General features: G+C 42.1%; 3 protein-coding genes across 4 annotated transcripts in view; 2 read left to right on the top strand and 1 right to left on the bottom strand.

Annotated features, from left to right (window-relative positions):
• Positions 1-558: 558 nt before the first annotated feature.
• LOC110498398 lies at positions 559-26448 on the top strand. The gene is made up of 37 exons (XM_036955217.1): positions 559-656; positions 771-889; positions 991-1158; positions 1375-1574; positions 1693-1805; positions 1940-2046; positions 2166-2336; positions 2598-2803; positions 2961-3061; positions 4986-5104; positions 5362-5517; positions 5859-6073; positions 6348-6433; positions 6575-6702; positions 6859-6984; positions 7155-7345; positions 7487-7578; positions 7822-7949; positions 9149-9273; positions 10826-10946; positions 13677-13889; positions 14129-14299; positions 14483-14629; positions 14909-14961; positions 16542-16674; positions 16767-16849; positions 18422-18548; positions 20178-20368; positions 20472-20562; positions 20669-20792; positions 20923-21104; positions 21318-21473; positions 21566-21699; positions 23735-23868; positions 24108-24202; positions 24302-24563; positions 25714-26448. Exons 1-37 carry the CDS (start codon positions 584-586, stop codon positions 25806-25808), a joined length of 5136 nt encoding a protein of 1711 aa, XP_036811112.1. The 5' UTR covers positions 559-583; the 3' UTR covers positions 25809-26448.
• Positions 26449-42475: 16027 nt separating this feature from the next.
• LOC110498219 (complement component C1q receptor) lies at positions 42476-44928 on the top strand. The gene is given in 2 exon segments (XM_021574853.2): positions 42476-44505; positions 44508-44928. Coding segments are annotated over 2 exon segments (1518 nt in total). The 5' UTR covers positions 42476-43100; the 3' UTR covers positions 44621-44928.
• Positions 44929-54246: 9318 nt separating this feature from the next.
• LOC110498222 (oocyte zinc finger protein XlCOF6.1) overlaps positions 54247-60948 on the bottom strand; it is a 26092-nt gene continuing 19390 nt past the window's right edge. For both annotated transcript variants that reach the window (XM_036955252.1, XM_036955253.1), the window contains exon 4: positions 54247-58004. In XM_036955252.1, the coding sequence (XP_036811147.1) occupies positions 56899-58004 (1106 nt within the window). In that variant the 3' untranslated portion in view covers positions 54247-56898. The remainder of the gene's footprint in view (positions 58005-60948) is intronic.

Below are 60948 nucleotides of genomic sequence, written 5' to 3'. Positions count from 1 at the left end.
GACAACCATTCTGTCAGCGGACAACTTGGTGACGATCCTGAAATGCCAATTGTCCAGCAAAAAGACTTACTCAACAGAAATGTGGAAGCTGTTCTTCCAAAACAATGCTGCTATTCTGGACCAGGCTCTTATGGATTACTCCAGCATGGTATGTTGAATCCCAGAATTACAACAAAATGTTGGCAATATGTGTGGATTTTGTCAATACACATCTGTTTATACCTTTCCAGAACCCCAACACCAGCAGTCCAGCTATGCCAAATGTCCTTGATGCCATTGGAGATGTCAAACTCAACAACTTCATGAATGCACAGCTGAACAACGCCAGCTTCGTTGACAAGTTGTTCCAGAAGATGCTCCGTCCATTCTTGGCATCTCCATCTAGGAATTTCCTCTCCTGTCTCAGCTCAAAGAACTTCAGTTGTCAGACCTACCAAATTGTGTATGTAAAGCCATGATACCCAATACCATTGTCAATACAACTGGTGATATGCCTACAATTGAATAAGAAGTCAAGATAACATAGGTAACATGGGCTCTGTTCTCTTTCAGCATTGAGGCTCTAAGCAACCAATCAGCCTCCATGGACAGAGAGCAACAACGAGTGATCTTCACTCATTACATCTATCCATTCCTTTCAAGAAATGACTCATCAGGTAATAAATGGTTCTGGAAAGCACAAAAACATACACACTTCTCTGGGCCAATCCATTGAACTCATCTGCTTAGGGGAACTTAAAGTCCTTTGTTTAACTCTGCTTTTGTTTCAGATCCCGGCTGTGTCTCAAACACCAGTGGAAGCATGGACTGGCTCCAGAGGAACTTTGGCATCTTTTCTGTTTTTGCAGAACTGCAGGAGTTACAAGTCCTTAATCCCGACTTCTCCAGCGTAAGTTGCCTAGGTGTTTGTCTGGATGGTTATCCCCTCAATAACATTACCGCGCCACTCACTGACATGTGCCACCTTTCTTTTGCTTTTTCTATTTGTAGAAGGAATCACTGTCGCTGCTTACCCCAACCCAAGTGGCACAATTGACATTGACCTCTGGGGCATTGAATGACACAGATGACATTAAACTTGTGTTTACGCGGCTGGAGGAAGGTGACGCTTTCAAAAATGTTGACGAGTTTCTGACGCAACTGACCGCAAAGGAAGAGGTAATGCACTTTTGAGATAAACAAACTGCATGATTTCATCTTGACAAATATCAATCCCCATGTCTTCCTGTGTCTCCCTTTGTGGATAGTGAAGGACAACAAATGAGCAACGAGCAACCTATCAATCTTCTACTTTCATTTATTACCGGCAAAGCTCGATGGAATGCCGTGATGAGTTGTGCAGTGTTGAGGAACTCTGGTCATGTGTTTCAACAGATTCCTGACATCCATCCAGCCGTGAGAGATGTGATGATGAATCAGACGTTCAACATCATCAGCCTTCAATTCCCAGAGTTCGAAACGCTGGACTGGATTGCATGGTTCGAAGTAAAGCTGATTCCCATCCTCCCCAGTTTGAATGAAGTCATGCTCACCATTGCTACCTCAAACGTCAACTGCACCAACTACCAAGTCATGTGAGTAGGGACCAACTTCCTGCTAAAATTTGCCATGGATTTGAAGACTAAAATCTATTGCAAACGTGGGGTGGGTATCTATAGCAAGCGTCATGAGTATATATTTTCCCATTTACAGTGTAAGAGGAATGGACAGAGCTTTCCCTGAAATGACTCAGGATAGAAGAGAAGGAATCGCAAGAGTCCTGCTGAAATACCTGAGGAGATCTGTTCACCTCATCAATGGACCAGGTAGGGCTCAACAAGCAGGTTGTGATGCTCATGGCTCTTCTGTTGCATCTGCTGATATGTTGCTTCCATGAACAAGATATCCATGAAGGCTTTTCCTCATTTTAATAATCAAAATGGCCATGCATTTCTTTTAGCTTGCAGGCAGAAAATCCACAATGATGCTGACTGGCTTGTAATCAACCTGGGGCCATTCTCCGAATACACAACCTATTCTGATCTCAAAGTCTTCAACATCTCAGGGGTAAAACAATAGTTTTCTACAAAAACATTTGAGTGCAACATTGGAATCTTGTAATTTGACGCTGCTCATGTGGAGATATGGCTAATGCATTTTGTATTCTGTTGTTTTCTTCTCCCCAGGTGGCAATTCTAGACTCCCTCTCACCAAACCAGAAAGCCGAGCTGATACTGGACCCCACAAACCTGGCAAATGAATCTCTTGTGCAAGAGGTTTTCCTAGGGGTTCTGGGATCTTCAGGTGTGGCGGAGATTGGTCAATTTTTCCAATCATTTGTGGAGGTTGCTTCAAAGGTTTGTATTTTACTTCTTGGTATTGAGATGATTGGTTTATTTGAACACATCTAAACAACATTGTCATCATGGTAAACCAGGAGTGGTCCTAAGCTATTGCCATATATGCAATAGATTGTGAACTTCTCAAAATAGCTAAGGCAAGACTCCAGCCACTCGATTTACCTACTGTTGTTGTTTTTCTAGCAATTAATTTTCTCTGATGCTGTTAATCTACCAAGCACCTCCTTACAGAATGTTTTTTTGTATTTATTTTTACAGAGAAACCTGACAGCTATTGAGCCAGGACTGCGAGACACCCTCTTAAACCTGACACTGACGGCACTCGCCCCCAAATTGCAGACACTAGATACTCTGGGATTCAAGCTTTGGTTCCAGGTCTATCTCCCGTTATTCCTCCCAAGCATTCATCCTGGGACCTTTTCCGTCATCCCAAGGAATATCAGCTGTGACTCCTATAGTGCAATGTGAGTTTCAGCTCTCAGTGTTTGCAATGATTATTGAGGCTGTGATTTGGCATGTGATTGCCAGATGCTGTGTATTCTAAATATCTATTCTACATACTGCACATTAGTACATTTAATAGGTTGTCTTTTAATAAAACATGTTTTTTTATTTACACAGCATCAAGGGGTGTGATAATGTGATCACTAGGTTGTCGCTGATCCAGTCCCAGCAAGTCTTCGTGTTCACCAAGGATTATTTGACAGGCCAATCCATTGAAGGTAACATAATGAGTCCTGTAACTCAAAATATCATGTTACTATGTTGGCTGCACAAAAGTCTATTTGAATCAAACATGGCGGCAGTATCAAGTTTACCTAGCACCCATTCAAATTGGCCGTAAATGTTAATAAACATTACATCGTCTATTCACAAAGCTGTCTGCCGCCTGAGGCGATTTCACCGACACTCCTACGCTGCCCAAACTCTCTAAATGCAATATAAGCAAGACATTATTTTTCAGTTACTAAAGATACACTTACTGAATGAAGTTTAGGAAAGTTGCACCCAGCTGTATTTTGAGAAACACAAGAAATGTGGAACAGAATGGTGAGATGGAAAGGCGAGCGCAAGGTGAAAGAATGTGTCGTAGCTGAGTTGGCTTGTGAAAACAGCTGGGTGCAACTTTGCTAAACTGCATACAGTAAGTGTATATTTTGTATTTGAAAGATTCTCTCTCACTTATATGAAAGTTAAGCGCCAAAGGTTTCCAAAACCATATCGAGGCATATTTGCATTTAGACAGTGTCGCAATTTAACAGAGTGCTGGGATTGTAGTTCATGACTTAGTCATCTGTGATCAGTACCATCAGCTGAAAACCCAAGGGGGGCCTGCTGTAAACTGGATTATACCCCACTTGAGAGCTAAGATTTAACTGACTTACAAATACAAAATAACTCCATACTTTGCATAAAACATTATCGAATAAATACAAATGTAGTCTAAAAGTTATCATTTTTACAGACGCTAGGTAGAATGGCTAGTTTATATTTTTGAACACATTTTCCTCATTTTACATCGGACAAAAAAAAAGAAAGCTACACAGTATTAAAGCCTAGCTGATTGCTACTGTACACGTGATGACATTTCATATTATTTTGAAAAGTTGACATACCTGTGTTAGAGTTAACATACCTATATATCGTGTACAATAGATCAGAAAAAAATCTGTGTTCATCAGCTAGCTAGCTACACAATTATGGTAGCTACATTCTTGACCTTGGTCAGAACAGAGCTAGAACAATAAAGGCTGATGTCATAGAGCTGATGCCATTAAAAGAGGCCCAACTTCAGTATGGAAAGATTTGTGGAATGGAACAACATCTGGGACCAGATCTAAACAAGCAACTTAGAAAGTTGAGAGACGTCAACAACCTTCAACAATGTACCTACGGTGCCTTCGGAAAGACTTGATACATATCAAACAAATAGAAGCACATGTTTCAGCTTAATACAATACGCAAGAACATCTAGACAGATTAATAATGGCTGTTGATGCTCGAAAAAGGCTTTTCTATTCAAAACTTTTTGGAAGCTTTCAACTTTCCAGCTAAAAGAATAAATAATAATACATTATCTGATGAAATTGCTTTAGAAAAAGAGGCACAAGACAGGGAAGTCCCTTCTCCCCCCTCCTGTTTGCATTGGCAATTGAACCGCTTGAAAAAAATTATTACACAGAACCCAAACGTAACAGGTATCAGTATTGGTAAACATGAATAGAAAGTAAACGCATTACAGATGATCTGCTGATATCCCTGACCAATATTGAAAACTCAATGCCCCCTATGGTAAAAAAATATTTTCAGAATACAAAAGAATCTCAGGATATAAAGAAAGAAAAATAACAACTAAATAATGGCAATAGGAAAAATACAAATAATAGATTAAATACTTAGGATGCTCTATTCATGGCATTATATCTGCAACGTTAAACAACGTTGGACTACAGAACGTGGTCCAGATTTTGCACGTCTCTATGGGACATGATTTGTTGCTTCGCCACATAACAAAGTAACGTCACATCTATTGGATTGAAAGAATAACTAAAGCTATAAATGACGAATAGATCGATTGTCAACAGATTAAAATAATAACGTTTGGAAACTGAACTAGTGTTCAATTATTTCGGTCCCTCCCCCAAGGATTTTCCTGTGTGAAGACTGTGAGAGATGACAGAGATTGGCTCGGAAGCAACTTTGGACAATTCCGGGTCTATGCTTCATATGTGGACTTTGTGACCCTGAAGAGTGATTTCAATGGAGTAAGTCACAAGGCATTATGTCAGTGAAACATCTTTTTGTATTACAGTCTTACAGAGTCTGAAGCTATTTTCCTCTCACAGTCATTTCTCTGGGGTCAGATCATTTCAATTTAGGAACTGAAATAGGATGTTCAATTCTGCATTAATTGAGCTAAGTACTAGCTGTTCCTTAATTGAAGTGGTAATAACCTAAACATTGTCTTTGAGGTCCTGACGTGCAATGTCAGACACTTGTTTAAATGATTTCTGATCTCCAGGTGAAAGCAGCAGATCTCCTCACTCCCATCCAGCTGGCTCAGCTCGCGACGATTCCCTCCCAACTTGAAGGGGCACAGGGTGTCAACAAGATCATGGCAGCCATCAGTCCGGCTAACTTTGGATTGTTCTTTGACATACTCTCACCTGCCATTCAGGTACGTACAGCGTCTGTCTACTAACCTTTCAGGTACACAGCATTGATGTTTCTGATTAGAATTGAGGTTGTTCTACAATACTAAAATAATTTTGAGAGACATTACTAACATAAGTAATGTTTGTTGTTTATTGAGTTTTAGTTATATGTAATATCCACAATTCAGCATGTTGCTGTCAATTGCACAATGCTATGTTTGAAAACTGTCTAAAGCAAGCCTTTGCCTTTGAAATTGGTGACACTTAGCTCATTATTTTTTTACATATGTATTTTCAGTTGTGTTATAACATTGAAAATATTGAATATTGAATGGCTTATTGACGTGTTTGAAACTTCTTCCAGAAACACACGAAGAACTACACAGAAGAGGTGAAATCAGCTTTCCTCCAGGTGGTGCTGGACAGCGGGAACCTGTCCTCCAACACCATCAACGACACACAATTCCTCGTTTGGCTCAGGGTTCGGCTGAACCCCCTCTTGCTGAACCTCTCATCCAATCAAGTGACACCACTCTTCCGCATCATGAAGGATAGGGGCTGCAACAGCAGCCAAGAAGCGTAAGGAGAGATAACTAAGTCAAATAGCTGTTTATATGTGTTCTGATGTGCTATAGCTGTCTATATGTGTTCTGATGTGCTATAGCTGTCTATATGTGTTCTGATGTGCTATAGCTGTCTATATGTGTTCTGATGTGCTATAGCTGTTTATGTGTTCTGATGTGCTACATCAGTTCAAGATAATCTAAATTAACAAATGTAATAGAACATTTAAAATAGCTTTTTAGTGTGATATTTACACATATCTCTCGTCGTTTTTCTTTTGGAAACTCAGAATCTCATTATTAGACACTCTGCGGTCTACACTGACTAAAGACACACAGAGGGAAATCTACAGCAATACCTTACTCCTCCTGAAAGGTACGCATTTGGGTCTAAAACTGTGTTCTTCGATCCCGGTTCTAGGGACCTAGAGTGTAGTAATTCAGGTGTTTGTTTAAAATGCTGGGGCTATGTTAATTAAATACATTTATCTAAACTGCCGTTTTTCTCGTCTGACAGAGCCAACGCCACTGCGATGCTATGTAAACGGAAGCTTCTACTCGTTTTTGAGAAGCACGTTCCTTGGCTTTGGATTCCCCGACCTGTCAATGCTTTTCACGCTCATGCCAGACACACGCCAACCTGAGGTAATGGCAGAGGACCTCTTCTTCATCTTCTTCATCTTCTTCTTCTTCAATAATACAAAATTGCAATTAGAACAACTTGGGCCTAGTTCAAGTGGCTGTCCCCTTTGTTTTTAATGATCGATTGATCAGTAACCCGTCATTCTCCTGGTGTTGCAGCTCCTGAATTCCATAACCTCCTCTGAGCTGAGTCAGTTCCTCAGTCAACCTGACGTGGTTGGCAACGGTTCCAACGTATGTGCTGTCTTCAACAACTACGCCAAGACGCCTGTCTTCCTGGAAACAGTATGCGGCATTTCTACTTCCTGAATTATATTCGTATTTTTGAACGTACTTGGTTTTGTTGACGATTTGACATCGTTTTGTCTTTTGCGTTGTGGTCAGCCCAATTTGAATTGAAAAGAAACGTGTATATTGGGCCTTTTCACCCCAACCCATCTTGTTTCTCACTTCAGGAGGATGTCCCCGAGGCTGTGAAGCAGCTGACCCTTCCCTGCGTCTGGTCTTTAGCTCTGAACAGCGGCAATAGGTCAGAGGTGAATGCCTGGTTTGACCTCAGACTGAAGAACTACTTGAGGTTCCTTACCAGGAGCCTCGTCAGCTCATCTAAAGTGCAAAACGCCAGCTGTCTCGCATTCCAGAAACTGTAAGGGCTTCTTTGTTTAATGCCATTTTTAATTGACTGAAAGTATCATGAATCCTTTCTTTGCACGTTGGATGATATAATATGTCAAACACTAACAGCATGCATAGCCTTTGTTCTGATCACATCGTTGTTTTGCTTCAGAGTCTCAGTCCTTGGAAGCGATTTCAGCTACAACAGCTCTGACTTTGCACAGAGTGATGTGTACATCACCATTAAGTCCTACCTGGGCACAGGTAAGACTTTGTGTCACTGGAAAGTTTGACACTGGATAAAAACTCGACTAACCATTCCTGTGTAGATATGATTATCTCCTGTAAAATCCTCCTCATCTGAGATGATGATTCAGTCATAGAAGGTGTTTTATCCATTTCAGGTTAATGACTAACATTTATTGGGGATGGTGACAGTATGTGATGGTATCATGTAGCATGTGCATTGACGTAGGCTTGTTCTTATTTTTGTCTCTGTAACCTTAGGTGGACCTAGGTGCTACAGCGCAAACGACCCAGAGCTGAACTCTACCGCCTGGTTTGTGAACTACATCGGTGTTTTTGTGACCTACCTCTCTCTGGAGGACCTCAACACCTTTGTTACCGCGAGTCAGGTATGTCTCTGATTTAGGCTGGCTGTCATGAGGATTTGATTTTAATGTGATTTAGGGGCTAAATTAGGGCTGGGCGATTTGGCCAAAATCTCATATCCCTATGTAGGTCATTTCATATCCCGATAACAATACATTTCACGATATAGCACATTTTCTGTAAATTCAATGAATAAATAGTTTTTATAAAATGACCACATGTAAAGGCCTATTTCTTATTACATTTTGAATTAAAAACTTATCAAATAAAAGGTACTTACTCATTTTTGATTATTTATCCTTTTACTTAGAGCCTTTTGTGCAAATGTTCAATTACGCATGTAACAAAATATAACATATTAATGTATAAAATTAAATTTAAAAAAATTAAAACACTTCAGCTGTAGTTGCAAACAACATAAATATAGGCCTAAAATATATATTTTTGGGGGGGCTTGCCTGTTTTGCATGTTGTTTTGGCATTAATATGTGTATTCCTGGAGTGTTAGCACCAACTCACGAAATCCCCGTTTCTCCACCGTGTAAATTGTGGCCATGTCTTTGCAGATGTAAATTGTAAAGGCAGCTGTTATCTCCTTCCATCTTCGTGATTCGTTGCCATATGCTGTGCCGCGGGCAAAAGCCTCTTGCAACGTCTGAGTCGGAGGGTTTGTTTTGAGCACTCGACCGTACTTTTTTGGGGTCTCATCCGTAGACTCTCCGTACTGTTTCACATGATTCTTGCGTAGGTGGTAAAAGAGGTTAGTGGTGTTTGAGCCTGTTGTCTGGACCGGCCTGCAGCATATTTAGCAGAAGACAGTTTTCTGGTCCGTGTCAGACTTTTCATACCCAAACCACGTCCATGCGACCAAAGTAGCCCCTCTTTTAAGTACGAGCTCTGTGTCTCCGTGCTCTGTGTCACGTTCACTCTCCTCCGTGTTAGTTTGTGTTGCAAATGTCCTTCCACACGTGCACAAAGCGTCGTCCAATTGACTAAAAATATTGCCGGAAAGTGTGATTTGCGACACAACGAAATAAACGATAGAGCATAATATGAAACGTTAGACATTTTTCTATCGTCACACGATATAAATCATCATATCGCCCAGCCCTAGGCTAGATGTAATCTAAGGGGAAATACAACAATACACATTTTAACGAAACAGGATAACCATCCTGTGGTAAGACATTTCCTGAATAACAATGTTATTTTGTGTTTGAAGATCAATGTATTCTTGGAGAACCAGGCCAATATCAAGCTCTTCAACAACACGGCTATACCTGCTAACGTCACTTCCTACTACATCACACAGCTATACACACTGAACCCCACGTTCAACCCTCTGCAGTGAGTATCCATTTATAGTGGCAGTTGTTGTAGTAGTGGAAGTAGTAGTGGTAGTAGTAGTAGTAGTAGTAGTAGTAGTGGTAGTAGTAGTAGTGGTAGTAATGGTGGTAGTGGTAGTGGTAGTAGTGGTAGTAGTAGTAATGGTGGTAGTGGTAGTAGTGGTAGTAGTGGTAGTAGTAGTGGTAGTAGTAGTAGTAGTAGTGGTAGTAGTAGTAGTGGTAGTGGTAGTGGTAGTAGTGGTAGTAGTAGTAATGGTGGTAGTGGTAGTAGTGGTAGTAGTGGTAGTGGTAGTAGTAGTGGTAGTGGTAGTAGTGGTAGTAGTAGTAGTGGTAGTAATGGTGGTAGTGGTAGTAATGGTGGTAGTGATAGTAGTAGTAGTAGTAGTAGTAGTGGTAGTAGTAGTGGTAGTAGTGGTAGTAATGGTGGTAGTGGTAGTAGTGGTAGTAGTTGTAGTAGTGGTAGTAGTGGTAGTGGTGGTAGTAGTTGTAGTAGTGGTAGTGGTGGTAGTAGTAGTAGTAGTGGTAGTAGTGGTAGTGGTAGTGGTGGTAGTAGTAGTAGTAGTAGTGGTAGTAGTGGTAGTGGTAGTAATGGTGGTAGTGGTAGTAGTAGTAGTGGTCGTCATGTTGGTAGTGGTAGTAGTTGTAGTGGTAGTGGTGGTAGTAGTAGTAGTAGTGGTAGTAGTGGTAGTAGTAGTAGTGGTAGTAGTAGTAGTAGTGGTAGTAGTAGTAGTAGTGGTAGTAGTAGTGGTAGTAGTAGTAGTAGTGGTGGTAGTAGTAGTAGTAGTGGTAGTAGTAGTAGTAGTGGTAGTAGTAGTAGTAGTAGTAGTAGTGGTAGTAGTAGTAGTAGTAGTAGTAGTGGTAGTAGTAGTAGTGCTAGTAGTGGTGGTAGTGGTAGTGGTGGTAGTGGTGGTAGTGGTGGTAGTAGTAGTAGTAGTGGTGGTAGTAGTGGTAGTGGTAGTGGTAGTAGTAGTAGTAGTGGTAGTAGTAGTGGTAGTGGTAGTAGTAGTAGTGGTAGTGGTGGTAGTGGTAGTGGTAGTAGTAGTAGTAGTGGTGGTAGTGGTGATAGTGGTAGTAGTGGTAGTAGTAGTAGTGGTAGTGGTAGTAGTAGTAGTAGTAGTAGTAGTAGTAGTGGTGGTAGTGGTGGTAGTGGTAGTAGTAGTAGTAGTAGTAGTGGTAGTAGTGGTGGTAGTGGTAGTAGTAGTAGTGGTAGTGGTAGTAGTAGTGGTAGTCGTGGTGGTAGTGGTGATAGTGGTAGTAGTAGTAGTGGTAGTAGTAGTAGTAGTAGTAGTAGTGGTGGTAGTGGTGGTAGTAGTGGTAGTAGTGGTGGTAGTAGTAGTAGTAGTAGTAGTAGTACTACGATGGTCATAGTAAGGATGTTAGTAGAACTGTATAAGTAAGTAGGGATTGTAGTAATATATGTACTGTAGTGGCAGCAATAACAGAAGCTATTGTAGCAGCATTTCTCTAGTAATAGCATGATGACGATAATGGTTAGAACCCAACTGAAATGACACTGTAACAATGGTTTGTCTGGATATCTTCTTTTCCTTCAGACTGCCCGGCTTCTTCCTGTGTGAGGTCCCAAGTACGGCCTACAACTCCCTGGGCCAGACAGCCAGTATGGAAATCCTGGACCGTCTGCAGCTGTTCTGCAATGGAACTAAAGACCCCCAGGTACATGATTAGAAATTAAATGGAAGACCCTCAGGTTCATGATTAGAAATAAAACGGAGGACCCTCAGGTACACGATTAGAAATAAAATGGAGGACCCTCAGGTTCATGATTAGAAATAAAATGGAGGACCCTCAGGTTCATGATTAGAAATAAAACGGAGGACCCTCAGGTACATGATTAGAAATAAAACGGAGGACCCTCAGGTTCATGATTAGAAATAAAATGGAGGACCCTCAGGTTCATGATTAGAAATAAAACGGAGGACCCTCAGGTACATGATTAGAAATAAAACGGAGGACCCTCAGGTTCATGATTAGAAATAAAATGGAGGACCCTCAGGTTCATGATTAGAAATAAAATGGAGGGCCCTCAGGTACATGATTAGAAATAAAACGGAGGACCCTCAGGTACACGATTAGAAATAAAACGGAGGACCCTCAGGTACATGATTAGAAATGGAACAAGGAGAACAGACATAGTTCTGAGTTTCACATGATATGCTTATGTCAAGTGACAATTTTAGCATGTAAATCTTGGTGGGGCAAACAAAACAAATGTGGGATGCATTCCAGAAAAGCCACAACACAACACTAAACAATACATTAATTGCACTATAACGGTGACAAACGGTAACCACAAACTGTTAGGGCCTACATAAAGCTGTCCCAACAGCAGAGTCCCAATAGCAGTCCCAACACCTTACCACAGCTACAGTTCATTCAGCCTCATTTGCTGCCTTAAAAAAGAATATGGCTGATTTGCTTAAACAAATGTGGTTTCTACTGACAATTGAGATGTACAAACTATGGCAAAGGGGACAACAAGCGGATAAGAGGAAATCCATAATTTCGATTAAGACCTTAATTAATGAGCGAGAGACGACGGATGTAAACGAAAGGGGGATTCCTAGTCAGTTGTGCAACTGAATGCATTCAACTGAACTCAGAATAAGAGGTGCTGCCTTAAATCGACATCCACGTCTTCGGCGCCCGGGGTAAAGTGGGTTAAGTGCCTTGCTCAGGGGCTCAGGGGCAAAACGGGATTCAAACCAGCAACCTTTCGATTACTGGCCCGACACGCTAACCACTAAGCTACCTGCCGCCACGTTGTCTTCACAACTATTTGTTCAACCATTTTGAAATGTACAGCGACAGAATTCAGAACATGGGCCGTTCTTACAAATAAACAGACAATGAAAGCTTTTACAATATTCAATGATTACATATCTCTAAAACAGGTTATAGGCAAACAAGCCCACACCGGCCACGAACAAAGTGTTTACAATACCGCGTTGGTGTAAATAGACCTAATTATTAGGGTGAGGCACATGGGCTACTAACAGCTTACTACACAACATACACTTAGTATAACTTTCTCAGCTACAGTATACATATCTCCCTGGCATATTACATCATTTATGCAGCAGCATACAATACATTTTTGGACTCACCTTGACTTGTGATGTGCTCCCTTAAACATGAAGGTGGCGCGGTAGTTTTGTAATCAAACTTTGTTATCAAAGTCTGGCATTCTCTGGATTTATGGTGGGAACTCTGCAAAAACACACAACCACTCAGTTGAATAGCAGGTTACTGTTACTGATGGCTTTACACTGCTGTTAGCCACTAATTCCTTCCAAACGACTCATTGTTGAATTAGCGATTTCCAACTTGTTGTGTAATCTTTATGTGCAATGGCCCGATGAGCACCGATATCTATAATTTATCTTCATTATTTATCTTAATGTGATACGGATTGAAAAGGATTTGCTAGTAGATTGTCGACTTGATTTACGATAATGACTGCTAGCTAAGACTGAAATGAAAATGTCAATCAAAGCAAAACGGGATTTGTTGGCATTCTATCTGTGGCCAATGACCTTGAGCCTTCTTGGACTGGCACTTTTAATATTTATTTAAATAGGAAAATCAGTTAATAAAAAAGTTATTATTTACAATGACAGCCTACCGGGGAACAGTAGATTAGTGACAGATGTTTACTTTGTCAACTAGGGGTTTCGATCTTGCAACCTTTCGGTTCCTGGCCTAACCACTAGGCTACCTACCACTGAACTAGGCTACCTACCACTGAACTAGGCTACCTACCACTGAACTAGGCTACCTACCCCCTGAACTAGGCTACCTACCCCCTGAACTAGGCTACCTACCACTGAACTAGGCTACCTACCACTGAACTAGGCTACCTACCACTGAACTAGGCTGCCTACCACTGAACTAGGCTGCCTACCACTGAACTAGGCTACCTACCACTGAACTAGGCTACCTACCACTGAACTAGGCTACCTACCAGTGAACTAGGCTACCTACCACTGAACTAGGCTACCTACCACTGAACTAGGCTACCTACCAGTGAACTAGGCTGATACACCAGTATTTTTGGAGCTGCCTTTCTCCAGAATGCAAAAAAGAGACCATGTTTGTATGTGGATTTAATAACTCAATGATTATTTTTTTTTTGTTTTACATTGTTTGCAAACTGATGTGTGAAATATCAAAATAATAAGCAAAACAGGATAGATAGCCTGTCGTAATCATAAATTCATCAACCCTATTTAGTGGTAGACTCAGTGTGACAACCAGGTCACAGTGGATGTTGATTCAAATGAGGATGACATGGGTAATTATGGCTTAACCAAATCGTTATCTTTGTGTTTGCATTCTGTTTTGTTTAAAGACTAAACTACTCCCCCCCCCCCCCCCCCCCGGCAGGTATCTGCTGCACTGGTGGCTAATTTCCACACTATCACGGAGAGCACCCTAGCAGCCATTGGGAACAGCAGCAGTGGCCTGACGACCACCCAGATATCCTCCATCTCTTCCTCGGCACTCGTGTCGTCCCTGGCCACACTCGGCTCCGTGACCGGCTGGAACCTGGGCCAAGCTAGTGCAGTCATCCAGAGCATCATTACCGGAGGCTTCCCGGTGAGGGCGCCATCTTCTCTAGAATCAGAGAATCATACATAGTTGCTTCTATAATCCTTTTGAGTACTTTATTTTCGTAACAGCCTGCTATTTTGTAATTCCTTGTTCTGCTGCATAGTTGGGATCAAAGTCTGTTTGATAAGATAACACATATATATATATATATATATATATTAATGAACTTGGATAATCATACTTGAATGAGCCTGATCAGAGTAATAATACTATTTGATTGACAGATCGACACTGCCTCCTCGTTGATGTCGTTGGGCACACTCGTTGCGGGCGTTCCGTCAGCGGCGATAGCGAGCATCCCAACCACTGAGCTGTTGACAGCATCCCAGAGCTCTGTGTTTATCACCAACATGCTGGCTGCCCCACAGATTGTACAGGAAACCTACGTCAACAAGGTATCAGGTGTATCTGACAATGTTGTATTGGATATATATATATATTTTTTTTGTACAGTTTGTAGGTCACACTGAAAAATGAACAAGTATGCACATTGTCAAAATACTATATTTGCCCTAAATTCTACAACATGTTGTTTGTTCTAACAAAATGGTTGTCTTTCCATTGTCATTCCTTATTAGATAATCACCATCAACCAAAGCCCCAACGCGTTGGTTGTGAACGTACCTGATGCCATGGCCACACTGATCCCCAGGGCTCTCCTGACCTTCTCTCAGGAACCTGTGGACGTACAGGCTATTAACAGAAAGACATGGAAGCAAGAACAGGTTAGTAGTGTCTTTTCATCATTTATGAACAGGCCTTCCCGATGAGCACAAGACAAGAGCAGGTCAGTGTCTTGTCATCATTTATGAACAGGCCTTCCCGATGAGCACAAGACATGAAAAGATGGTGAAAAAAAGACATAGTAAAACAACATATTTTCATCGTCTTCTGCACACTGGGTTTATTCATTCCTAGCAGGTTTCACGTGAAAAATGTATGCATTTGGCGTGTATAGATATAACTGTCATTATCAAGACTCTTTCCTTGTCTTTGTGTTGTAGGCTGTTATATTCTTCGGGGACGTAGCGAGCAACGCAAGCATCGACTCGGAGGAGTAAGTTAAGAATGCGTTAACATGACATATAAACAAACCCAGATCAACTGTCCTATTGTGTCTTTCTGTCCTTCTACTTCCTGTCATGTTATCTCTCTCTCTCTTCTTAGTCTCTTCTCCCCTTAGTCTCTGGCCTCTTAGTATCTGGCCTCTTAGTCTCTCTCATCTTAGTCTCTTCTGCTCTTAGTCTCTTCTCCTCTTAGTCTCTTCTCCTCTTAGTCTCTCTCCTCTTAGTCTCTCTCCTCTTAGTCTCTTCTCCTCTTAGTCTCTTCTCCTCTTAGTCTCTTCTCCTCTCAGTCTCTCTGTGTGTTTGTTCTTCACTGGTTGCCCTTTTCTTGTGGCAACAGGTCACAAATCTTGCTGCTGTGATGGCAAACTGGTATTTCACCCAATATATATGGGAGTTTATCAAAATTGGGTTTGTTTTCAAATTCTTTGTGGATCAGTGTAATCTGAGGGAAAAATGTGTCTCTAAAATAGTCATACATTGGGCAGGAGGTTAGGAAGTGCAGCTCAGTTTCCACCACATTTTGTGGGCGGTGTGCACATAGCCTGTCTTCTCTTGAGAGCCATGTCTGCCTACGGCGGCCTTTCTCAATAGCAAGGCTATGCTCACTGAGTCTGTACATAGTCAAAGCTTTCCTTAAGTTTGGGTCAGTCACAGTGGTCAGGTATTCTGCCACTGTGTCAAATAGCATTCTAGTTTGCTCTGTTTTTTTGTTAATTCTTTCCAATGTGTCAAGTAATTATCATTTTGTTTTCTCATGATTTGGTTGGGTCTAATTGTGTTGCTGTCCTGGGGCTCTACAGTCTCTCTCCTCTACAGTCTATTTTCCTCTTAGTCTCTGTCATCTTACAGTCTCTTTTCCTCTTAGTCTCTCTCCTCTTACAGTCTCTTCTCCTCTTACAGTCTCTTTTCCTCTTAGTCTCTCTCCTCTTACAGTCTCTTCTCCTCTTACAGTCTCTTCTCCTCTTACAGTCTCTTTTCCTCTTAGTCTCTCTCCTCTTACAGTCTCTTCTCCTCTTACAGTCTCTTCTCCTCTTAGTCTCTCTCCTCTTACAGTCTCTTTTCCTCTTAGTCTCTCTCCTCTTAACAGTCTCTTCTCTTCTTACAGTCTCTTCTCCTCTTAGTCTCTCTCCTCTTAACAGTCGCTCTCCTCTTACAGTCTCTTTTCCTCTTATTCTCTCTCCTCTTACAGTCTCTTCTCCTCTTAGTCTCTCTCCTCTTACAGTCTCTTCTCCTCTTACAGTCTCTTCTCATCTTAGTCTCTCTCCTCTTACAGTCTCTTTTCCTCTTAGTCTCTCTCCTCTTAACAGTCTCTTCTCTTCTTACAGTCTCTTCTCCTCTTAGTCTCTCTCCTCTTACAGTCTCTTCTCCTCTTACAGTCTCTTCTCCTCTTAGTCTCTCTCCTCTTACAGTCTCTTTTCCTCTTAGTCTCTCTCCTCTTAACAGTCTCTTCTCTTCTTACAGTCTCTTCTCCTCTTAGTCTCTCTCCTCTTAACAGTCTCTCTCCTCTTAACAGTCTCTCTCCTCTTAACAGTCTCTCTCCTCTTAACAGTCTCTCTCCTCTTACAAACAGGCTCTCTCCATCCGTGTTGCAAGGGTTCACATGTACATCAGCACAGTCCATGACAATCAAAACGGTGCACAGACTGGTTCATGCCTGCAGACCGAGGATCCTTAGGGAGAAAGTGGCGCTGAAAGAAACACAGGTCTGTGAGACATGAAGATGTCAGAGTTATGACGATGATGATAGCTAATACATCTCACACAGGATTACCTCTTATATCTTTTTGTTCCACAGTTGACCTGCATGTACAATTTACTGAAAGACAACCTTGACCAGAGTTTTACAGACTATCCATCAGACATGCTACTATATTACAAGTAAGTCTAATCGTGATCATTATGTTATCGTGTTAATTCTCTAATCATGTTTGTTATTTAAACCTGTTAATTATCTATCCTGTTAAAGCTGCAATATGTAACCTTTTGGGAAACCCAAACAAATTCACATAGGATTGTCTGTTATATATCTGTCATTCTCGTTGAACGCAAGTCTAAGATGCTGTCGATATATTCTATGTGGGCTATTTCTATGCTTCCGTTCTTAAACGTCGTTTTTTGTTTGGTCTTTTTACTTTCAGTTTTCTACACCAGTTGAAAATACAATATTTTGGGTTATCCGAAAATATATTTCACAGCGGTTTAGATGATAAAATAATTCTCTACACTGTATTTACATTTGAGTCATTTAGCAGACTGTAAGGGCGTTCGTCTGTAGGAGGAAGAGAAGCGGACCAAAGCGCAGCGTGGTGGTTATTCATGTTTTAATAAATCACTACACATGAACAAACTAACAAAAACAAGAAATGTGAAAACGCAAAACAGTCCTATCCTGTGACAACAAACACAGTGACAGGAACAATCACCCACCAACACACAGTGAAACCCAGGCTACCTAAGTATGATTCTCAATCAGAGACAACTAATGACACCTGCCTCTGATTGAGAACCATACTAGGCCGAAAACATAGAAATGCCCCAAAACATAGAAAAACAAACATAGACTGCCCACCCAACTCACGCCCTGACCATACTAAATAAATACAAAACAACAGAAATAGAGGTCAGAACGTGACACAGACACTCTTATCCAGAGTGACTTACGGTAGTGAGTGCAGACATTTTCATACTTTTTTTTCATACTGGTCCCCCGTGGGAATCGAACCCACAACACTGGCTTTGCAAGTGCCGTGCTCTATCAAGTGATACACACTGGCCAATACATGCTTGTGTTGTCTCACAAACTGAAATTAGGAAAACTATTCTAATTTTAGCAACAAGGAAATGGCGAAGCGATTTCTGAGTAGTGCATCGTTAATTATCTAATCCTGTTCACGATCTAATCCTGTTCATGATCTAATCCTGTTCATGATCTAATCCTGTTCATGATCTAATATGGTTAATGATTTTAACATTCAATACTATACAATAATCCAGACAATACTATACAATAATCCAGACAATACTATACAATAATCCAGACAATACTATACAATAATCCAGACAATACTATACAATAATCCAGACAATACTATACAATAATCCAGACAATACTACACAATAATCCAGACAATACTATACAATAATCCAGACAATACTATACAATAATCCAGACAATACTATACAATAATCCAGACAATACTATACAATAATCCAGACAATACTATACAATAATCCAGACAATACTATACAATAATCCAGACAATACTATAAAGAAAGTATTTCCTGGTAGTTCAGAAAGCATTTTAGTTCAGAAAAAAACTACCAGGAAATATAATTGGATTTTATAATCCTGTTGATGCTTCATATGAGTGACGTGTGGGTCAATGGGTTGAGGGAATATTTCCTTAGCTAATTTGTATTAATCTGTAATAATTGTTCATTTCCTTCCAGCTATGCAAAGGTTGAAAAAAGCAATTGCAGGTCCTACTTCAACGCGGCAGGTTCTGCAGACTTCTCTGTCCTCTCCAGCGTGCTGAACAAGGAGGAAATGCTACTGGACAATGCAAAAAGCTGCTTGGTGAGTGGCTACAGAGTTGTGTCCTTTGTCTATAGATACACTATATATACAAAAGTATGTGGACACCCCTTCGAAATGAGTGGATTCAGCTATTTCAGCCACAACCGTTGCTAACTGGCGTATACAATCGAGCACACGGACATGCAATCTCCATAGACAAACATTGGCAATAGAATGGCCCGTACTGAAGAGCTCAGTGCCTTTCAACGAGGCACTGTAATAGGATGCCACCTTTTTCAACAAGTCAGTTTGTCGAATTTCTGCCATGCTAGAGCTGCCCTGGTCAACTGTAAGTGCTGTTATTATGAAGTGGAAACATCTAGGAGCAACAACGGCTCAACTGCAAAGTGGTAGGCCACACAAGCTCACAGAACAGGACCATAGAGTGCTGTCCATAGTTGCAACACTCACTGCCAAGTTCCAAACTGCCTCTGGAACCAATGTCAGCACAAGAACTGTTCGTCAGGAGCTTCATGAAATGGGTTTCCATGGCCGAGCAGCCACACACAAGCCTAAGATCACCATGCACAATGCCAAGCGTTGGCTGCAGTGGTGTAAAGCTTGCCGTCATTGGACTGGAGCAGTGGAAACATGTTCTCTGAAGTGATGAATCATGCTTCACCATCTGGCAGTCCGACAGACAAATCTGGGTTTGGTGTAGGCCAGGAGAACGCTACCTGCCCCAATGCATAGTGCCAAACTGTAAAGTTTGGTGGAGGTATAATGGTCTGGGGCTGTTTTTTATGGCCTCTTAGTTCCAGTGAAGGGAAATCTTAATGCCACAACATACAATGACATTCTAGATGATTCTGTGCTTCCAACTTTGTGGCAACAGTTTGGGAAAGGCCCTTTCCTGTTTCAGCATGACAATGCCCCCGTGCACAAAGTGAGGTCCATACAGAAATGGTTTGTCAAGATCGGTGTGGAAGAACTTGACTGGCCTTCACAGAGCCCTGACCTCAACCACGCCGACTGCGAGCAAGGCCCAATCGCCCAACATCAGAGCCCGACCTCACTAATGATCTTGTGCCCGCAGCAATGTTCCAACATCTAGTAGAAAGCCTTCCCAGAAGATTGGAGGCTGTTTTAGCAGGAGAGGGGGGACCAACTCCACATTAATGCCCATGATTTTACAATGAAATGTTTGACGAGAGAGGTGTCCACATACTTTTATAGTGTATCTTCTGTGACCTTTTTAAGAAGTGCAGTGGCGCAGGATGTGACTCCTAACAGGACATACCCAGACCCCTCAGCTAAGTTCGATAACTGTCCACAGCTTTAATAAAACAATGATGGAATGTTGGAATGCAGTAACCGGTAAACATGTTTCCTCATTAGCGTCTTAGTGTTTCTACGTTACCATAGTAGCATGAGTCAGAAAAGTCTGGTTCTCTTAAAACCAACAACAACACTATCATCCCAAGACCAGAACTATCACCCCTTTAGTTCACTTTTTGTGCTATGGAATTGTGGAAAGGTTGTGGTTTCCTTAGCCAAAGTTATAGCCAATTACAATGACAGAATGTTGGAAAAGTTGGGAGGTCAACAACGTTTTATAGAAACATATGATTCAAATGAATCACCTCTAATTCATTTCGTTAACACATCACTTTGTTGCGTAATTTCTAGGGAATTAGTGAAGTGAGTCTTAGCAAAAACCACGTGGAGGTGCTGGGAAACATGGTGTGCACTGTGAACGGCTCCTACATCCTAAACTCTGACCCCTTCATTCTGGAGAAACTGAAGAACTGCAAGGACTTCACCGAAGCTCAAGTCGCTGCCATGGAAACGCTCCTCATTTCAGGGACAACACAGTATGGGTATGTGAATGAGAACTTTTGTGAACAAAGTTTGTTTTGATTTTTGACTAAATCACAAAAGTTGTACATGCAATAACAATACAATTTACAATATGGTTTTCAGAAAAACAACTACATGGAATCAACAAACGTTGGAAGACCTTGAAACCCTGCCACTGTATCTGACCCAAAACTTCTGGAGCCTGTTCACAACAGTACGTTAATGCTTTACCATTTTTTTGGTGTGTTTACGCCTTTAAATTATCTTTGTAGAAAGGGTGAAAATTAATGATCTAAAAATGTTTGGTTTGGTATTCACAGGAGGTGAAAGGGAAGTTCCTCAAGTCCTTTATGCCCCAGCTGAGGAAGCAGGAAACAGTGAAGAGGAAGCTGAAGACACTGTTCAAGCAGATCAACTCACACAGCAGATCCAAGCGGGGAGCAGGTAAACTCACTATGCGCTAAAACATATTGGAGAAACAGCTTAGAGAATGATACATTTGCTATGAGATTTTCATGGGTATCATATTTGCATATGGGTCTGGTGTTTCTCACCATTGGCTGCTTTTCAAAAGGATGCATCACTGGCAACATCACCCAGTCGGTCATCGCAGACACCTCGTTCCCCTTTGGCTATGACATGACCCAGTTTGACCTCTGTCTGGACATCAGCGTTCTGAAAGACAATCTGGCCGCTTTCACTAAACAAGTCGATGACAACAACTTCCAGAAGATCATTTTAGTCAAACTAAACCAGGTAATGATGACATCAAAATGGCCGTCTGACTTTTGTTTCTTTGACTCCCAGAACGGAATGAAAAATGATTGTATTCATAACAGGGCATAGATATGAGAAGGGATAGGTACGAGAATGTCATTACTCTCAGAAGACCAGTCCGGTTTATTGAATCGTTAGATCAAATGAGTGGAGGACCATAATCATAATAAATGCAAACATTGTGTTCCACAGGCTTATCCATCTGGAATTGTTGACGAGCAGCTTAAGGTGCTGGGCTCTGTGTCGCGCGTGGCCACTCTTGATGACATCACAAAGTGGAGCATCACCAAAATCGACACACTGTCGGCACTGATGGCCTTTGGTGATGGTCCATGGGAAACAGAGAAGGTATATTAAAGGAAAGAGATGTTTGTACTTTGTACCTTTTTTTTGTATGTCGCTTTTCTCTAATACAAGTCTCTTTCTGTTGATGCATTCAGAGTAAGGCAATCATCACAACATACTTGAACACGTCAGGTAACTCCTTGGGGAGCTCTGAGTTAAATGCCGTTGGTGCTAATCTGTGTTCTCTGGATGTGAGCGTACTGAAGACCATCACGTCAAGCAGTCTGAAGTGAGTATATCTGACCTGCTCAGCAAAAAAACTGCTAATGAATTATTTCACAGTTCTGTTAACCAACTCATGGGTAACAATGAGACAATATGCCAGCTAAACTGTAGTCCTAAATAACAATGAGACAATATGTCAGCTAAACTGTAGTCCTGGGTAACAGTGAGATAATATGTCAGCTAAACTGTAGTCCTGGGTAACAATGAGACAATATGTCAGCTAAACTGTAGTCCTGGGTAACAATGAGACAATATGTCAGCTAAACTGTAGTCCTGGGTAACAATGAGACAATATGCCAGCTAAACTGTAGTCCTGGGTAACAATGAGACAATATGTCAGCTAAACTGTAGTCCTGGGTAACAATGAGACAATATGTCAGCTAAACTGTAGTCCTGGGTAACAATGAGACAATATGTCAGCTAAACTGTAGTCCTGGGTAACAATGAGACAATATGTCAGCTAAACTGTAGTCCTGGGTAACAATGAGACAATATGCCAGCTAAACTGTAGTCCTGGGTAACAATGAGACAATATGCCAGCTAAACTGTAGTCCTGGGTAACAATGAGACAATATGTCAGCTAAACTGTAGTCCTGGGTAACAATGAGACAATATGTCAGCTAAACTGTAGTCCTGGGTAACAATGAGACAATATGTCAGCTAAACTGTAGTCCTGGGTAACAATGAGACAATATGCCAGCTAAACTGTAGTCCTGGGTAACAATGAGACAATATGTCAGCTAAACTGTAGTCCTGGGTAACAATGAGACAATATGCCAGCTAAACTGTAGTCCTGGGTAACAATGAGACAATATGTCAGCTAAACTGTAGTCCTGGGTAACAGTGAGATAATATGTCAGCTAAACTGTAGTCCTGGGTAACAATGAGACAATATGCCAGCTAAACTGTAGTCCTGGGTAACAATGAGACAATATGTCAGCTAAACTGTAGTCCTGGGTAACAATGAGACAATATGTCAGCTAAACTGTAGTCCTAAATAACAATGAGACAATATGCCAGCTAAACTGTAGTCCTAAATAACAATGAGACAATATGTCAGCTAAACTGTAGTCCTGGGTAACAATGAGACAATATGTCAGCTAAACTGTAGTCCTAAATAACAATGAGACAATATGCCAGCTAAACTGTAGTCCTAAATAACAATGAGACAATATGTCAGCTAAACTGTAGTCCTGGGTAACAATGAGACAATATGTCAGCTAAACTGTAGTCCTGGGTAACAATGAGACAATATGTCAGCTAAACTGTAGTCCTGGGTAACAATGAGACAATATGTCAGCTAAACTGTAGTCCTGGGTAACAATGAGACAATATGTCAGCTAAACTGTAGTCCTGGGTAACAATGAGACAATATGTCAGCTAAACTGTAGTCCTGGGTAACAGTGAGACAATATGTCAGCTAAACTGTAGTCCTGGGTAACAATGAGACAATATGTCAGCTAAACTGTAGTCCTGGGTAACAATGAGACAATATGTCAGCTAAACTGTAGTCCTGGGTAACAATGAGACAATATGTCAGCTAAACTGTAGTCCTGGGTAACAATGAGACAATATGTCAGCTAAACTGTAGTCCTGGGTAACAATGAGACAATATGTCAGCTAAACTGTAGTCCTGGGTAACAGTGAGACAATATGCCAGCTAAACTGTAGTCCTGGGTAACAATGAGACAATATGCCAGCTAAACTGTAGTCCTGGGTAACAATGAGACAATATGTCAGCTAAACTGTAGTCCTGGGTAACAATGAGACAATATGTCAGCTAAACTGTAGTCCTGGGTAACAATGAGACAATATGCCAGCTAAACTGTAGTCCTGGGTAACAATGAGACAATATGCCAGCTAAACTGTAGTCCTGGGTAACAATGAGACAATATGTCAGCTAAACTGTAGTCCTGGGTAACAATGAGACAATATGTCAGCTAAACTGTAGTCCTGGGTAACAATGAGACAATATGCCAGCTAAACTGTAGTCCTGGGTAACAATAACAGTTTTTTGCATTTCTCATTTATCTTCTAAGGAATGCCAATTCCCTGGACGTGACCTCTTGCTCCACTGAACAGAAGAGGGCTGTATACGACATCAGCAAGAGTTCTTTTAGCTCCCAGCGTATCTCTAATCCAACATATTACCAACTCATCAGCCCCTACCTAGGTAAACACACACACACACACCAGATATGAGTCTTTGCTTTTTTCCCACTTACTTTTGGTGCGCTTGATTTAGCTTGCCCGGGGGAGGGGGGGGACGGGTGGGCAGGGTTTGTTCTGTTGGGACTATTCCAAGGGTTTCATTGCACCGGAAAACTAAATGGGTAAAGCTAACGGAGTATGACAATCTGAGGTACTCTATTCAGTACTTGCTGAATGTGTGCATTCCTCTTTTTTTGCCAGGTGGTGCTCCCATTGAAGACATAAGGAGCCTTGCAGCTCAGAATGTGAACATGGACATAACTACATTCAAAGGTCTTGAGAGCACTGTAATTCCTGTAAGTATCAGATAGCTCTGGACCCGTTCTACCTGCTGCTACAATGTAAATACAGGAAACCTGTTTCATCTGTTTATTTATTTATTTTATTTAACTCAGAGTCTGACCGTGAGCGAGGTGAAAGGACTTCTGGGTGCTAACGTGGATGATCTGAAGACATTTGAGAACGACGCGGTTGTTCATGCGTGGTTAATCGCGCAGCCTCAATCTGATCTGGACTTGCTGCGGCTGGGTCTGACCGGAGGCAAAGAAACTTCCACAGCGGTGGTGCCGACAGCGGTGGTCCCCCTCAACAACACCAACACCACGTTGGCACACAACGCTGTCACAGCCAAGCCACTACCAATCACCACAACTCAGAGTAAGGAAACATGGACCACCCGCGCACCAACTCTTTACATTACATATAGGCATTATTCCTGATGAACCCTTAAGGGGTAATCTGCAGTTGCTATATCTATGTTTGCTATATCTATGTTTATACTCCTAAATTAGTGATATATATGTATTGATTCTTGAAGAATATCAATTAGAAATGCCACATGAGCTCAGTTCAACTGTCACACTCTATGAGAACCTCAAATATAAGCTTGTTTTGCTCCAATGTTTGTAAATATTGTAAATGTAAACAATCACTGTAAAGCCTCATAACATGGTTAAAACAATACGTTTGATATCGTGGATGGTCAGTCCTTGTGTCCATAGCTCTGTCTATGAATTTGAGAGTGGTTACATTTCTTCATGGGCCCATCCCAGAACAGAGGGATGAGGAATGTCAGAACAGAGGGATGTCTTGTTGTTATTGTTTCAACTAAAGATTTCCCCTTTGAAGACTACTGATAGAGTTATCTTCTAACAAGTCCACTATACTGTACGTTCTTGTCCCCTGCTAATACTTTTCTGTTAGAACATATTAAAAAGTGACAGTGGACATTAACATTAACTGAATAATGTATTAATGTGTTACAGGATAATTACAAACGATAATTACATAGGATAAATTACATAGCATAATTACACAGGATAAATTACACAGGATAAATTACAAAGGATAAATTACACAGGATAAATTACACAGGATAAATTACACAGGATAAATTACACAGGATAAATTACACAGGATAAATTACACAGGATAAATACACAGGATAAATTACACAGGATAAATTACATAGGATAAATTACATAGGATAAATACACAGGATAAATACACAGGATAAATTACACAGGATAAATTACACAGGATAAATTACACAGGATAAATACACAGGATAAATTACACAGGATAAATTACACAGGATAAATTACACAGGATAAATTACACAGGATAAATTACACAGGATAATTTACATAGGATAAATTACATAGGATAAATTACATAGGATAAATTACATAGGATAAATTACACAGGATAAATTACACAGGATAAATTACATAGGATAAATTACATAGGATAATTCCATTGCTGGGAACTGTATGTTAAAGTGTCTCAAAATGATTTGACCTCTCAGATGGTGTCGGTAATGGAGGAGCACATCCCGAGAAAGACCTGGGAGCCCTCTCTCTCTGTCTGGCACTGGTCACCGTCATCCTGCAGATGATGTGAGACGAGATGATGAGACCACAGTGTGACCAGATGATGTGAGACGAGATGATGAGACCACAGTGTGGGCCAAGCATCTTCTAAAATGAACAGCAACAACCTGTTTTACTTTTAGAATTGTTGAATCGTCTTGTACTACTTATAACCAAGTTTACAAATATTTTATTTAGCCAATCACGTTTTAATAATTTATTGTTTTTTGTCATTCTTGTTTAGCATCACTCTTGTACGGAATTATCACAAGTATATGTCTATATATATATATATATATATATATATATATATATATATGTGTGTTCTTATAAGATTGCACATTTACATGTTTATATATTTAAATTATATTTTTGTCAAGGAATGTAAAATTCATGAAGTATGTACACCTGTCCTTGTACTTAACCCACAAATATGACCTATGTAAAGTTAGGGCTCTATTCAATCAGTATCGCTGGCCAACAGAAATATAAAGGTAGATTCTGATTGAGCTAAAAAGATGCAGTGTTTACCGCGAATGCAGTCTCTGCTAACATGGGATCGTTGCCTTTAAATTTGAATCACGCTGTAATGACGAACTTCCGTGGTACGGATTAAATAGAGCCCATTATTCATATTTTTTCTTCAAATTAATAAAAATGCAAATATACCATCGGTGCTCAGCTCACATTACTGGATAGTGAAGTGTTGAAAACAAAACACAATACATTTCCTGTATAGCACACGTCACTGTTCCGCAGTATGTTCTGCTTGCAGTACTTCAGGTAAGCCACATGGTGACAGTGTAGTAGTATATTCTGAATCGTTCTGAAAAGTGAACAGAGGTAGTATTGAAGAAAAAGAAGATGAGTAGAAGAATGAAGGAATAGCACCTGTGGTGTAAAGTACTTTTAAGTAAAAAAAATACTTTAAACTACTACTTAAGTAGTACTTCACTGTTTATATTTTTGACAACTTTTGATTTTACTTTAATACAATCCTAATGGAAATAATGTACTTTTTACTCCATATATATTTTCCCTGACAACCAAAAGTACTCGATACATTTTGAATGCTTAGCAGGACAGGAAAATAGCCATATTCACACACTTATCAAGAGATTACGTGGTCATCCCTACTGCCTCTGTTCTGGCGGACTCACTAAACACAAATGCATCTTTTGTGAATAATGTCTGAGTGTTGGAGTGTGACCCTGGCTATCTGGGAGAAAAAAAAAATAACAAAAAACTGGTGCCTTCTGCTTTGCTTAATATAACGAATTTTAAATGATTTAAACTTTTACTTTTGATACTTAAGTAAATTTTAGCAATTACATTTACTTTTGATAATTAAGTATATTTAAAATCAAAAACTTTTACTCAAGAAGTATTTTACTGTCTGACTTTCACTTCTACTTCAGTAACTTTCCCTTGACATATCTATATTTTTACTCAAGTATGACATTTAGGTACTTTTCCCACTAGTGGAATAGAACATGTGCTATGAATGCTGGATGGAAGACTGATGTCACCGTCTGACCCTCATAGAAAAACACTAGGTTCAATCTGATTCTTGATGGATAGAAGTTTTCTGTCAGTCGGGCTCACCTACGTGAGCTGTATCATATTTTATTCCGTTGTGTGAACAAATGACAGCACCTGATTTTGTTCTGCACTTAAACCAGGAAGCAAGAAAGTAAAGAAAAACATGAATAAATCCCCACATGGGTACGGTATATAGAAAAGTCAATGTAAAGTACCAGGATGTGACCTGTAATGTTTTAAAGCCTATGAACCAGTCCATTTACAGAGTAATGTCACTGACTCACAACCCATCTTGATCATTGTCTTTAAACTGCAGCAGATTTGAGACATTTACAGTTGAATCATTTAGCAGACACTCTCATGCAGATCGACTTTATAGTTGGTGCATCCATGTTAATTAAGATGGCTCGGTAACACAACACACATCACAGTCATAGGAAGTCCATTTTTTTCTCAATAAAGTAACTAATCAGCAAAGTCAGAGCTAGTAAGACAGGTGTTAATGCAAAGAAGAGGCCGTGGGATTCATCAACATACTCTTTATCAAGTTGAAGTGCAATGAAATACCCTGAAAATGTAGGATTTGTTCAGCAAAGCCCCACTTCTTCTAATCTTCCGATTCTAATTGAAGTCTTCTGACAATCCCCTTCGGCCTGTAGTTTATGCATACATAGTGATGTACATCCCTGTAGTTTATGCATACATAGTGATGTACATCCACTGAAAAGGGAGAAAAAAAACTGTGTTGAGATTTGAGTAATAACACAATTCATTGGTCATATAAAATTGAAACAGTGAATTGACATCTTAACATATGGAAGTTGCTCTGGATAACTGCATATCAGACAGTTCAATCCAGCAGGCGGTGTGATCATGTACTTGTTGGGTGCCCATTTAGATACGAAAATACTGCCTAAACACAAGTGACCTTCGGTTAACACAGAGTTTTATGATGTTTGACATCAAAAGAAGCAAGGCTTTAGGGCATTAGGCTTTTATTCCAGCCGAAGCGCAGCCCGACACTAACACACCTGATTCAGATGTTCAACCAGTCATAGTCTTTAGTCTGGACCATGACTAACAGAATCAAGTGTGTTACTGCAGGGTTGGAAATAAAGCCTGCACAACTAGTACTGCAGGGTTGGAGATTAAGCCTGCACAACTAGTACTGCAGGGTTGGAGATAAAGCCTGCACAACTAGTACTGCAGGGTTGGAGATAAAGCCTGCACACCTAGTACTGCATGGTTGGAGAGAAAGCCTGCACACCTAGTACTGCAGGGTTGGAGAGAAAGCCTGCACAACTGGTACTGCAGGGTTGGAGAGAAAGCCTGCACAACTAGTACTGCAGGGTTGGAGATAAAGCCTGTACAACTAGTACTGCAGGGTTGGAGATTAAACCTGAACAACTAGTACTGCAGGGTTGGAGATAAAGCCTGCCCAACTGCCCACAGATTTGAAATGTGTTTTGCCTCATCCCTCTGTTAGGTTCTTATTTTTCAGAGTAAATAACTCACGGACACTAGAGAAGCTTAGTAACTAAGTTTAATTCTTCCCAAAGGGTCAACATAGCTGTATTCAGAAGGGGAAAAAAATTTGCACAAGCACTGATATTTAACGATGTTTAACCCTTTCTCCTAGGCTGTCTCCTCCCCCACAACCGAACAGCTAATGCATCCCTGTTGCTAGACAGAACCTTAGTGATATCTGTTCTTCCTCACTTCATTTTAACTGACCTCTACCCCAAAGTGCTCACTCCTCCCCAACTCAAAGCTGTTATGGTTATTGATACCAGACTGTGTCTCTTCTCCTCCCAGAGGATCCCTGATGTCTGATAATAATATACCCTGACATAATGTAAACGTTAGTGACACTGTTAGTTTCTAAGATCTCCACCCGTCTCTCCTTATCAATGCCTGCCACATGTAATCACTTCCCTGCACTCAACACATTACAAGCTTAGTTGCACACACTATATACCTTCCTCCTATAACCCTTAACCTTTGGTCTAGACCCTTCACTATATACCTTCCTCCTATAACCCTTAACCTCTGGTCTAGACCCTTCACTATATACCTTCCTCCTATAACCCTTAACCTTTGGTCTAGACCCTCCACTATATACCTTCCTCCTATAACCCTTAACCTCTGGTCTAGACCCTCCACTATATACCTTCCTCCGATAACCCTTAACCTCTGGTCTGGACCCTCTACCTTAGCAGTCCATCAGTGACATGAAGTAACATTTCATATTCTCGGAAACTAACACCTCTCAAACATAACATTTTTTAAATTCTTCATCAATCACAGGGATTTAACAGTATTTACTTATGGTTATTAGTAACTTCATAAATGCGTCAAGTCACCCAAATCATAGACTGTTTTCTCTGCTACCGCACGGCAAGTGGTCCCGGAGCGCCAAGTCTAGGAGCAAAAGGCTCCTTAACAGCTTCTGCCTCCAAGCCATAAGACTGCTGAACAACTAATCAAATGGCCACGGGACTATTTACATTGACTGACCACCCCCCATTTGTTTTTACACTGTTGCTACAGTGTTTATTATCTATGCATAGTCACTTCATCCCTACCTTCATCTACAAATTACCTCAATTAACCTGTACCCCCGCACACTGATTTGGTACCGGTACCCCCTGTATGTAGCCTCCACATGGACTCTGTACCGGTACCCCCTGTATATAGCCTCCACATTGACTCTGTACCGGTACCCCCTGTATATAGCCTCCACATTGACTCTGTACCGGTACCCCCTGTATATAGCCTCCACATTGACGCTGTACAGGTACCCTCTGTATATAGCCTCCACATTGACTCTGTACCGGTACCGCCTGTATAGAGCCTCCACATTGACTCTATACCAGTACCCCCTGTATATAGCCTCCACATTGACTCTGTACCGTAATACCCTGTATATAGCCTCCACATTGACTCTGTACCGGTACCCCCTGTATATAGCCTCCACATTGACTCTGTACAGTAACACCCTGTATATAGCCTCCACATTGACTCTGTACCGTAATACCCTGTATATAGCCTCCACATTGACTATGTACCGGCACTGTATATACAGTGCCTTGCGAAAGTATTCGGCCCCCTTGAACTTTGCGACCTTTTGCCACATTTCAGGCTTCAAACATAAAGATATAAAACTGTATTTTTTTGTGAAGAATCAACAACAAGTGGGACACAATCATGAAGTGGAACGACATTTATTGGATATTTCAAACTTTTTTAACAAATCAAAAACTGAAAAATTGGGCGTGCAAAATTATTCAGCCCCTTTACTTTCAGTGCAGCAAACTCTCTCCAGAAGTTCAGTGAGGATCTCTGAATGATCCAATGTTGACCTAAATGACTAATGATGATAAATACAATCCACCTGTGTGTAATCAAGTCTCCGTATAAATGCACCTGCACTGTGATAGTCTCAGAGGTCCGTTAAAAGCGCAGAGAGCATGATGAAGAACAAGGAACACACCAGGCAGGTCCGAGATACTGTTGTGAAGAAGTTTAAAGCCGGATTTGGATACAAAAAGATTTCCCAAGCTTTAAACATCCCAAGGAGCACTGTGCAGGCGATAATATTGAAATGGAAGGAGTATCAGACCACTGCAAATCTACCAAGACCTGGCCGTCCCTCTAAACTTTCAGCTCATACAAGGAGAAGACTGATCAGAGATGCAGCCAAGAGGCCCATGATCACTCTGGATGAACTGCAGAGATTTACAGCTGAGGTGGGAGACTCTGTCCATAGGACAACAATCAGTCGTTTATTGCACAAATCTGGCCTTTATGGAAGAGTGGCAAGAAGAAAGCCATTTTTTAAAGATATCCATAAAAAGTGTCGTTTAAAGTTTGCCACAAGCCACCTGGGAGACACACCAAACATGTGGAAGAAGGTGCTCTGGTCAGATGAAACCAAAATTGAACTTTTTGGCAACAATGCAAAACGTTATGTTTGGCGTAAAAGCAACACAGCTCATCACCCTGAACACACCATCCCCACTGTCAAACATGGTGGTGGCAGCATCATGGTTTGGGCCTGCTTTTCTTCAGCAGGGACAGGGAAGATGGTTAAAATTGATGGGAAGATGGATGGGGCCAAATAGAGGACCATTCTGGAAGAAAACCTGATGGAGTCTGCAAAAGACCTGAGACTGGGACGGAGATTTGTCTTCCAACAAGACAATGATCCAAAACATAAAGCAAAATCTACAATGGAATGGTTCAAAAATAAACATATCCAGGTGTTAGAATGGCCAAGTCAAAGTCCAGACCTGAATCCAATCAAGAATCTGTGGAAAGAACTGAAAACTGCTGTTCACAAATGCTCTCCATCCAACCTCACTGAGCTCGAGCTGTTTTGCAAGGAGGAATGGGAAAAAATGTCAGTCTCTCGATGTGCAAAACTGATAGAGACATACCCCAAGCGACTTACAGCTGTAATCGCAGCAAAAGGTGGCGCTACAAAGTATTAACTTAAGGGGGCTGAATAATTTTGCACGCCCAATTTTTCAGTTTTTGATTTGTTAAAAAAGTTTGAAATATCCAATAAATGTCGTTCCACTTCATGATTGTGTCCCACTTGTTGTTGATTCTTCACAAAAAAATACAGCTACTTATATCTTTATGTTTGAAGCCTGAAATGTGGCAAAAGGTCGCAAAGTTCAAGGGGGCCGAATACTTTCGCAAGGCACTGTATATATTTAAAAGGTATTCAATGCCTTTACTCAGTGCTTTGTTGATGTCAGGTGCGTGAATGAGGACCCAAAAGCGAATTAACAAAACAGAGTCTCTTTAATGACGAAACACACGTAGGCTCAGATGGACAGGCAGATTCCGACAGGACAGGACAAGGTTAGATGAACATGCAGATTCCGACAGGACAGGACAAGGTTGCAGCAAACACGACGATAGTCTGGTTCAGGCATGAGTAACACAAACAAGAATCCGACAAAGACAGGAGCAGAAACAGAGAGAGATATAGAGACCTAATCAGAGGGAAAAAGGGAACAGGTGGGAAAAGGGGTGAACGAGGTAGTCAGAGAAGACAAGGAACAGCTGGGGGAAAGAGGGGAAGAAAAGGTAACCTAGTACGACCAGCAGAGGGAGACAGGGTGAAGAGAAAGGACAGAAACAAGACACAACATGACAATACATGACAGTACCCCCCCACTCACCGAGCGCCTCCTGGCGCACTCGAGGAGGAAACCTGGTGGCAACGGAGGAAATCAGCGATCAGCAAACGGTCCAGCACGTCCCGAGAGGGAACCCAACTCCTCTCCTCAGGACCGTACCCCTCCCAATCCACTAGGTACTGATGACCACGGCCCCGAGGACGCATGTCCAAAATCTTACGGACCCTGTAGATAGGTGCGCCCTCGACAAGGATGGGGGGGGGGGGGGGGGGGAAGACGAGCGGGGGCGCGAAGAACGGGCTTAACACAGGAGACATGGAAGACCGGGTGGACGCGACGAAGATATCGCGGAAGAAGAAGTCGCACTGCGACAGGATTAATGATCTGAGAAATACGGAACGGACCAATGAACCGCGGGGTCAACTTGCGAGAAGCTGTCTTAAGGGGAAGGTTCTGAGTGGAGAGCCAAACTCTCTGACCGCGACAATATCTAGGACTCTTAGTTCTACGCTTATTAGCAGCTCTCACAGTCTGCGCCCTATAACGGCAAAGTGCAGACCTGACCCTCTTCCAGGTGCGCTCGCAACGTTGGACAAAAGCCTGAGCGGAGGGGACGCTGGACTCGGCGAACAGAGATGAGAACAGCGGACGCTGGTACCCGAGGCTACTCTGAAAAGGAGATAGCCCGGTCGCAGACGAAGGAAGCGAGTTGTGGGCGTATTCTGCCCAGGGGAGCTGTTCTGACCAAGACGCAGGGTTGCGAAAAGAAAGACTGCGTAAGATGCGACCAATAGTCTGATTGGCCCGTTCTGCTTGACCGTTAGACTGGGGGTGAAAGCCGGAAGAGAGACTGACGGAAGCCCCAATCAAACGGCAAAACTCCCTCCAAAATTGAGACGTGAATTGCGGACCTCTGTCCGAAACGACGTCTGACGGAAGGCCATGAATTCTGAAAACATTCTCGATGATGATTTGTGCCGTCTCTTTAGCAGAAGGAAGCTTAGCAAGGGGAATAAAATGAGCCGCCTTAGAGAACCTATCGACAACCGTAAGAATAACAGTCTTCCCCGCTGACGAAGGCAGTCCGGTGACAAAATCCAAGGCGATGTGAGACCACGGTCGAGAGGGAATGGGAAGCGGCCTGAGACGGCCGGCAGGAGGGGAGTTACCGGACTTAGTCTGCGCGCAGACCGAACAAGCAGCCACGAAACGACGCGTGTCATGCTCCCGGGTGGGCCACCAAAAACGCTGGCGAATGGAAGCAAGCGTACCCCGAACGCCAGGGTGGCCGGCTAACTTGGCAGAGTGAGCCCACTGAAGAACGGCCAGACGAGTAGGAACGGGAACGAAAAGAAGGTTCCTAGGACAAGCGCGCGGCGACGGAGTGTGAGTGAGTGCTTGCTTTACCTGCCTCTCAATTCCCCAGACAGTCAACCCGACAACACGCCCCTCAGGGAGAATCCCCTCGGGGTCAGTGGAGGCTACTGAAGAACTGAAGAGACGAGATAAAGCATCAGGCTTGGTGTTCTTAGAGCCCGGACGATAAGAAATCACGAACTCGAAACGAGCGAAAAACAGCGCCCAGCGCGCCTGACGCGCATTAAGTCGTTTGGCAGAACGGATGTACTCAAGGTTCCTATGGTCGGTCCAAACGACAAAAGGAACGGTCGCCCCCTCCAACCACTGTCGCCATTCGCCTAGGGCTAAGCGGATGGCGAGCAGTTCGCGGTTTCCCACATCATAGTTACGTTCCGACGGCGACAGGCGATGAGAAAAATACGCGCAAGGGTGGACCTTGTCGTCAGAGAGGGAGCGCTGAGAAAGAATGGCTCCCACGCCCACCTCTGACGCGTCAACCTCGACAACGAACTGTCTAGAGACGTCAGGTGTAACAAGGATAGGTGCGGATGTAAAACGATTCTTGAGGAGATCAAAAGCTCCCTGGGCGGAAACGGACCACTTAAAGCACGTCTTGACAGAAGTAAGGGCTGTGAGAGGAGCTGCCACCTGACCGAAATTACGGATGAAACGACGATAGAAGTTCGCGAAGCCGAGAAAGCGCTGCAGCTCGACGCGTGACTTAGGGACGGGCCAATCAATGACAGCTTGGACCTTAGCGGGATCCATCTTAATGCCTTCAGCGGAAATAACAGAACCGAGAAATGTGACGGAGGAGGCATGAAAAGTGCACTTCTCAGCCTTCACAAAAAGACAATTCTCTAAAAGGCGCTGGAGGACACGTCGAACGTGCTGAACATGACTCTGGAGTGACGGTGAAAAAATCAGGATATCGTCAAGGTAAACGAAAACAAAGATGTTCAGCATGTCTCTCAGGACATCATTGACTAATGCCTGAAAGACAGCTGGAGCGTTAGCGAGGCCGAAAGGAAGAACCCGGTATTCAAAGTGCCCTAACGGAGTGTTAAACGCCGTCTTCCACTCGTCCCCCTCCCTGATGCGCACGAGATGGTAAGCGTTACGAAGGTCCAACTTAGTGAAAAACCTGGCTCCCTGCAGGATCTCGAAGGCTGAAGACATAAGAGGAAGCGGATAACGATTCTTCACTGTTATGTCATTCAGCCCTCGATAATCTATGCAGGGGCGCAGGGACCCGTCCTTCTTCTTAACAAAAAAAAACCCCGCTCCGGCGGGAGAGGAGGAGGGGACTATGGTACCGGCGGCAAGAGCTACAGACAAATAATCTTCGAGAGCCTTACGTTCGGGAGCCGACAGAGAGTATAGTCTACCCCGGGGGGGAGTGGTTCCCGGAAGGAGATCAATACTACAATCATACGACCGGTGTGGAGGAAGAGAGGTGGCCCTGGACCGACTGAACACCGTGCGCAGATCGTGATATTCCTCCGGCACCCCTGTCAAATCACCAGGCTCCTCCTGTGAAGAAGAGACAGAGGAAACAGGAGGGATAGCAGACATTAAACATTTCACATGACAAGAGACATTCCAGGAGAGGATAGAATTACTAGACCAATTATTGGAAGGATTATGACAAACTAGCCAGGGATGGCCCAAAACAACAGGTGTAAAAGGTGAACGAAAAATTAAAAAAGAAATGGTTTCGCTATGATTACCAGAGACAGTGAGGGTTAAAGGTAGCGTCTCACGCTGAATCCTGGGGAGAGGACTACCATCCAAGGCGAACAAGGCCGTGGACTCCCTTAACTGTCTGAGAGGAATGTCATGTTCCCGAGCCCAGGTCTCGTCCATAAAACAGCCCTCCGCCCCAGAGTCTATCAAGGCACTGCAGGAAGCTGACGAACCGGTCCAGCGTAGATGGACCGACAAGGTAGTGCAGGATCTTGAAGGAGAGACAGGAGTAGTAGCGCTCACCAGTAGCCCTCCGCTTACTGATGAGCTCTGGCTTTTACTGGACATGAAGTGACAAAATGACCAGCGGAACCGCAATAGAGACAGAGGCGGTTGGTGATTCTCCGTTCCCTCTCTTTAGTCGAGATGCGGATACCTCCCAGCTGCATAGGCTCAGCACCCGAGCCGGCAGAGGAAGATGGTAGTGATGCGGAGAGGGGGGCAACGGAGAACGCGAGCTCCTTTCCACGAGCTCGGTGACGAAGATCAACCCGTCGCTCAATGCGAATAGCGAGTTCAATCAAGGAATCCACGCTGGAAGGAACCTCCCGGGAGAGAATCTCATCCTTTACCTCTGCGCGGAGACCCTCCAGAAAACGAGCGAGCAAAGCCGGCTCGTTCCAGCCACTGGAGGCAGCAAGAGTGCGAAACTCAATAGAGTAGTCTGTTATGGATCGATTACCTTGACATAGGGAAGACAGGACCCTGGAAGCCTCCTCCCCAAAAACAGATTGATCAAAAACCCGTATCATCTCCTCCTTAAAGTCCTGGTACTGGTTAGTACACTCAGCCCTTGCCTCCCAGATTGCCGTGCCCCACTCACGAGCCCGTCCAGTAAGGAGAGATATGACGTAGGCGATACGAGCAGTGCTCCTGGAGTAAGTGTTGGGCTGGAGAGAAAACACAATATCACACTGGGTGAGGAACGAGCGGCATTCAGTGGGCTCCCCAGAGTAACACGGCGGGTTATTGATTCTGGGCTCCGGAGATTCGAAAGCCCTGGAAGTGGCCGGTGGATCGAGGCGGAGATGGTGAACCTGTTCTGTGAGGTTGGAGACTTGGGTGGCCAGGGTCTCAACGGCATGTCGAGCAGCAGACAATTCCTGCTCGTGTCTGCCTAGCATCGCTCCCTGGATCTCGACGGCTGAGTGGAGAGGATCCGAAGTCGCTGGGTCCATTCTTGGTCGGATTCTTCTGTCAGGTGCGTGAATGAGGACCCAAAAGCGAATTAACAAAACAGAGTCTCTTTAATGACGAAACACACGTAGGCTCAGATGGACAGGCAGATTCCGACAGGACAGGACAAGGTTAGATGAACATGCAGATTCCGACAGGACAGGACAAGGTTGCAGCAAACACGACGATAGTCTGGTTCAGGCATGAGTAACACAAACAAGAATCCGACAAAGACAGGAGCAGAAACAGAGAGAGATATAGAGACCTAATCAGAGGGAAAAAGGGAACAGGTGGGAAAAGGGGTGAACGAGGTAGTCAGAGAAGACAAGGAACAGCTGGGGGAAAGAGGGGAAGAAAAGGTAACCTAGTACGACCAGCAGAGGGAGACAGGGTGAAGAGAAAGGACAGAAACAAGACACAACATGACAATACATGACAGTTGAAGCACCTTTGTCAGCGAATACAGCCTCAAATCTTCTTGGGCATGACACTATAGGCATGGCAAAACTGTTTCATCTTTCCCTCGATCCTAATTAGTCTCTCAGTCCCTGCCTCTGAAAAACATTCCCACAGCATGATGCTACCACCACCATACTTCACCGTAAGGATGGTGCCAGGTTTCCTCCAGACGTGACTCTTGCCATTCTGGCCAAAGAGTTCCACCTTTGTTTCATCCGACCAGAGAATCTTGTTTTTCATGGCCTAAGAGTACTTTAGGTACCTTTTGTCAAGCTCCAAGTGGGCTGTCAGGTGCTTTTACTGAGGAGTGGCTTCCGTCTGGCCACTCAACCATAAAGGTCTGATTGGTGGAGTGCCTCAGAGATGGTTGTTCTTCTGGAAGGTTCTCTCATCTCCACAGAGGAACTCTGGAGCTACTGTTGTGTCATCAGCAAACTTAATAATGGTGTTGGCCATGAAGTGCTTCGAAAGGTTTAAGCCCTGCCACATCTGACGAGCGTCAAAGCCGGTGTAGTAGGATTCAATCTTTATCCTGTTATGACGCATTTCTTGTTTGATGGTACGTCTGAGGGCATAGCAGGATTTCTTAAAAGCGTTTCTTATAAGGATTATTAGGCCGTCATTGAAAATAAGAATTTGTTCTTAACTGACTTGCCTACTTAAATAAAAGTAAAATAAAAAATTATTATTATTGTCCCGCTCTTTGAAAGCGGCAGCTCTATCCTTTAGCTCGATGTCGATGTTGCCTGTAATCCATGGCTTCTGGTTGGGGTATGTACGTACGGTCACTGTGGGGACGACGTCGTCGAGGCACTTATTGATGAAGCCGATGACTGGGGTAGTATACTCCTCAATGCCATTGGATGAATCCCGGAACATATTCCAGTCTGTGCTAGCAAAACAGTCCTGTAGTGTAGCATCCGTGTCATCTGACCACTTCCGTATTGAGCGAGTCACTGGTACATCCTGCTTTAGTTTTTGCTTGTAAGCAGGAATCAGGAGGATATAATTATGGTCAGATTTGCCAAATGGAGAGCGGGGGAGAGTTTTGTGTGCATCTCTGTGTGTGGAGTAAAGGTGGTCTGGAGTTTTTTTCCTTTGGTTGCACATGTGACATGCTGGTAGAAATTAGGTCAAATTGATTTAAGTTTGCCTGCATTAAAGTCCGCGGCCACTAGGGGCACCGCTTCTGGGTGAGCATTTTCTTGTTTTCTTATGGCCTTATAGAGTTGGTTGAGTGTAGTCTTAGTGCCAGCACCGGTTTGTGGTGGTAAATAGATGGCTACGAATAATATAGATGAGAACTCTCTTGGTAGATAGCGTGGTCTACAGCTTATCATAAGGTACTCTACCTCAGGCGAGCAATACCTCAAGACTTATTCTGTTATTGACAAAAAGACACACACCCCCACCCCTTGTCTTACCAATTGTAGCATCTCTGTTCTTCCAGTGCATGGAAAATCCCTCCAGCTCTATATGTTCTGTGCCGTCGTTCAGCCACGACTCGGTGTCCCGTTGGTAAGATAATCGTAGGTCATCGATTTTATTTTCCAATGATTGCATGTTAGCAAGTAGAACGGAAGAAAGTGGCAGTTTACTCGCTCGCCTACGAATTCTCAGAAGGCAGCCCGATCTGCATCCTATTTACCTCGTCTTTCCTTCACGTAAATGACATGGATTTGGGCCTGTTCCCGGGAGAGCATATATCCTTCTCGTCGGACTCATTAAAGGAAAAATATTTTTCCAGTTCGTGGTGAGAAGTTATTTTCGTCATAAGAGACAGTAACAGCAACATTATGTACAAAATAAGTTACAAAATAAGTTACAAACAATACAAAAAAAACTAACAAAATAGCACAATTGGTCAGGGGCATGTAAAATATCAGCCATCCTCTTCGGCGTCATTTTGTGACACACCTTGTGTGTTAGTGGCGGACGGCTGGCTTGGGTCTCCAATCTATTCCGTTGTCTGTTCTCATCCACAACACCCTCTTGCAGGTACTACCTTCTTCATCTTCTCTGCTTCCTAAAGCAGGATAAGTGGAAAAAAGAGAACGAGAGGGGGTAAAAAGAGGCAGGGGTGTTAAACTGTACAGGCCGTGCTGGGAGTCATGATTCCTGTGCTGAAGGGCAAGTGGGCAGGCATCGCCACAGACACCTACGGCGTAACATTATATGGGCTTCTGTTGTTAAGTTAAACTACCTCTGCAACTACATCTTGCCGTACTTGAGTAACACCTTGTTTCCAAAACGTTGTGTTTCACTTTGAGGACCCTATCTATGAGTGGCGATGGCCTCTAGTTAAGTAGACTGTGGACATGGGCTATAAATCTATAGTAAGTGATGCCTTCTCGACATGGCTCCTCGTGTTTAACTCTGAAATAGAAGAAGTTAAATTTCTACACACCTTTTATAGGAAGTGTTAATGTTCCCACAGGGCCATATCTCCATGTTATGTCGCTTGTTTATGGAAGATATAGGCCGACGCCTGTGCTAATTAGCTATCTTGGGTGTTCTGAACACCTCTGTGCAAGCCAACTGGGGAAGAAGCCATCTGGGGAGGAAGCCAACTGGGGAAGAAGCCAACTGGGGAGGAAGCCAACTAGGGAGGAAGCCAACTGGGGAGGATGTCAACTGGGGAGGAAGCCAACTGGGGAGGAAGTCAACTGGGGAGGAAGCCAACTGGGGAGGAAGTCAACTGGGGAGGAAGTCAACTGGGGAGGAAGCCAACTGGGGAGGAAGTCAACTGGGGAGGAAGCCAACTGGGGAGGAAGTGTAGTTCATCAACTGGATATGGATCTAAACTGCTACAGTAAGTGTATTTTTATTATTTGGAAAGATTATTTCTCGCTGACATGACAGGGGTATATCAGCATTCGTTTTGAAAACCGTTTCGAAAGCGATGATTTATTGACGTTTCTAAAAGTTAAAACACACAACGTCAGAATTGTAGTTTTCACAGAGCCAAATGTGGGCGAATGTAATGACTGAAAACCTTACATAAGAAGATGGTTCTCGGGTGTTACCTGTCACCCAGTCATTTATGATGCAGATCTACCACTTTATTTAGGCTTTTCAATGTCTTATAGGCCTATCATGAAAACATACAAAAGTTTCAATCAATCATTCACTTGTGTGTCATGCCTATAATTTCCACTTGGACATCACAGTGCCACCTCTCCCTGTCTTCTCTACCCCCTCCCTGTCTTCCCCAACCTCCCCCCTATCTTCCCCAAACACTTCTCCCTGTCGCCCCCCCCCCCCCCCCCCGTTCCCGTCCCCGTCCCCGTCTTCATCAGCACACACCTACAGTAGGGCTCTATTTTCGGCTGCCGTTAAGGTGGCGCTAGTGTCATCACGTCCTCACAAACCCATGACACATTCGACATTGCCGCTGACTTTAAAGGCAATTTGAGACTGACTGATCTACAAATCACTTTGCATCATAAATAACTACTCAATATTTTTGTTTAGATCAGTCAGTCAGTCACAATTTACTCATGATACATCACGGCTTTGATGCTCTCGAACATGGCCAAAGTTCGCCTAAAACTGGGGATTTGTGCAGAATCAATGAGATAATAAGATACAGTTAATCATAACAGATAAGAGCTTAATATTTTATCGATTGTATAAACTATACAGCCAACATACAACTCAAACTTCGGCATAAAATAAACTACATGTCCACATCCTATCTTTTAATGTGGGTTGATAGTCTGTGTTAGGTTGTTAGTCTTTCAAAAATAGAAGCCTATTTACAGAACATTTGGAATTGATGTGTACTGTTTCCAGGCAGCACAGTCACATTCATGCCTGATTATTTGAAGAGAGACTCATTGGACTGCACTGCGGAGCCGGAGTTGTCGAGTAGCTGAAGGGGCCCCTTGTGCCATTTCCTGCAATTGAAGTTGTGCCACTTCCATTCTTTAAACAAACACAGGAAGTGCTCTGCAGCCACATTTATTTACATACCACAGGAACTAAAGAACAATTCACTGACCCTGCTCAAGATCACTCCAATGGTACACTCTTAGAAAAAAAATGGTTGTTTCCAGGTAGAACTCTTTAGGTTCCAAGTAGAACCATTTTGGGTTCCATGTACAACCCTTTTGTTACGTCCTGACCTTAGTTCCTTTTTTATGTCTCTATTTGTGTTTGGTCAGGGCGTGAGTTGGGGTGGGCATTCTGTGTTTTGTTCTGTGTGTTAGATTTCTATGTGTTTGGCCTGGTATTGTTCCCAAACAGAGGCAGCTGTCAATTGTTGTCTCTGATTGAGAACCATACTTAGGCAGCCTGTTTTTCCACTATGGGTTGTGGGTAGTTGTTTTTGTGTGTATTGCACCAAACTGTTCGTTTGACGTGTTGTTGTTTTTTATTCAAGTAGTCATATTTATTAAAAGTATTATGAATACTTACCAAGCTGCACCTTGGTCCTCTTTCTCCTTCTCCCGACAACAATCGTTACACCTTGGTCCTCTTTCTCTTTCTCCCGACGACAATCGTTGTACCTTGGTCCTCTTTCTCCTTCTCCCGACGACAATCGTTACACCTTTCCACAGAGGGTTCTACATGTAACCCAAAATGGTTCTACCCGGGACCAGAATGCTTTTTTTTTTACCTGGAACCAAAAATGTCCTCCAACGGGGTCACCCGGAGAACCCCTCTGGAACCCTTTTCTCTAAGAGTGTAAAAGATAGCAACCTCAAATGACTATACGATAAACGACACACCTATGGGAATCGGTTGAAATATCAGCATTTACTTTTCTCAACCACATAAAACCATGGACACATAACAATAACAAGACAGCTAATACCACTAACAATATAGAACAAAGTCACATATAGACACATGGAACATCTGTCAGTGGTTGGTTTTAATCAGTTATTCGGGTATAACAAAAAAATAAATGCTATCCTGTCTGCCAAGGGTAAAAACAGCATTTAAGATGTTGGTGAGACTGACTGAGCCTCCACCAGTAGCCCTCAATAATTGCCTGGCAGTATGTCCCCTTGCTGTACATACACAACCTGACCCATGAACCTGCATGGGTGTGAACTTCCTAGCATCTCTTCCCCATCCTGTCTATCTATTGTTTTAGAAATTAACTATTGTGCTTTTTCCGGGCTTTCATGTCAGCAGAGGTTTTAAATGAGTTTAGAAAAGGTTGTCTGGAAAAGGGCCCAGTTCTCTGTCACAAATTGGAACCTATTTTTTTATTTTTTCATTTTTATTATTGCTTTTTGGGGAAGACATTGTTGTCCGTCCATTTAGAATGTAAATGAAGGCTTTATTCTCTACAATTTAAATGAGATTAGTCGTTTCACATAACAAAATGAATAACCAAATCAACAACTATAGACTATCAAAAATGAAAGAAATATAATATGACAAATTATTACAAACAAATCGTTATTTTCATATGAATGAATACATCGGGAAATCATTAAATGCCATGTTTTAGCGCTTTCATGTTTTTTGCAAGCTATACACTATTTGATGCAGATCGGTTGTTGTTGTTGTTTTTCAGCTGGAAGATGATTACCTGACTTTGTATAGGAGAAACAAGCAGTCTGATATTACGTTTACTCAGCACGGGAGCCATCTGGATAACAAGTCAAAACAATGAGGGTGCTGCTATTGTTTTGGTTTTCCACAACGGAACTTGCTTCAGCAGGAGACAAAAACCAACTGGGGGAGAAAAAAACCCCGTTTTAAGTGTATATAGAAAACAGGATGCAGGAGCTTGAATGTACAATTCAAAGTCGCAACACGTTGTACTTTGGCAGGGAATAGAGAGCCTCATTTGTCATCCGTTTGCCAATAAGGCATAAATGTAGCATATACAATATTCAAATCAATGGTTGTTGTTGGATTATGTGGGAATGATGCTTTTGCTAATTTTACTGCAAATCTCTGTCTGGGGAGCCACTGGAGCAGACACTGGCGGAGAAGAAACTGTGTGCACATCCAATGCCTGTTTCACTTTTCATATAGAGGGAGTCAGCTTCGACGACGCTCGTATAAAATGTGTAGATAACGGGGGTTACTTGGTAACAACTAAAGACAAAGCTGAGGAAGCAGAGCTTCAATCAATCCTTACACAGATCGACGTAAGGAATCGCAATTTGGACTACAAATGTTGGATCGGACTGCAATTACATAAGGGGGACTGCATTATAACGGGCTTGAGTCTCAGAGGTTTTAAGTGGATATCTGGAAGTGAAACTTCCCAATATTCCAACTGGGAGAAGGAACCTCGCAGCACCTGCACAGAAGAGCGTTGCGTATTGGTATACTATTCTTTATCCGGTCGCAATGATTTAAAATGGACGGATGGATCTTGCAAAGAAAAGGCTTTTTACGCTTGCAAATTCTACTTCAAGGGAATGTGTAAACCTTTGTTGTTGGCAGGAGGGGAGCAAGTGAATTACAAGCTCCCATTCTCAGCAAATCCATTAAATGAGGATAATAACTTGACCGCGTTTCCATTTGGAACATATGCTGAAATAAGATGTAATGGCAATGACCACTTTTCTATTTGTAAGTTAACGGATGGTGTCTATGGCTGGACTATCCCCGGTCCGTTTTGCGCCACGGATAAACAGAGTTGTGGCTATAAAAACGGTGGATGTGATCATGTGTGCTTTGATAGTGACGCCGGTGGTATTCGTTGTGGATGCAAGGACGGTTATGTGTTAGGACAGGACAGAGTATCTTGTGACTTAAAGGAATATTGTCACAGTTCTCCATGTCAATACCAATGCGTAACAGGACCAACGGGGTTCTCCTGCGTATGCCCAAGCGGCTTCCAATTGGATAAAGACCAATTTGGTTGTATCGATGTCGATGAATGCCAAATGAATGCCTGCGACGGTAATCATTGCGTCAATACCCAAGGTAGTTACACTTGTAAGTGCAATAAAGGCTACAGAATGGTTGAGGGCAAATGCCACGATATAGACGAATGCACTGAAACTAGATGTCCACAAATATGTCTTAACTCTGAAGGATCCTTCTCCTGCCATTGCATCGCAGGGTTCACTGTGTCCGAGGACGGTCATACTTGTATAGATATAGACGAATGCCTCAGTAATCGATGCGAGGACAAATGCACTAATACCATTGGTAGTTTCATGTGTTCTTGCCATCAGCACTTCCGGTTACACCCTAATGGAATCACCTGCATTCGAGATGTGACTGTTGTTTCCACTGTTGAAACGTCAAATGTTTATAGAGACAACGACCAACACGACGAGACCATTGACACTATAACCATATCTAAGGTTGAATTACAGAACGAGCCTCAGTTTACCGACGGACCACCTCAAGGCACTATTACGCAGGACATTACGCGCGAGGAGCCATCCAGCAAAACCACTGGAACGAGTTGGTTTACGCATAATGGCTCTTTTTTGAGCTCGTGGCTGTTTATTGGCATTATTGCTTCTCTTGTTCCACTACTTCTTCTAATTGCAGTAACCTCTGGTATTGTCATGTTTCGATGTAGTCGTTCAAAAAGAGAAGCGAGGAAGAAAATCGCCACTGCTGACAGTTACTGTTGGGTGGCTTCTGGTATAGAGACTCAGTTAGAAAAATTTGACGGGTCACTTGAAAGCACGGCGTGAAATAGTGTCAACTCGGGAATGTAAAAACAATATTATTCTGACATTGCATTATTTACGAATATATAAATAAAACGTGTTCATAAAATAATGTTTTTTTTTTTTTTTTTAAATATGTCTGAGATCCTTGACTGTGCTTCAAAAAAGCACATATTTTATATGATCATTCATAAAAGGTTACAATCGTATTTAATCATCATAACAACCTGGTCTCAGAGTATTTCCCAATATTCTGTACGTACATACATCAGAGACACTCCATTTAGTATAATATGTTATGTTTCATATGGTATGTATTAAAAAAGCTAGGTGGCTAATGCTAGCAAGAGGGTTAGGTTAAAGGGTTAGCTAACATACTCAGTAGTTGCAATGTAGCTACAAAGTAGAAACTAGTTGAAAAGTTGCTAGTTAGCAAAAATGCTAAAGTTGTCCATGATGAGATTTCAACAAGCAACCTTTGGGTCGCTAGACATTTACATTATACACCCACCCATCTACCACGACCAGACCAACCACTCACCTTTTCTTTTTTGCCTTAATAAGTAACTTTCTGTCTTGCGTAACTATACTAAACATAACATGTCATACTAATTTGAGTGACCCAGATTTACATTTACCATGTTACGTCTAGTCTATGAGACCAGGCTAGTCATAAGAGTTGCTTCATGTTCACAGATGGCATGTTTTTCTTTACATCTGAAATGTTTGGTAGGCCTAATTTACTTGAATACTTCAGGTCTTCAATTTACTTGAAATGATACAATGTTGTATTTGAGCAATAAGGCGTGGGTGGGTATGGTGTGGTAAATGGACAATATACCATGGCTAAGGGCTGTTCTTATGCACGACGTGGTATATTGGCCATATACAGTACCACAAACACCCGGGGTGCCTTATTGCTATTATAAACTGGTTACCAACATAATTAGAGCAGTAAAAATACAAAATGTTTTGTCGTACCCCTGGTATACTATCTGATATAGCAGGGCTTTCAGCCAATCAGCAATCAGGGCTCAAACCATCCAGTTTATAATATTCTATATTAATATTATAATATTACACTGACACATTTGAATAAAGTAGGCTTATCAATGAATGATTAGAATTATATTCATGCTAAAATATGAATACAAATAAACAAAAACCACTCGTGTGCCAAAGGTCAATGCCCGTGGCAGTGAGCCACGCATGATACGTTCCGCCTTCAATATTTGAGGAAGCGAAGTCACTTGGAATCTGCAATTGACAATAAATAATAACTCCAAAAGGTGAAATAAAAACATTAAATTCAAGGCACACTTAAACCGTGTCGATGTCTTCACTATTATTCTACAATGTAGAAAATAGTAAAAAATAAAGAAAAACACTTAAATGAGTAGGTGTGTCCAAACATTTGACTGGTACTGTATATATAGATACAACTCAGTGGTTAGGGTGTCCGCCCTGAGATTGGAAGGTTGTGAGTTCAACCCCCTGCCGAGTCTTCGCTTGGTACTCAACATTAAGGAGATAATGTAGATTGGAAGGTTGTGAGTTCAATCCCCTGCCGAGTCGTCGCTTGGTACTCAACATTAAGGAGATAATGTAGATTGGAAGGTTGTGAGTTCAACCCCCTGCCGAGTCTTCACTTGGTACTCAACATTAAGGAGATAATGTAGATTGGAAGGTTGTAAGTTCAATCCCCTGCCGAGTCTTCACTTGGTACTCAACATTAAGGAGATAATGTAGATTGGAAGAAAGGCCCTGCAATAGGCTAGCGTCCTGTCTAGGCTGTGCACTTGTACATCAAGCTGCCTCATGCTACAGAAACAGGAGATAAGGCAGAGGCCTATATGAGCCGCTCTCCCACAAGCCAAGGCTACATACTAGCATACCTATGCTAACTATGGCCCCTGCTACATTGTTTACGATGAAATGATGTCCATTTACTTTGATGATTTGACTTCCTAAAAACAGCAGTGTGCCTGACTGTTTAGCTACTGAATATGTGATGCTCCGTAACATTGGCAATTAACTAACCTGTTCTTGGCAATAATTTCTTCGTTCTTTATTCAGTAAAAAGTGTATGTTATAAATGTCAGTGTCCAGTTGCAGGTGGACATGGACATTAGCCAAAAAACTAAGAATATTTAGAAATATATTAAATCCACATTTTGTATTGAGTAAGAAATGCCGCTTGCATGTTTGTAGAAATATCTCTGTTTCGGTCGCACTGTGTGACAGTTATCACAGCTACAAAATTGGCTATATCGTAAAAAATCATGAATAAAACATTTAAAAAACTTTTTGCTCACAATAAATGCTAACGTTTACTAACTTGTTATTTAGCTAACTAGCAAGCGTGTGTCTAATTCATATAAAAATCAATAAATAGCTATCAAACGAAGTTTCGCAAAAGAGTGTAGATCGCTCGCCAAACAACTCACAATTTTTGAGTTTGTAGCTATAACGCTTTATCAGTCAAAGACTGACGTCTTAATTTAAAGTAAAGCATAAGGTTATCAGTGTAGTTAAGGTAAGGTTTAAATCCAATTTTATCAAGATAAATTATAAATAGGAGTGGGTTTAGACATTATCATGACTTTGTGGCTGTGGTAACTAGTGATGACCCTGTGTGACACGCTATCATCTACGTGGTTGCGGGTGTATCGCATAGACATGACTAGTTCCTGCAAAGATGTTGGAAAATGCAAGATGCCAAGCAGCTAAAATCCGGAGGGAACTCTTCACTTAATGAAAAACGTGGAATAATTTCAGTTTTTTTTTTTTTGGAGAACCACCGGTAAATGGACAAGGACATTAATAAAATACACTTTATAAGAAATCGAGAAAAAAGAACACCAAGAACAGGTTAGTTGAACAATTCCTTGCGAGGCTTTCCATAGCAAATCTGCAACGGGTATTTGTATTTATAATGGATCCTCATTAGCTGCTGCAGCTACTTCTCCTGGGGTCCAGCAAACAATTAAGGAAGTTTATACAATTTTAAAAACATTACAATACAAGGCAAAGGATGGCTACTTTGAAGAATCTCAAATATAACATTTTGATTTGTTTAACACTTTTTTTGCTTAATACATGTACATGATGTTATTTCATAGTTTTGATGTCTTCACTACTATGCTACAATGTAGAAAATTGTAAAATACAATTTTAAAAACCCTTGAATGAGTAGGTGTGTCCAAACTTCTGACTGATTGTAGGTAGGCTAACTGAAATGTAAATCCTCCTAGTCAGCTGGCTAACGTTAGCTAGCTATTAGCTGGCTCCTGAATGAGTAATGAGGTGTAGTGAGTAACTACGTCTTCCTGACTGAGGTCTTTACTTTGTAACTTCAGCGTAAAACAGGTAGAACAATGATTTGTTTCCTATAGCTCTAGGTTCTGTGTGCTACAATTCAATTTAAAATGAACTAGTTGATTCAGCAACACCAATTATGATTTAACTTGTGTATGGTAATGAGGAAACCTTCAAAATAAAAGCCCGCATTTCAACACGTTGTAATTTAAATAACTGATTCAAAATATTGCATTTTAGTCAGGACCCACTTATTGTGCTAATAAAACAATGCAATTAGTAATTGATGAACCAATGTATATATGGGTTTAAAAACATTTAAGAACAATAATAAAAAATACAATGTTGAGAATATTGGGCTATTGAGAAAAACCTTTACTACCGGTCTCAGCCTCAGTGGGGTGGAAAATACTTGGTAGGGTCTCTACAAATCAAGCATGAACCCGATGTCATGTTAGCCTGTGTTACCTTCTCGACGAATGTTCCCCTAGGAGGAATGTTCCCCTAGAGTCTGTAGTGCCCACGGGAGATTTGAATTCAGTTTTCTCCAAACTCCTCCTCCTTCTTCCAGCAGCCCGTTTCACTTCGGAGAGAAATATCGAGTTCCCCCAAAATGGCCTTGAACACGTTGAATAATCCTAAAAATTAAGATTTGTTGAAATACCATCCTGTATTAGTAAAAAAAAAAAACTCTTAATGCAATATACACGCTCTCTGATGTGTCTTCATCATTATAGGTTTTACATTGGAGCTAAAAATGACAATCCATTTTCTTTGACACATTAACAATCTTACAGTACTGTATAGTGAGCTGTTTAATGATATTTCACCGTTTTACAGTGTATTGACACCTCTGTAAGCCAAACTGAAACACCATCTGATAGGCTCAACGCTCAGTATGGGTTTCACATTGTCGATAAAGAGGAAAATCAACCCAAATGGTCTTTGGCACGTTGGGTGTGGCTTCTGCATTAGATTTATGCTCTCATTTAGTCTATTACAACCCTGCTGTCCACTTGTGTATGAGGACCTCTAGTGGTATACATTGGTACTGTTCCATTCGAAGTTGGCTTGTTCAGTCATTTGAAATTAGAACATAAAAACTCATGGGGGAATGAAAACCGTATAGAATATGTACGTCTCCCAAGTCATTATATATTTGGAACTAGGTGATCATAAAAGCATAATAATATCATAAAACACTTTATACTGTTTTGATGGAAATCATTTCTCTTAATAAATAGGTTGACAGTTTATCAATATGAATCAATAAAAACGATAGGATGGTTGATCAATAAGACGACACGTCATTTTTAATCAAGCTATTAATTTATAATTCCAGTGACACAAAGTTTGACGCTAAAATAAAGTGTAATTTAATTAAAATGGTGATTTGTTTCTCAGTAAGCCGTTGAAACACAAAGCAGAGGACAATGTTCAATGTTGTTAAATGTGCAGTGTGTTCAATCAAGGAAGAATGTCTTGACAGAAGAAAACGGGGGGGAAAGCAAAAGTATCCAATTGACTGAAGCATGTAGATCCAGCCATTTCACACGCACTGACGCAATCTCCCTCCGCCACTGTTGAAATCAATATCATTTGACAGACTTCTCCACATAGCCTCCTAGGGGAACATTCGCCGACAAGGTAGCCCAGGGGTTAGATCGTTGGGCTGGATCGAATCCCCGAGCTGACAAGGTACAAATCTGTCGTTCTGCCCCTGAGCAACACTGTTCCCCGGGCGCCGAAGACGTGGATGTCGATTATAGCAGACCCCACTGCACCTCTCTGATTCAGAAGGGTTGGGTTGAATGCGGAAGACACATTTCTGTTGAATGCATTCAGTTGTGCAACTGACTAGGTATCATTCTTTCCCAGGCTGACACGACAGCTGTCGTCAGTTTTTGACTGATAAAGCGTTATAGCTACAAACTCAAAATTGTGAGTTGTTTGGCGAGCTATCTACACTCTTTTGCGAAACTTCGCTTGATTGCTATTTATTGATTTTTATATGAATTAGACGCACGCTTGCTAGTTAGCTAAATAACAAGTTAGTAAACGTTAGCATTTAATGTGAGCAAAACTATGGGGGACATGCTTCATTATTTAGTTTTGTATAAACATAAGGACATTTTTGTTAACAAAACAAAAATATGTAAAGTGTCGGTCACATGTTTCATGAGCTGAAAAAAAAGATCTCCGAAATGTTCCATATGCTCAAAAAGCTTATTTCTCTCAAATTTGGTGCGCAAATGTGTTTACATCCCTGTTAATGAGCATTTCTCCTTTGCCAAGATAATCCCTCCACCTGACAGGTGTGGCATATCAAGAAGCTGATTAAACAGCATGATCATTACACAGGTGCACCTTGTGCTGGGGACAAAAGGCCACTCTAAAATGTACAGTTTTGTCACACAATGCCACAGATGTCTCAAGTTTTGAAGCGCGCTGCAATTGGCATGCTGGTTACAGGGATGTAACCTGTGTAATGCTGTTTCCAGATAATTTAATGTTATTTTCTATATCATAAGGCTCATCCAATGTGGTTATAGAGAATTCGGCAGTACGTCCAACCGGCCTCAACTGATAAAAGTGAAAAAAGGTTCTTCATGGGGCCATCGCTATGAACAGATATGCACCTCAGTCCATCAGGTTGTCTATTTTGTCTATTTTGCGGGCAATGGTAACGTACTTAAGTACAAATATTTTAAAGTACTACTTAAGTAATTTTGGGGTATCTGTACTTTATTTTCACTCCACTACATTCCTATAGAAAATATAAATTTTCCCCGACATCCAAAAGTACATTTTATATTTTGAATGCTTAGCAGGACAGGAACATGGTCCAATTCACACATCCCAGGTTATCCCTACTGCCTCTGCTATGGTGGACCTACTAAACAGACATGTTTTATTTGTAAATGATGTCTTGAGTGTTGGAGTATGCCCCTGGCTATCCGTAATTACAATTTTAAAAAACAAGAATGGTGTCATCTGGTTTATTACTATAAGAATGTTTTAAATTATTTATACTTTTAATACTTATGCATATTTTAGCAATTACATTTACCTTTTTTTTCTACTGAAGTACATTTTAAAACGAAATACTTAGACTTCTACTCAAGTAGTATTTTACTGGGTGACCTTTTACTTGAATCATTTTCTATTTGTAACATTCCTACTGAAATTGCCCTAAAACAGAAATACTTTACCCAAGTTCCCATTGACATGTCATAGTTCTTCAGATCCCCTAACAAGACAGTTTGCAGGTCCTGATATTGCCCTAAACAGAAATACTTTACCCAAGTTCCCATTGACATGTCATAGTTCTTCAGATCCCCTAACAAGACAGTTTGCAGGTCCACCTGACACATCCATTCCTGGAACCTGAATCCATAAGTGAGCCACCGATGGACAGTACCAGAAAATATGATCTCTTTATTGACTTGGTTTCCTTGTGGCAGTCTGCACAAGGCTGACTGTTCAATGCCCCCAACATACTGAGTGGACAAAACATTAGGAACACCTTTCTAATATTGAGCTGCACCCCCTTTTACCCTCTGAACAGCCTCAGTTCGTCAGGTCATAGACTCTACAAGGTGTCGCAAGCATTTCACGTAGATGCTGGCCCATGTTGACTCCAGTGATTCGCACAGTTATGTCAAGTTGGCTGAATGTCCTTTGGGTGGTGGACCATTCTTGATACACACGGGGAAACGGATGAGCGTGGAAAAACCCAGCAGCGTTGCAGTTCTTGATACACTCAAACCGGCATGACTGGTACCTACTACCATGCCCCATTCAAAGGCACTTAAATCTTTTGTCTTGCCCATTCACCCGCTGAATGGCGCACAAGCCATTTCTCAATTGTCTCAAAGGCTTAAAAATCCTCCCCTACTTCTACCCTGATTTGAAATGGATTTAACTGGTGTCATCAATAAGGGATTCTAATTTTCACCTTGTCATGGAAAGAACAGGTTCCTAAATGTTTTGTACATTTTTGTAACCAGTATGTTATATAATAGCTTAAATTGAAACAAATGGATTGATGTGTCATCTGTCTTCTACGTCCGTTCATAGACCCGATGCCGAGGTATTCGGACATCAAAGACCTGTTCCCAACTCACTTTTATTTCATATGGCATTGTTTTCAAACCTTTTGACTTGAAGTAAAACTAATATTTATTTATACTAATCATTTTCAGCCATTTATGATTTTTAATGGACTAATTATTTAATTTCTTTAATTGTCTCGCAATTTTGTGGCAGAGCTGCGATGAGTTGGTTATAATTTGGTATTGAGCGTTCACCACATACACTGTTAGTTGCTTGTGTGACAATTTTTACCGTCCTTGTTTACAATGTCCTTCATAAATATAATTCCCTTTTCTCTAGCAGTACATTGAAGTTGAACCATATTATTTGCTACAATATTAGATCTGATTTTTCTGGAGGATGAAATTGAAATGTATAGACAGGAGAATACTTTAAACAGAGATCCATTGTCAATCCACGACAATCAGGTTTTAATCTGTAGAAAGGCAAAAAGTCTGTGTTGCCCAGCAACAGCCCCAAAACATCACTGCTCTAGAGGAGATCTGCATGGCGGAATGGGCCAAAATACCAGCAACAGTGTGTGAAAACCTTACAGAAAACGTTTGACCTCTGTCATTGCCAACAAAGGGTATATAACAAAGTATTGAGAAACTTTTGTTATTGACCAAATACTTATTTTCCACCATAATTTGCAAATAAATTCATTAAAAATCCTACAATGTGATTTTCTGGATTTTTCTTCTCATTTTGTCTGTCATAGTTGAAGTGTACCTATGATGACAATTACAGGCCGCTCTCATCTTTTTAAGTGGGAGAACTTACACAATTGGTGGCTGACCTAAATACTTTTTTGCCCCACTGTATGATCTAAATTGATATTGTTTAAATATGTTATCTTTTCATATTTATGCAAACCTGTCTAAAACAATTTAAGAATGAGTACTGTATGTTGAAGGCTAGGCGCAAATAACTGAACTGCTCACTTTTCTGTCTGTAGGTATACAGACAAGGAGGCATACAAAGGTATGTCTATTGGTATATTATGCAGATCACATTTACCATCCCTTACCTCTTCAATGACTCCCATAGGCCTCTACACTATGGACAAGGTGAATGAAAACCATTATCAGAACTTTTTTTCACCACAAACAGCATCCCGGAGACGCCTCTTCACTGTTGACGTTGAGACTGGTGTTTTGCGGGTACTATTTAATGAAGCTGCCAGTTGAGGACTTGTGAGGCGTCTGTTGTTCAAACTAGAAACTCTAATGAACTTGTCCTCTTGCTCAGTTGTGCACCAAGACCTCCCACTCTTTCTATTCTGGTTAGTTTTCTCTGTTCTGTGACGGGAGTAGTACACAGCGTTGTACCAGATCTTCAGTTTCATGGTAATTTCTCGCATGGAATAGCCTTCATTTCCGTACACACCGGGATCTGCTGGCTAGAGCTAGTTTACAATGTATGGACTTCTAGAAAGAATAAGTCCTCAGACATCAAAAAGGAGGACCAAGGCACTTTTCATTACTTCATCAGAATGCTTTTGAGTCCTCCCTGACGAAGGCCATGCAGCCGAAACGCATCCATTTTTTTAAACTTTGTTTCCATTCAACATGCCATACAAATAAAGGCATTTTAATTCATTATTTGAATAGTGCCTTAGTCCTCCTTTCACCAAAGAGCACACTGTCTACCAAAACCTACTATTGTGTACCTTAGCGGCACTTCCCTTCCTCAAGTGGTCAACATCCTGGTCCTCTGCCGACATGCCACACCCCCTCCCATTGCACTGTATGTATTAGCACATTTTAAAACACAAAAGGGAAGGTTTTGGTAGAGCTGTGAACTTGTTCCTTTCATTTTGAGCATCTATGTCAATGACTCTGAAATATCTATTTGCATAAATAGTTAATTGATTTACTATTGACCTCCAGTGAGTTTTATTGTTGAGATTTATCCTAAATCGAAGAGGGATAATTGGATTCAGCATAAAGACAAATTCTTACTCGTAGCCAATAGTTAAGCCTACGTAAAATAAATATAGGCACAGAATTGACAACAGTTCCATATCATCTTTAATAGATTGAATTCAAATATGTATCAATACTTGTCATTTTACACATGTTAACATTGCCCCTGGACCCCACCCACCCACCCACCCACATGTTGATTTTATGTCCTTAAGTCACATTAAGCCATCGTTGGGAGAACAAGCATTTTAGAATGTCCCACACTTCTTCTGTGAATGGAATTTTGGGTAATTTTTTTTATTCTCCGCAGATCTACCATTACTGATAAGGCTCCTGTGTGCTCATTGAGAGTCTGTAAAGAATGAGTTGTAGAATGTGCGCCAGTCATGCAGCCCAATTAAACACTGCTCTATACATGTCCCCCTCAACTCTCTGGCCTCTCTCCAAACTGAACCCGTCTCATCCTCCTCATCCCTGGTTTGCCCATGAACTTTGTGCTCTGAAACAAGCTGGCTGGAGCCTGAGCAGGAAGTCTGGGCTCAAACTCCACCTACAGAGATGGCCTCTGCTGCCAGGTCCATCTACTTCAACAGCTCCAATAAGAACCCCCAGACTCTTATTCCCCACTGTCAAGAAACTACTTCAGCCCCGTGACCACACCTTATCTACTCTCTTGACTGAACTCTGCAACTCCTTCAGTTTTTTTTTTTTCAAGGACAAGATTAGTTTAATCACCGAGCGATAAATCTGCCGCAACTGTTACCCCTGAAACCCGACTCTCCACATTCAGCCCCCTATATCTCTCAACTTGACATGTCACCCAGGACGACAACCTGCTCTCAGGATCCTCTCATCAAAGCCTGCCTGCCTGCTCTCTGTCCACACCATCAACCTCTCCCTCGCCCATGGAGCTGTCCCGTCCATGTACAAAACAGCTGCAGTCACTCCCATCCTAAAGAAGCCCGGACTAGATAGTCATTGAGGATCGCCTCATCTCCAACCTCCTCGCTAAAACACTTGAAAAGGCCAGCTGCCTCTCCACTACAAACCCACCTCCTGAACAATAACCTATTTGAGCCCATCCAGTCTGGATTCCGCCCCCGTCAGTCATCAATGACCTAACCTCTGCTGATGTCAGTGCCCTCAACATCCTGATTTGTCTTTGACACGTTGAGCCAACAAGTCCTGGTCATCAGGCTAGCGGGTCTGGGTGTTGAGGGCACTCTCCTGGCTACAATCATACCTCACCAACCAGACCCACTACATCTCACTCAATGGCCATACCTCACACAGCTGCAGTTTCACATTGGGTGTCACTCAGGGCTCTGTGCTGGGCCCCTTACTCTTCATCTACATCCTCCCCCTTGGCCAGATACTCCATCACTTCAACATCCAGTTGCCATAAATTGTTAACCTAACCATTGATGATACCATTGTCTCTGCCTCAACCCAGGTGTTATCCTGGACTGCACCCTCTTTCCACCACTACATCTGTCGCTGAAACCCAGATCCAAGCATTTATCATCTCCCGTCTCGACTTACTGCAACTCACTAATCTCCAGGCATCAATGCAAGCTCCCTCCATAAGCTCCAAATGGTTCAGAACTCTGCAGCCGAACTCCTCCCTCACACTCGTTTCCCTTCTTTAAGCCCCTCTCACGGTTTTGTTTCTTCCTGCCGTTGTCTTGATGTCGTCTTGTTTTCTGTTTAGTTTCCACAATGGTAAAAGCGACATTGAAAATAAGTCCCATGTATTATTATAATAAACAGGGACACTATCAATTGTTGTCACCATCCAATATATATATATATATGGATAAAACATCAAATACACTTAAGTGTTTTTGAAAATAACATACCTGGTTACCTGCATTAAGTACCAACTCCAGTTGAACAAAGGCTTTCTGCAAAACATAAGGCAGATTGTAGTTCTGGACGAGCCTTGTGAACAGAATGCGCAACAGTATCGTCCACATACAAGTGGAGGTTACAATTTCTTACAAACCAATAGTGTTTATATAGATAGCAAAAAGTACAGGGCCCAAAATCGACCCAGGGGAGGGGGGGGAGGGGGGGGGGGCACCGTTTAGTACTAAAGGAAACTTTACTTAACACCATCAGAAGTGTCCTCTCGGTCAGGTTGTTTTCAAACCAAATGCAGGTTGCCTGACCCAGGCCAATTTTTATTTAAGTAGGCAAGTCAGTTAAGAACAAATTCTTATTTTCAATGACGGCCTAGGAACAGTGGGCTAACTGCCTTGTTCAGGGGCAGAACGACAGATTTTTACCTGGTCAGCTCGGGGGATTCGATCTTGCAACCAGTCGATTACTAGTCCAACTCTCTACCTGCCGCCAAAATTGGTCAACACAATCGAAAGACTTCCACAGGTCTATAAAAAGGGCAGCACAATGTCATTTTACAATGTAATTGATCAGCAAAGACGTAGCAGATATAGTGCTATGATGAACACCTAACTGATTCAATGAGGTGAAGCACTTCTCACAGTCAGAACAAGAGTACGACTTCTCTCCTGTACTTATTCGCTGGTGGTGTTTGAAGCTACCCACATTCAGAACATTGATAAGGCTTTTTTTTCCTGTGTGCACTCTCTTATGAACGGTTAGATGACTTGGTGAGGTGAAATCCTTCCCCGCGGTTAGAGCAGGAGTAAGGTTTTTCTCCTGTGTGTTTTACTTGCGAAGGTTCAGGCTGTCCAGATGAGATTCTTCCACACTCGTCAGATCATTAGTAAGGCTTCTCCCCTGTGTGCACTCTGATGAAGTGTTAGATTGCTTGATGTGGTGAAGCATTTCCCGCAGTCAGAGCAGCAGTACGGCTTCTCGCCAGAATGTTTCCGCAGGTGTCTTTCAAGATATGATGGGAATGGGAAACTCTTCCCACAGTCAGAGCAAGAGTAAGGCTTCTCCCCTGTGTGAGTTATCCGATGAGAGGTTAGATGACTTGATGTTGTGAAGCATTTCCCACAGTCAGAGCAGGAGTACGGTTTCTCTCCAGAATGTTTCCGCAGGTGTATTTCAAGATATGATGGGAATGGGAAACTCTTCTCACAGTGAGGACAGCGGTGAGGCTTCTCTCCAGTGTGTGTTCGCTGGTGCACATTCAAGCCACTCAGTTGCGAGAAACTCATCCCACAGACCGAGCAGGAATAAGGCTTCTCTCCAGAATGTTTTCGCATGTGTCTTTCAAGATATGATGGGAATGGGAAACTCTCCTTACACTGAGGACAGTGGTGAGGCTTCTCTCCAGTGTGTGTTCGCTGGTGCACATTCAAGCCACTCAGTTGAGAGAAACTCATCCCACAGTCAGAGCAGGAATAAGGCTTCTCTCCAGAATGTTTACGCAGATGTCTTTCAAGATATGATGGGAATGGGAAACTCTCCTCACAGTGAGGACAGTGGTGAGGCTTCTCTCCAGTGTGTGATCGCTGGTGCACGTTCAAGCCACTGCGTTGAGAGAAACTCATCCCACAGACAGAGCAGGAATAAGGCTTCTCTCCTGAATGTTTTCGCAGGTGTCTTTCAAGATATGATGGGAATGGGAAACTCTCCTCACAGTGAGGACAGTGGTGAGGCTTCTCTCCAGTGTGTGTTCGCTGGTGCACATTCAAGCCACTCAGTTGAGAGAAACTCATCCCACAGTCAGAGCAAGAGTAAGGCTTCTCTCCGGAATGTTTTCGCACGTGTCTTTCAAGATATGAAAGGAAAGGGAAAATCTTCTCACAGTGGGGACAGTGGTGAGACCTCTTCACTTTACTCACTTTCCGACGATGCTTGACTGGAGCAGGAAATGTCTCAACTTGGTCAGAGGAGTTAGGGGTCTCTCCTGTGTAAATGACAACAGAACATCAAGTGAGCTGGTGAAACACAAATGCTTAATTTTTGCATCAAATTAAAAGAAAGCAATGTGCCCAATAAAGCAGTCCTGAAATGGGTTACTTACAGTAGGTTTCTCTGCTTTGGAACTAATGAGCAATCATTTTGACTGCATTCTAACAGTGTAATTTAATCAATTTCATATATGCTTTCACAATAATATTGTGAAATATTTATAATTTTTATGAACCTCTAAGGTAACAAATATATTTTACTTTATTTCAAGCACAATAGCATATTCCTTTGTTTGTTACTCTGTAATAAACAAAACCACTAAAAACATGTGTTCAATCAATTTAATTAATGGAGCGCCCTTTTGTTATGACTATGAAACAGAAAGTGTGTGTGTGTGTTGGAACAAGGTAAAAGCTTGTTTTTATAACGACAAAAACAACAAAATGCCCAAGATGTGCAGTCAAATGATAAACAATTTCCCGCTCACACAGTGTACTTTTAAGCAGGTTAGAGTAGACTGATATAACTGCTTGGATTGGGTGGACTGATATTAGGTTACATACCATTTTGAGATTTATAATTAGAAGATGCGCCTAGTTTCCTGAAGCGGGTCACATGTCGCGGGTCACATGTCGCGGGTCACAACTTCACAGGAGAGCTGTTTGAACGTAAACCTTTTTGGGGGAAGAAATTCCTTCTTGAATGTGAACTTTCATGTGCCTTAAACTTGTATGTCATCTGTAAATACGAATAAAAATGTTAAATTATGAGCCTAGTTGGTTAAGCCACAGAAAAAGGACAGTAACCTTCCCGCTAGCCATGATTGGCTGAGGTAATAAGTGGGCTGGACATGCCGAGAGATGAGTTTGGATTGCTTCTGTCCATTTGAGCTGGTCAGTATGTGAAGGTAATCCTGTCTAACGCAGCTTTAAAAAAAATATATATATATTGTTTAAAACTTAGACTATGCAAGTATCCATTTCAATAGAATGTCACCACAACAACTATTTCAGGACATTCTCGTCTGAGTACCAGAGCGCAGAATAACGCTGGAGGGGATGGCCGACGTTTTACTGGCTCCTAACCGGCTGTGCTATTTTGTTCCGTCTTTTCGCATTGCTTAACTTATTTTGTACCTAAAGTTGCTGCTACCGTCTCTTATGACCAAAAATAACTTCTGGACATAAAGACCAGCGATTACTCACCTCGAACTGGAAGAATAAGGTTTCTTTAAAAACAGTCCGACGGGAAGGATTTACTGCTTTCTCAGGAACGGGCCCAAATCCCTGTCATTTACGATGGCGAAAAAAAGGGGGCGGAGGTCGGGCTGCCTTCGGAGAATTCGTAGGCGAGTGAGTAAACTCCCACTGCCATCCTTTCTATTGGCCAACGTGCAATCATTGGAAAATAAAATGAATGTCGTACGATCAAGATTACACAACCAACGGGACATTAACAACTGCAATATCTTATATTTCACTGAGTCGTGGCTGAACGACGACACAGATAATATTGAGCTGGCGGGATTTTCTATGCACCGGCAGGACAGAGAAGCTATGTCTGGTAAGACGAGGGGTGTTTATTTGTCAAGAACAGCTGGTGTGCGATGTCTAATATTAAATAAGTCTTGAGGTAGAGTACCTTATGATAAGCTGTAGACCAACCTATCTACCAAGAGTTCTCATCTATATTATTCGTAGCCGTCTATTTACCATCACACACCGATGCTGCCACTAAGACTGCACTCAACCAGCTGTTGAAGGCCATAAACAAACAAGAAAATGCTCATCCAGAAGCGGTGCCCCTAGTGGCCGGGGACTTTAATGCAGGCAAACTTAAATCCATTTTTACCTAATTTCTACATGTGCAACCAGAGGAGAAAAAAAAACTCTAGATAACCTTTACTCCACACAGAGATGCACACAAATCTCTCCCTCACCATCCATTTAACAAATCTGACCATAATTATATCCTCCTCATTCCTGCTTACAGGCAAAAACTAAAGCAGGAACTACCAGTGATTCGCTCAATATGGAAGTGGTCAGATGACGCTGACGCTACGCTACAAATGGCATTGAGGAGTATACCTCAGTCAAACCCAGCGGCGAGCTTCCCAGTGACGCGAGCTTACCAGATGAGCTAAATGCCTTTTATGCTCGCTTCGAGGAAAGCAACACTGAAGCATGCATGAGAGCACCAGCTGTTAACAACTGTGTGAAAACACTCTCGGTAGCTGATGTGAGCAAGACCTTTAAAACAGGTCAATATTCACAAAGCCACGGGGCCTGATGGATAACCAGGATGTGTACTCAAAGCATGCACGGACCAACTGGCAAGTGTCTTCACTGACATTTTCAACATCTCCCTGACGGAGTCTGTAATACCTACGTTTCAAGCAGACTACCATAGTCCCTGTAACCAAGAACACTAAGGTAACCTGCCAAAATGATTTTCGCCCCGTAGCACTCACGTCAGTAGCCATGAAGTGCTTTGAAAGGCTGGTCATGGCTCACATCAACAGCATCCTCCCGGATACCCTAAACCTACTCCAATTCGCATACCACTCAATCAGATCCACAGATGACACAATCGCACTCCACACTGCCCTTTCTCACCTGGACAAAAGGAACACCTATGTGAGAATGCTGTTCATTGACTACAGCTCATAGTTCAACACCATAGTGCCCACAAAGCTCATTACTAAGCTAAGGACCCTGGGACTAAACACCTCCCTCTGCCACTGGATCCTGGACTTTATGACGCGCCGCACCCAGGTGGTGAGGGTAGGTAACAACAAATCCGCCATTCTGATCCTCAACACTGGGGCCCCTCAGGGGTGTGCTTAATCCCCTCCTGTACTCCTTGTTACCCACGACTGCGAGGCCAAACACAACTCCAACACCAAGTTTGCTGACAACACAAGTGGTAGGCCTGATCAC

The sequence above is a fragment of the Oncorhynchus mykiss genome, chromosome 19, assembly GCF_013265735.2.
Source record: "Oncorhynchus mykiss isolate Arlee chromosome 19, USDA_OmykA_1.1, whole genome shotgun sequence".
In the NCBI taxonomy this organism is placed as follows: Eukaryota; Metazoa; Chordata; class Actinopteri; order Salmoniformes; family Salmonidae; genus Oncorhynchus; species Oncorhynchus mykiss.
Note: the sequence above shows the minus strand (reverse complement) of the source record. Positions and strands in the feature narration are given on the sequence as shown.

Bases quoted from the DNA above. Each gene is read 5' to 3' on its own strand.
- LOC110498398 (XM_036955217.1), top strand. From the start codon at position 584: ATGGACAGAGAGCAACAACGAGTGATCTTCACTCATTACATCTATCCA. The intron at 7,579-7,821 runs GTAAGACTTTGT...CTGTAACCTTAG, and splicing joins TAAGTCCTACCTGGGCACAG to GTGGACCTAGGTGCTACAGC. The intron at 21,700-23,734 runs GTGAGTATATCT...TTATCTTCTAAG, and splicing joins ATCACGTCAAGCAGTCTGAA to GAATGCCAATTCCCTGGACG.